This window comes from Cervus elaphus, chromosome 14 (assembly GCF_910594005.1).
Source record: "Cervus elaphus chromosome 14, mCerEla1.1, whole genome shotgun sequence".
Lineage (NCBI taxonomy): Eukaryota > Metazoa > Chordata > Mammalia > Artiodactyla > Cervidae > Cervus > Cervus elaphus.
In genome coordinates this window covers 50,822,241-50,894,329 of record NC_057828.1, presented here as the reverse complement: position 1 = coordinate 50,894,329, position 72,089 = coordinate 50,822,241, and positions in this window count along the sequence as shown.

The window sequence follows — 72,089 nt, the reverse complement described above, 5'->3', positions numbered from 1 at the left end:
GACTCAGGTTTGATCCCTGAGTTGGGGAGATATCCTGCAGAAGGGAATGGCAACCCACTCCAGTGTTCTTGCTGGAGAATCCCATGGACAGAGGAGCCTGGCAGACTACAGTCCATGGGGCTGCAGTCAGACACGACTGAAGTGACTCAACACAGTGGCATTTGCAGTTTGCTTCATGTCACATCCTCTGAGCCCATGAAGATGCTTATCTTCTCCATACAAGGTCTGCCAGTCACCAGGAGACATGTCCTATCTTTGGGGAGTGCCAGAAGAGTGTGATTCCTTTTCTGCCCACAGCACCCCCCCCACTGCCCCCGCACCAGAAGAGCCCACTCTTATGGCACAACTTTCCTTACATCCTCCAGCACTTGTGATCCTGAGCTGCTCAGGGGCCTTGTCCCAGTGAGGGAGAGGTGAGTAGGGAGTGCCTTGGCTGTGGCTGGCCTTTGCTCCTCTGTGATCATAGTTGTAACCACAGCTTAGGGGCTTCCACGTACACTCTCCACTCTCCCTGCAAGGTCAACATCATTACTCCCACTTTACAGATTCGGAAATGGAGACTCAAAGAGTTCAGGATGACCTTGGATTCACTACTGTTCTTCCTGGTGAGCCAATCTCTCTGCCTATGAGGAACCTAAATTAAGTCCTTCCTTCCGATACTCATGTACAGATGTGAGAGGTGGACCATAAAGAAAGCTGAATGCCGAACAATTTATGCTTTTAAATTGATGCGGGAGGGGGGATTGGGATGGGGAATACATGTAAATCCATGGCTGATTCATGTCAATGTATGACAAAACCCACTACAATATTGTAAAGTAATTAGCCTCCAACTAATAAAAATAAATGAAAAAAAAAAAAAAAAAAACATGTAGCAAAGAAAAAAAATTGTGGTGTTGGAGAAGACTTGAGAGTCCCTTGGACAGCAATGAGATCAAACTAGTCCATCCTAAATGAAATCAATCCTAAATATTCATTGGAAGGACTGATTCTTAAGCTGAAGCTCCAATACCTTGGCCATGTGATGCAAAGAGTCTGCTCATTGGAAAAGACCCAGATGCTGAGATAGATTGAGGGCAGGAGGAGAAGGGGGCGATAGAGGACGACATGGCTGGATGGCATCATCAACTCAATGGTCATGAGTCTGATCAAACTCCGGGAGATAGTTAAGGACAGGGAAGCCTGGTGTCTTGCAATCCATGGGGTCACAAAGAGTCAGACATGACTGAACGACTGAACAACAACTGAACAAAATGCAGAGAATATCCGAGTTTTCTCCTACTGACACCTAACCTGGGGCTTGTTATCAACTGCTCTGGACTCCTGGTCCCCTGTTTGGAAGAGGAAGGGTCAGTGAGGAATGATAGTAAGGTAGAAAGACACAGGGCTCCCATCTGAGTGGCCATGGGAGGTTTGGACATCTGGGTTGAGTCACGAATCTCTCCTTTTCCTCATCTGCATGATAGGGGCAGCAGAGGGGCTCCAGTGAATTTCCAAGTGGTGGGAGGGCCAGTGAAGACATATGAGAAAGCACTTGAAAAACACAGGGGCCAAGGATCATTCCTGTCATCCCATGAAGGTCAAAGGCGTCTGTCCCCATCCCTGGGATCCCCTGCCTGCCTCTGGACAGAGCTCGCCCTGAACGTAGGTGAGAGACCACCAGCGCCTGCTTCGGGCTGCTATGACACGTAAGTGCATGGGCCGATCTCCCCACCTGTGTAGCCAGGTGGAGCTCTGATCTCTCAGACTTCAAGTCCATGTCTCAAAGTCTCCAGGCCATGTCCACCCCAGTTCAGCCCATTCCTTCCAGCTCCACATGCGCAGAGTCCACTGGCCACACACACAGAGTCCCCGGAGCTGTCAGTGAGCCTCTATCTTGGACAGGCATCTGTTTCCTGGGAGCAAAAATCATTTAACGGCTCTAATCTCTGGTCTGCTGCTTTCAATATTTAAGCCAAAATGAAATGTGACCCAGAGTGAGAAGAAAGACCAAGTGTGCAGCTGAGAGCCGTAATAAGGCATTTGCCGCTCAGCCAGGAGACGCCACGTCCCTTCCCACAGAAGGATCAGGAGTGCCTCCCCAGGTGGGAAGGAGACATAAATGACTACTGCCAAAGCCAGCCAGTGGGAAATCTAACAATAATGGTACATTTTGAAGAGAACAAATCAACCCCCACATTATTCCGATTACAACAGTCCAGAGCTGGAGGCCTGGCCACTGCAGCCTGCCAGCTAATTATCACACCATTTTCAGTCCCAGCCCTGGAGGACTTTTTAATCAGCCTCTAAGAAGAAACCCAGGATGCCTCTCCATTAAGCCAGGAGGGCTAGGCAGAAAGTTGTTGGGGGAGGGGGTGGGGAGATGCTTCTGTAAAGGTGGGGTACACTTGGGTGACCCGAGGAGACTGACCCTGGGGCAGCATGCTTGGACTTCTGCTGTTGTGTCCATGCACATCTCTAGAAGGTGAAGTGGGGCGCTAGAGATGGAGTAGGGGGTCACTGCCCAAGCACAGGTACAACATTTGGATCCAAGGAAAAGAAGGGCAAAACCAGGAGTCAGGGAGGAGCAGGAGGGTAGGGAGGCTCCAGGCTCTCACGAGGCTGCTGACAGCTGACCCCAACCTACCTTTGCCACCATGCTCTGCTGCTGGCCTGTCATTGGAACTGGCTCTAGGGATCCTCTGCTTTCCCAATCTCCTCCTTCCCTCTCTCATTCTACCTGCTTGGCCTGCTTTTTCCTCCTCTCCTATCTCATAGAAACCACCTTTTAGAGCCCAGCTCAATTTCTGCCTTCTAGGGCTAATAATTATGATAATGTTGATGATGATGGTGGTGGTGATATTAATGGTGATGATGCTGAGGATGGTGAAGGTGGTGATGATGGTGATGGTGGTGATGATGGAGGTGGTAGTGATGAAGATGGTAACGATAGTGCTATATACCTAATACTATTCTCTCCAGGCATTTGTGTGTTAACTCATTTAATCCTCAAATCAACCCTGTGATGTAGCGGCCAGTATCACTTTTATTTTCCACATCAGGAAACCACAGTGGTTAGTGTCCATATCGCCTGACTCCCTACTCTAGTGATCTACCACCTATTGGACATCTTCTCAGGTGAGCAGCTAGAAGTGTTACTCATACCTTCTGAGGTCATTAGCTTCCCATTTATTTCTGCCTGTTCCCCCACCTGGATCTCTGTGTCCATCCACTCCTGCGTCTGCCTCTATGCTGAGCAGGTGCTTTCCTGCACAAAGTGGTCACCAGGAATCAGGGAGAGGATGGCAGCTTTGGGAAGCAGAAGTTGACAACTAACTGGGCATGCAGCTTGGGCTACCCTGCCCGGATTCAGAAGATGGCAGGAGTGGGGCTCGAGGAGGGAGGGGGTCTAGGTCCAGGGACTGCTCCCAGGAGAGCGTGGTGACAGCAGCTCCAAACCTTCACCCCTAGGAGAAAGGTCTCCCTTCCTTCCTGGGAGCTAGAGCCCCCCTACTGCCAGCTCTTCCAGACAAATGAACACTGTTTGTATTTATCTTCCTGCATCAAGTCCCAGGAAAGCTATTGTGAAATGCGTCAGTGTCTCATCTCCTGGGGACATGGGGACTTCAGACAGAGAGAGAGATAGAAAGGAACCATTTATTTTCTCTTCCTAAATGCCATGGGCAGCTCTTTATACCCAGACTGACAGGATGTGTCTAGTTAAGCATCATAATGCTGGGGGAATCAGGGATGCTGGCTGGGGAGAGGCTGGGAGGGGCTGTGTGTCCCCTGGGATGCGGTTACAGCTTCACTGTGAGAGCAGGTGGAGATCACCTGAAACCAGAGGGACAGACAAAACACTTATTTATTCACACACACTAAGAGGGCCTTTATTATACATCAGACATGGTTCCTAACAGTTTATAACATTAACTTGTTTAATCTTCATACGACCCTGTGAGGAGGATGCTAATAGCACCAGCTTGTTACATAAGAAAGTGGCTCAGAGATGTGGCTCCCCCCACCCCTGCGAAGCTACCAAGGGCCAGAGCTGGTTCTGCCTCCACGTGTGGGCAGTTGGGCCTCAGAATCCAGCTCCTGCCCACTTCTCCAGCTACCTAGAGTAAATTTCAATTATTTTAGATATTGTTTAAACTCATTCTTTTAAATCCAGGCCTCCAGGAGGGACAATGCTTTGAAACACAAAGAAAGGCCTAGAGAAAATCTGAGGTCTGGTGAGAGTCGATGCCAGGGAAGCCCTTCACCCTGGCTCCTCTGAGCCCAAGGACATCAGGGCCCACTGGCTTGTTCTGCAGAAGCTGAGGCTGGACCATGGGATGGGAAGAGCGGAGGAGCCTGAGACTTCTTGGAAATGAAGTCCTGGGACTCAGGGGTTTACTCAGGGAAGACAGGCCAGGAGGGGCCAGGTCTGTTCCTGACCCACCTCAAGGCCTGCTGGCTCTTCTGGGACCATGGACCACAGACCATGCCCTGGTGTGGCAGGGGTGTGAGCAGTGTGACCCTGGGGAGTCTGTATCAGGGGCCACAAGCTTCCTTCTGGCTTTACCTTCAATTAATCTAAATTTCCCATTCGGGTCCGTGTGCAGGAGAGAACTATGGTTCTCTGAGCAGTGCGGCACACTCTCCCTCTCTCCCTTCATCCTCTACCCCGACCCTGGGAGAACTTCCTGGACCCCTACCCCCACAGGAAGAGGGGCTCCGGGGCCTCTGCCATCCGTGGGCAATGTCATGCGTCTAGTTGACAGGTTAGGGCATCCAGATATTTGCCTGAATGTTATTCCGGGTGTGTCTGAGAGGGTGTTTGCAGGTGAGGTTAGTGTTTAAATGAGTGGGCTAATGGAGCAGTCGGCCCTCCCAGGGTGAGGGGGCTCCCGCCCAACTTGCTGTGGATCTGAACAGAACCAAAAGGTAGGGGGAGGAGGAACTCGCCCCTCCTGCCTGACTGGGGCTGGGACACCGGTCTCCTGCCCTGAGCCCCCCTGTTCTCAGGCCTTTGGACGCATTCGCACCACCCCCAGTTTCCCTTGGCCTCCAGCCTGTGGACCTCAGGTCCTGGGCCTTGTCAGCTTTCATGACCACCTGGTCAACTACTCGACATAAATCTCATTCCATCTATCTCTTTGCATATATACATCTGGTCTCTGTATTGCGTTTCTCTGGGGAACCCTGACTAATACAGTGGGTGCAGCAGGTGACAGGTGTATCCCCAAGATTCACGTCCAGCTGGAACCTCAGTCCTGGGACCTCGTTCGCAGAGGAGACTAAGGTAAGGACGAGATGAGGTCATGCTGGATTAGGGTGGTTCAGGTCCCGTGGGAGCTTCCCTGTAAGAGACAGAGGGGGACACACAGACATGGAGATCAGCAACATGTGTAGATGGAGACAGAGGTCGGGGAGACGTGCCCCAATCCAAAGGGCACCAAAGATCCCTGAGAGACGCCTGGACAGACCTTCCCTCTGAGCCCCCAGTGGCAGCTTCATTTGGGGCTTCTCGTTTCCTGGATTGTGGAGAAGACAGTTCTACTATTTTAAGCCTGCAGTTTGTGGGAATTTGTTTTTGCAACCCAGGGAAGCTAAGCAGCAGGTTGAGGGCACCCAACCTTGACTTGGAGCTCAGGTGGGAAGTGTCTCTTGGGACAGTGTCCGGGGCCTTGGTGTCCCTTGGGTGCAAAGGTTGTTGATGCAGTGTCCTTCCCCTGAACCGCCCCTGAATCCTAACCCGATGGCTTCCAGAAGCTCTCCCTCCATCTGTGGGGTCTGTGATGCCATCCTCTTGTGGTTTATCCGGATGGTGAAGGACAAATGCTGTGGATGCCCCCGCGGGTGCTCTGGCCCGCAGACCGAGCGGGACGAGGAAGCCGGTCAGAGCGTGGCTTTATTCCCCAAACACTTTATAAAACTGGGAACTTGAAGAGGGCAGGGGAGGGCCAGGAGGGACATGACCCCATCCAAGACCCTTGTTTGCAAGAAAGGCCTGGCTGTAATCCAAGACGCTCTTTGACAAAAACACACATTTTTTCTTTCGGTGAGCTCTCCGTCGCAGAGGCCTGTCTTTAATAACATAACCCTCCAACAGAAGAAAGGTGAGGCTTGGACAGCTCGTCTGCCGGGAGCAGTCTAATCCTGATAAATGGACCAGCATCCTTCCCGCTGTGAGAAGTCTCAGCGTTAGATTAAACAAATCAATCCTGTTTGTTACCTCCTCGGATCCGCCAGCTGGCACCTGGCCGGCCTCTGGGGATCTGTCTCCGATGGCCCTATGTGGGAAGTGACAGGGTTTAGCACCAGCGCCGTGGTGGTTGCCGTGCGGTGCACCAGCCCAGGGAAGCAGCGGAGGGAGCTGGATGTTGTCCTCAGCAGAGGTCTGCCTGGCCCTCAGTCTGGGAGGTGATCATAGCTACCCGGGATCCTGTGAGAAGCTAGCAGAGAAAGACATGTTTCTGTAGTCGACGCTGTTCATGTCCCATCCACCCCGTCCCCAAGATGCCCCCTGCTTTGGAGAATTGATCCTTGTGGATGGCGCCATCTTACCTGTGGCAGGCCACACCCACACCCGCTGCCCTCAGTCTGGAGGTGGTACAAGCCCCCCTTGTCTCAAGGTGGGACCAATACAACCCAGATCCAGGGCTCCTGTGGGGTCAGAATGATGTCCCTCCAGCCCCTCTTTCCCAGCTCTCCCCTCGATCACAGCCCCAAACCCACCCTAGACTCCACTTCTGGCGAACTGACTGGAGGCCCTGATTGGGATCATGGTGGTGCAGGGCTCAGACCCCTGCAGCAGAGAGGGGACAGTGGGGCCCAGCAGTGGATGGTGGGATCCTATGGAGCAGAGGCCACATGCTCATCTGCCAGCAGCGAGTTACCCAGTGGGCAGCAAGTTCAGAATGCTGGTGGGGCCCAACTCAACCAGAACCCAGGGCAGGGACCTATGAATTGCGGTGCTCCAGGGCACGATGGCGGGCAGCCAATGAGGAGAACGTTCATGTGCGTAATCACACAGGGTCAAAGACGAGGAGAGGAGAAGTGAGGAGAAGGCTGAGGTCAGCTACCTAACTGCACAGGAGACCCTGGCCTGGTTCCAGACCCAAACCAGTTCTTGGACCAGAACCATGGATGCAGGTGAGGCCAGGTTCTGAGGAAGGAGGATCCAAGTGGCCATGTACTCAGGAGGGGCTCACTTGGTCCTCCCCCAGAGGAACCTGAGACCATTTACTGGGGTGACTGTCTCCAAGGAAAGGCAGCTGAGGGTGGACACTGACACTGGAAATCTCCACGCTTCTTCTCCAAGCAGAAGAATCTCCTCTTTCTCCCTGGAAGGAGCAGACTCAGGACGGGGCTGTGGTTCATAGTCACAGACTCGCCCATCTGCTCCTTCCTGTCTGTCGATCGGCATTCACAGGGAAGGGGTGGTCCTATAGAAGTGCACACCCCACCCATTGTTAGCAGCGCACGGCCCGTGAGCAAGAGCTGGCAGGTACACCGGAGGCTTTGGAGGCTTTGATGACAGCGCACGCTCCCAAGGTGGAGATGCCAGAGCTGGCCACATCAGGGGGGTCTTGTGGGGGTGGGGGTGGGGTGGTGAAGGCTGGAGTGTTCCAGAATGTCTCCTCCAAACTCTGAGCACGTGAGAGTCCCTGAGCTCTCCTCACTCAGGAAGATGCACAAGCCTTGGCCGGCGCCTGGGAGTTTGGAGGCTGCATTTTCCTTCCGTGAAAAGCCTGCTCTCATCTGTTCATGGGCATGCGGAAACTGCTGGGTTTGAGTTGAGCTCAGGGCCAGGAAGAACTTTCCAGTCTGCATCGCAGGCTGATGTCAATGTTGAATTTTTCCCAAAACCAGGATTTGGTAAACAGTGACTGTCGAAGACCCACACTGACTCTTTTGTGCTCTTGGCAATGGCTTACTGCTAAGACCCTTCCCCACATGACTAGAGGGACTTCTCTCTGTTTACTGAGAGTGAAACCAGGCACAGACCTCTCCCCCTAAATTCCCATCCTTGGCCCCACCAATGATCAGCTTTGACCCCACTGATCGATAGGAACACAGAGCTTGTGAATGGAGCTTAATTAAGCTTCTCTCCTTCCCGTGACCTCTGGACCCAGGTCCACATCTGGCCTGATGGAGTGGACGGCCCCTTCCGACCTGAGGGTAGGGTGACAGCCTCTGGTCTGTGGTCCCATCACGTGACTTCCAACCTTTAGCCCTTTATCCCAAGTCTCCAGTTTCCCATCCCTTCCAGGGACTGTAATAGCCCCCTCCTCCAATTACAGTAGGGCCTTCCCCCCTCTGCAATAGGCCACTCCTCCTCTTGCAATGATCCTTCAGAATCAAGTCTTTGCTGAAGTTTGGACTGTCCCTGACACCAGTTAGGTACTCCGGAGAGCACTGAGGGGTCCTTACGGCCCCTGCATCTGGGGTGCAGGACCCTTCTGCACTCAGCAGGCCCTGACCCACCTGTGGGGGCCTATAGAGACAGAGATGGGGGTGCCAAGGAGCTCTGGCCACTGTGGGAATCAGGTACCTGAATATTGCAGAAACTCTGAGTCCTGACCAAGGACACTGGGAGAACCGTTTTCCGTCTTGCTCAAGGCTGTCGTGAGGGGTCCCATCATTAGGGGTCTTGTCGAAGTCTCTTTTAGGGGAATCTAGATCTCTGGAGCATGGCACACCCTCCCTCTTCATCAGCTCATGGTGAGTCCCCTGATCTTAGTCCGCTAACTTCAGGCAGAAAAGCCAGTCTGCAGGAGTTCAAGTGTGGTCTTGAGCAGACTTCCTGCCCTGTCCTCGGGGCTCCACTGCAGCATCCCTGCTGGATGACAGAGGTGACCTCCGCAGAGGGAGAGCAGCCCTGGGAGATGCTTGCCTGACCCTGGGAAGATGGGGGATGCGCGGAGGCTGCCCAAAGTCTGTGATGTCTAAGAGCATCTAACCTCGTCCCAGGGGGTGTCAGGAACCCTGGGGATGGGCAGGAACTCTGCTATCCAAGGGCAGCTGGGAGACCTCGGTCACAGGACGCTCACCTTGATGCTCCTGTCTGGACGAGGAAAGTGAAGACTGCCTTGCCAGGTTCTCGAAGGTAGCAGAGGACAAGGATGCATCTCCCTCTTCCTTCCTTCTCATCCTCCGAGGCTCCAGTTAACACCTCTTCCAGAAAGCCTCCCTGGCCAGCTCAGCCAACCCTGGACAGTCCTCCACAGCCGACAATGGCCGCAAACACTGGGGTGAGAGTAAGAAGGTATGACTGGGCCCCTGGGCGCTGGTTCAGCCATCTGGCCACCGAGGGCAGACACAGAGAGTCCTTCATTTGACATCACCCCGGGGGGTCCGGCCCAGCGCCGTCTGGATTTGCAATGAGTATTGATCAACTTGGCCTCCTCTGGTGTCTCTGGTGAAATTCGTTAATGAGCGTTGGTCAGTGTTTTCAAGAATTTTTGGGGTGCTTAGTTGAAGGCACTCAGACAGTGGGGCTCAGACCACTGCCTGTCTTTGATGATAGAATCCCCCATCCACTTCCCATCGATGCCCACCATATGGTCTTTTGCAGAATCTCCACTCCAACCCAGCCCGTGACCATCAGAGAGGACTCTGGATTTTTATTATCATCATTTTCTGTAGATGGCCTGCACACTTCATAAATGTTAACCGTGACTTATCACCAGCCCCAGCGACCCCACAGTCACATAATGATAGTCATTACCCGGTGACGGTTTGATGGGCTGAGCGGCGGGAGCCGGTGATGCAGCATGGCCAGGGTCAGATGCCTAGCCCAGCCGCTGCCCTGAGAGGGTGCAGGGCCTGGGGGCCTCTGTGCTGCCCGTGCCAGGGCTGGGGCCCCATTGAGAAAAGGCTGGTGAGTGTGCCCTCTGCTCTGAGGTGTGGAGCCAGGGTGTAGGTGTTGGGCTGGCAATACAAGGTCACTACGCTAACTTCTTGCAGCTGCTTAGTCAAATTACCCCCGGCTGGCAGCGCTCAGCATCAGTCGCTTATCATCTCACAGTTCTGGAGACTAGAGTCCAAAATAGAGATGTGGGCAGGCTTGGCGTTCTCCAGGGCTCCAAGGGTGCATCTGGTCCAACACCCAGCTTCCGGTGTTGCTGGCCATCCTTGGGGTTCCTTGGGCAATAGGTCTAGTACCCTGACCTTTGCCTCTGTGGTTACCTGGCTACCTTTTCTGAGTCTCTCTGTGTCCCTCCTCCTCTTACATGGATATCAGTCATGAGATTTAGCATCCACCCTGATCTGGTGTCAGGGCTTCCCTGATAGCTCAGTTGGTAAAGAATCTGCCTGCAATGCAGGAGACCCTGGTTTGATTCCTGGGTGGGGAAGATCCACTGGAGAAGGGATAGGCTATCTACTCCAGTACTCTTGGGCTTCTCTTGTGGCTCAGCTGGTAAAGAATCCACCTATAATGTGGGAGACCTGGGTTTGATCCCTGGATTGGGAAGATCCCCTGGAGAAGGGAAATCTACCTACTTCAGTATTCTGGCCTGTAGAATTCCATGGACTATACAGTCCATGGGGTCATAAAGAGTCAGACATGACTGAGCGACTTTCACCTTCTTTCTGATCTGGTATGACTTCATCTTAACTTCATTACGTATGCAAAGACCCCATTTCCAAATAAGGTCACAAACACAGGTTCTGTGTGGACATGAACTTTGGGGTCACTATCAACTCCAGTGGAGTCACTGAGTCCAAATTTAGCCCCAGCACTGGCTCCTGAGGCAGCATCCCTGCATCCCTGCCTCCCTCCTTCCTGTAAATGCAGGCCCCCCAGTCATTCTCTCTGTCCACTGGCACCTGCAGAAGCCAGGTGAATGGAATGCTGTCTCCATGCCCCCATGGTGGGCTGACCCTGGTTAAGGCAGGGGCCCACTGAGAGTCCCCTCTGTGTTGGCTCGGCTTCATGGTCCTTCTGCGGGACCCCCTGGCTTTGGAGGAAGAAAGACAGTCTATTTCTGACCAAGGGAGGCTGGAGACCCTCCTCAGTGGAGAATTGCTGGCAAGACACAGAGTTGAGTCCAAGAAGCCAGGTCTGACCATGGGGAGGAGAATTATATAGGTGAATAAGTGAAAAAGAAATCCCTATCAAGCTACCAACGGTATTTTTCACAGAACTAGACCAAAGAATTTCACAATTTGTATGGAAATACAAAAAACCTCGAATAGCCAAAATAATCTTGAGAAAGAAGAATGGAACGGGAGGAATCAACCTGCCTGACTTCAGACTCTACTACAAAGCCACAGTCATCAAGACAGTATGGTACTGGCACAAAGACAGAAATATAGATCAATGGAACAGAATAGAAAGCCCAGAGATAAATCCACGAACCTATGGACACCTTATCTTTGACAAAGGAGGCAAGGATATACAATGGAAAAAAGACAACCTCTTTAACAAGTGGTGCTGGGAAAACTGGTCAACCACTTGTAAAAGAATGAAACTAGAACACTTTCTAACACCATACACAAAAATAAACTCAAAATGGATTAAAGATCTAAATGTAAGACCAGAAACTATAAAACTCCTAGAGGAGAACATAGGCAAAACACTCTCCGACATAAATCACAGCAGGATCCTCTATGACCCACCTTCCAGAATATTGGAAATAAAAGCAAAACTAAACAAATGGGACCTAATGAAACTTAAAAGCTTTTGCACAACAAAGGAAACTATAAGCAAGGTGAAAAGACAGCCCTCAGATTGGGAGAAAATAATAGCAAATGAAGAAACAGACAAAGGATTAATCTCAAAAATATACAAGCAACTCCTGCAGCTCAATTCCAGAAAAATAAATGACCCAATCAAAAAATGGGCCAAAGAACTAAACAGACATTTCTCCAAAGAAGACATACAGATGGCTAACAAACACATGAAAAGATGCTCAACATCACTCATTATCAGAGAAATGCAAATCAAAACCACAATGAGGTACCATTACACGCCAGTCAGGATGGCTGCTATCCAAAAGTCTACAAGCAATAAATGCTGGAGAGGGTGTGGAGAAAAGGGAACCCTCTTACACTGTTGGTGGGAATGCAAACTAGTACAGCCGCTATGGAAAACAGTGTGGAGATTCCTTAAAAAACTGGAAATAGAACTGCCATATGACCCAGCAATTCCACTTCTGGGCATACACACTGAGGAAACCAGATCTGAAAGAGACACATGCACCCCAATGTTCATCGCAGCACTGTTTATAATAGCCAGGACATGGAAGCAACCTAGAAGCCCATCAGCAGATGAATGGATAAGGAAGTTGTGGTACATATACACCATGGAATATTACTCAGCCATTAAAAAGAATTCATTTGAACCAGTCCTAATGAGATGGGTGAAGCTGGAGCCCATTATACAGAGTGAAGTAAGCCAGAAAGATAAAGAACATTACAGCATACTAACACATATATATGGAATTTAGAAAGATGGTAACGATAACCCTATATGCAAAACAGAAAAAGAGACACAGAAATACAGAACAGACTTTTGAACTTTGTGGGAGAATGTGAGGGTGGGATATTTCAAAAGAACAGCATGTATACTATCTATGGTGAAACAGATCACCAGCCCAGGTGGGATGCATGAGACAAGTGCTCCGGCCTGGTGCACTGGGAAGACCCAGAGGAATCGGGTGGAGAGGGAGGTGGGAGGGGGGATCGGGATTGGGAATAAAGACCTGCCCTCTGTAGTTGAAATAAAAAAAAAAAAAAAGTGAAAAAGAGATGGCAAGACACTGCTGGAAGTAACAGAGTCCCTTAAACAGGAAGCTAAATCGGAAAGTCTCTAGCTGGACTTGCCTGTTGGTCCAGTGGTTAAGAATGCCAATGCAGGAGACAAGGGTTCAATCCCTGGTCCAGGAGGATTCCACATGCTGAAGGGAAACTAAGCCCATGCACCACAAATAGCCTGTGCTCTAGAGGCTGGGAGCCACACCACTGAATCTTGCCTGTCCTAGAGCCTGTGCTCTGCAACCAGAGAGTAGCCCCTGCTTGCCTCAGTTAGAGAGAGCCCACTTGCAGCAACGAAGACCCAGCACAGCCAAAAATAAATAGTTAATTAAATAAACAAAGGAAGTATCTAGCTGGTAGGAAGAGAAGCCAAAGCTGGCCTGATCCTGTTGGGGGAGGCAGGGGGACTGTGGTGGTTCCTCCTGGATTATCACAGAGTTCATGGCACATCAGTGTCAGGCAAGGCCACCCCGAGGCCAGGTCCGAGCATACTCAAAGATATCCAAACCATAGACTGACCATCACCCTGACCCCGAGAGATGAGTGACCACTGCTTCTTTACCTGTCACACGTGAGCCTCACTCCGGCTCCAATCTTCTATAAAGCTGGTGAAGATCCACAATCACTGAATGATCTCCATGTCCTGTTAAAATCTGACCCAGAGCAAGGCCCAGATTCCCACCCCAGATCACCAAGTACAAGCCCAAACCTATGCTATGCTCCTCCTCACACCTTCTTGCTGAGACACTCCATGGCTCCTGTGTGCGTGATGCCCTAGTTGCAGTGGGACCACAAACTCGACCTTATCTGAGTCTCAGCGTGTTCCCGGCAGCCCTAGGTGGCAGGGCCTTGACTCAGGCTATTAAGCAGAGTTACCACTATGAGTGGTCTTTCTCATCAGGCAAGGAGCTCAGAGCTTTTATAGACATTGTCTCACATTATTTTTCCACATCAAACCTGGAGGTAGTTATTTAATACTGTGAGGTGCTGGACCAAGGCCCAGAGGAAACTGTGTTTTGGTTGTGTGTATCTACACCTGCTTGTATATTTGTACCCATTTCTGCCTGTGTGTATCTCTATTTATATCTGGTGAGTGTCGATGTCTATGTGTATCATCTATGTGGACTTCATCTGTGTGTATGTCTGTGACCATATCATGTCTATACCCACATCCTTATCTGCATCTCTATTGCTACCTTGACCTCTGGCTCTATATCTGCCCCCATCCCTATCTAATTGTGGATATCCATGTTTGTATATGCATTTTCATTTTCATCCAGCAATTACAAATAAGGAAACTGAGGCCCAGAGTTGTTACAGAGCCCACCCAAGGGCATAATTAGTGAGCTGCAGATCAGACAGTCTGGCCCTCAAGCCTGTGTGTTTGGCCACAGGCTGTGTCCCCATGCCTAGAACTGTGACCCCCACATAGTAGGTGCTCAATAAATCCCTGCGGGCTGAACAAATGGATGGGAGAATTCATGGCTGCTGGGAATGGAGACTGCTACAGCTCTTAGGAGAGCACTTTAATAATATCCAGTAAAATTGCAATATTTATATTCTACAGCCTGTAACATCACTCTCGGGAATACAAGCAAGGGAAACAATGACAGGTGTGTGCAGGGACATGAAAGGGATATTCATCACAATGCTGTCCCCATGTGTGACAGTGTGAAATGTCCAGGGACATGGAGGGTTTGCATCAATAAATGATGATGGTCAGTAAGGAGATCAAACCAGTCAATCTCAAAGGAAATCAACCCTGAGTATTCATTGGAAGGACTGACGCTGAAGCTGAAGCTCCAATACTTTGGCCACCTGATGTGAAGAACTGACTCATTGGAAAAGACCCTGATGGTGGGAAAGATTGAGGGCAGGAGGAGAAGAGGACAACAGAGGATGAGATGGTTGGATGGCATCACTGACTCGATGGACATGAGTTTTAAGCAAACTCTGGGAGACAGTGAAGGACAGAGGAGCTTGGTGTGTGGCAGTCCATCTAGTCGCAAGGAGCTGGGCACAACTTAGTGACTAAACAACAACAATGATAAAGAGATTCATTATGATAGTGTGTTATTTATGTAAAGTTATAAAGCACTACTACTAATATCAGGTTGGGCAGATTCCCTGGAGAAGAGAAAGGAAAAAAAAATGTGTATATATGTGTGTATATATGACATTTATGTATTTCTATTTAGATATGTATATTTACATATTTAGAGACAGCAAGGACAAGATGGAGAAAGAGAAGAGAGACTGAGAGAGAGACAGACAGAGGGAATAAAAGTGTGGGCAGGAGAAAGTGGTCACCTTGGGCAGCTGGAGGTCTGGGCTGTTTGAACCTCCGACTCTACTGGCAACGTATTCATCTGAAAAAGGACTGAAGTACAAATAGCAAAACATGGATGCAATTTTCCCATGGGGTGCAGGTACCAAAGTGTCTGTTACATTGGTCTTTCTTTGTGCTTTTAAGCTTTTTGTACAAAGAACCTGTAGGAGAGGGCACCCCTCAGAGTGGTGGGGGAAGCGGGAAGGAGCTTGGTGGGATGCAGCTATGCAGAAATCTGGAGACAGAAAATCTTAAGGATTTTTAGTTTTTTATAAATGAGACAGGAAGGTACTGAAGTTAACGAGCAGAAGGGGTGGAGGGGAGGAGCTGCATCTTTTAAAGTTCACTCTTTTCTCCACTGATGATCAAGTAACAGGCTCTGTCTGTTTCCTGGGGGCCAATCCCCAAAATTACTGCAAACGAGGACTTACAGCAGCAGCTTTATTCCTTTACAGTCTGGAGGCCAGAAGCCCCAGGCGTCTGCAGGGCTGTGCTCTGTCTAAAGTCTCTAGGGGACCACCCTTCCTGCCTCTTCCAGTTCCTGGTATCCCAAGGTGTTTTTTGGCTTCTGGCTGCATCCTTCCAGTCTCTGCCTCATGGTCATAGAGCCATCCTCCCCACCGTGTGTGTCTGTGTCTAAATATCCTTCTTGTAGGGACACCAGCCATTAGAAACCAGTAATGGCCTCAGCTTAACTAGTGACATCGGCAACCACTCTGTTTCCACTCAATAAGGTCACATTGTGAGAGCCTGGGTGGACATGATTTGAGGGGACAGAGTTCACCCCAAGACTCAGGCTCGGGGAAGCAGGTGGTTCATGAGGCAGCGGTGGCCCAGGAGGGCCGGCTCCAGCAGGGTGGCAGCTGGCTTTGGGATGTGGGGGTTCCAGACATATTGGGGGGTTGCGTGGTCAGGACTTGGATGTGTGGGGAGGGGTGAGAGGGTGACCTGGGATTGCCAAGACCCGATGGGGTGGGGCCCCAGGCAGCACCTCTCTTCTTAAAGCGGGGGCTCACCTCCTTCAGGGACTCAGGCAACGAACGTGGGAGATGGGGCAGAACAAGACACTCCCTGGACACTGGACACTCCCTTCTACCTGTGTCTCCAGGTCTTGTTTTGGCTGGGTTCAAGTCCCAGTCTGAGGTTTCACTTCCAGAGAGTGAGTCAGAGCTCAGAGATGGACCCCAGTTTTCAGGGTGTCCATGGGCTCCTGTGAGATGATGGCAGGAAGGCCCATGTTCCTGCGGCCACAACAAAGGACCATGGAGTTGGAGTGAGAGAGGATGGTGGTGTCCAGAAGAGCAGGAATTTCCTATCTCAGTCCTGGAAGGGCCGGCTCACTCCCGGCCTCTTCCTGAGCCTCTGCCGGTCTGTGGGGACACATGTATATTGTGTGCCCATGGCCATGTGCCTGTATGAGTGCTCGTACATGAGCACTGTGTGTGCACACATGCACATGTGCATGCATGTGCATGTGGCAAATGTGCATGTGTGTGCATGTGTGCATGTCTCTGTAAAGGCCCCACCCCACCCCACCGCCCAGGTGGTACATGAGCATTGTGTGTGCACACGTGTACATGTGTGCATGCGTGTGAAGGTGTGTGCATGTCTCTGTAATGGCCTCCCCCACCCCACCACCCAGGTGCAGGGCCTTCCTGTCTCACCCCTGGTGCACGTGCTTGGCCCCGGGCGAGGCTGGTTCTGAAGCCGCACAGAGGGAGGCAAGGACTCTATGTTCCTGTGGCTCATCCCTCCAGTGTGCTGGACCTTAGGCTCCCAGGAGGCCCTTGAGGACGGCCAGTGGTAGCACTGGGTGAGCACCACAAGGGCCTGTTCTCCCCAAAAAGCCTTAGAGTTTGGGGCTGATGCTAAGGCAGGCTGCATCGTAGACTCCTTCACTGAGTTTGGCAGGTGGACCGCATGGGCTGGGGTCACCAGAACTGATGGGAAAGGTGCTTTGCACACACCCACCCTTCCTGCAGGTAACACAGCGATTTGACTCTTGCTTCTCGATGTAGCGTGACAGCGATGGTCATTCAACTGGGCTCGGTCACTGAAACCCTGCCCTCCTACGGTGTGTTGGTGGAGAGCCTGCAGGCAGGGTGAAGTGCGTCTCCGGACAGTTCCTTCCAAGGAGCCCACTCCCCAGGCAGTGGGTGCATGTCCTGTTCATGCAGGGAGGTATGAAGGCGCGGTCCCCTCCCTCAGGAATTCAAAGTCCATTGATGAAGGTGGAAATATAATAAAAACTCTGGTGTGAAAGGCTGTCAGCCAACCCTATGACTGAAGGGGCAAGACTCACTCCAGACGATCCAGCTGTGTGACCCTGGCCAATGACTTAACATCTCTGTGCTTTGCGTCTTCCTTTTGAAATGAAAATGAAAATGAAAATGCCTACCTTCAGGGCAAGGCGCACCATTCAGTAAGTTAATAGCTGTAATGGGCTCAGAACAGTGTCTGACCCACAAAGCTCTCTATACATGTTGCCTATTATTCCTAATAGTTGATATTTATCAGCCTTCATTGTGTGCTAGACACTCAGCAAAGAATTTTATATTCATTCTATCTTTAATCCTCAGAGCAAAACTCTGAGTGCTGAATGTCTATCCCATGGGCTCATATCCAGCAAGTGACCCCTGGGGCCTTGGCCACTTCCTCAAGGACTCGGAGGCCCCAGGCATACTTGCACCCTCCCCCCCCCCCAAGTCACATTGGTGACAAATGAAGGAGGCAGAGGGTGCTCTGTCGTGTTTACCAGCATTACCGCAGGTCGGAGGAGATAGGCCAGCGTTACCACATCCAAGCCCTGTCTGCTCATCACATGACAGTCCCATAATCAGGAGATGAACTGTTGCAAGGAATAGTGACTTTATTCAGATAGCCAGCCATCTGAGAAGATGGCAGGCTAGTGCCCTAGAGGACCAACAGAGTGGGGGAGGAAGTGAAAAAGTTAAGTAAAAAGTCCATGGTGGTGGTTTAGTTGCTAAGTTGTATCCAACTCTTTGTGACCCCATGGACAGCAGCACATCAAGCTTCCCTGTCCTTCACTATCTCCCTGAGTTTGCTCAAACTCATCCATTAAGTCAGTGATGCCATCCAACCATCTCATTCTCTGTCATCCCCTTCTCCTCTTGCCTTCAATCTTTCCCAGCATCAGGGTCTTTTCTAATGAGTCAATTCTTTGCATCAAGTGGCTAAAGTATTGGAGCTTCAGCATCAGTCCTTCCAGTGAATATTCAGGTTGATTTCCTTTAGGATGGACTGGTTTGATCTCCTTGCTGTCCAAGGGACTCTCAAGAGTCTTCTCCAGCATCACAGTTTGAAAGCATCAATTCTTCGGCGCTCAGCTTTCTTTATAGTCCAACTCCCACATCAATACATGACTACTGGAAACTATAACTTTGACTAGATCTCCTGCTTGATAGGTAGATTCTTTACCACTAGGCACCTGGGAAGCCCAAAAAGCCATTGGTCTTGCAAAATATCTCTCGGATTGGCCAGCATTGGTGGGGGAGGGCATGTGTTAATTTCTTCTTTTCTGCAGCCATTGGCAGGTGGACAGGGTCAGAAGGTCTCTCTGTGAGCTGAACAGAGGCGCTTTAATGTTCAGACAGAGGGGCAGGTTCCCTGAGACAGGCCATTATGTTTGTTTACAGCTACAGAATCCTTTAAGTGATTATAATAACAAAAGCAACTGAAAGCAAAGGTTAAAGCAAAAGAAACAGATCAACTGGAATCAGGTTTTACTCTTCCCTGTTATACTAGGAACCTCCCAGTCATGATCCCTTGTAATTTTCTCAACCACTGACACCTTCCTGATGGAAAATCTGAGGCCCAGCAGACTGAAATAACCTGTCCTTGGTTCCAGAGGAGGAGGAGCTGGAGCAGAATTTGGTGCCCTTGGCCAAGGGCACTTTGGCCAAGGAAATGGCAACACACTCCAGTATCCTTGCCTGGAAAATCCCATGGATGGAGGAACCTGGTAGGCTACAGTCCATGGGGTCGCAAAGAGTCGGACACGACTGAGCAACTTCACTTTCACTTTGGCCTTAGCCACACAGTTTTCCCTGCCTCCACTGCCAGGCATCCTGGGGATCATGCTATGAGTCCCGGGGGCACAGCCATGAGTAGGGACGTGGGGCCGGGAGAGAGGAAGGAGAGGGGAAGTCTGAGATGTAATCTGGTGTGCACGTGTGTGCTGGCTCTTGTCCACATAGAAGTGAGGGGGACGCTCGTGTTGTCAATGCCATCACCACCTGACAGTCTTGGCAAGGGGCATAAACACTGTGTGGAGTTAGATTTAGAAATAAAATCTGACCAAAGTTGCAAAATCCTTCTAAATCATCTTGAGCAGAATTGATCTGTGAGGCAGCTTGAGTTGTTTCCAGAGTTTTGTTAGGACAGGAATGTGGACTTGGACAGAGTATGCTCACCGGTGACTCAGATAGCCAGGGCCACCTGGTGATGTGGACATATCCCTTCCCACTTCAGGCCAGGAGGGGATGGGGCAGGGACAGGGCTTTGAGGAGGTGATGGAGGAAATGACCAGAGGCTGACCTGTGTGAGCTAGGAGCCTGATGTGGGCAGTTGTTCTCAGGTATGAACTAGGGCAGGTGCTCACAGGTGTGACCTAGGAGCCTGGTGTGGGCAGGTGCTCACAGGTGTGACTTAGGAGCCTGGTGTGGGTGGGTGCTCACAGGTGTGACCTAGGAGCCTGGTGTTGGTGGGTGCTCACAGGTGTGACCTAGGAGCCTGGTGTTGGTGGGTGCTCACAGGTGTGACCTAGGAGCCTGGTGTGGGTGGGTGCTCACAGTTGTGACCTTGGAACCTGGTGTGGGCATGCACTCACAGGTGTCACCTAGGAGCCTGGTGCAAATGGGTGCTCACGGGTGTGCACTGAAAGTATAGACAAGGTCTGGGACATTCTCTCACCAGCGGACGCTCTCACCCGCTGGGACCCAGGTGGGCCCATTCAGCCCCAACCACGGGCCACAGAGGGGTTCTCACCACATGTCTGTCTAGGGCAGGTGGGGCTGGCAGCTGTCTGTGGTGCTGACTGGTCTCGGCAGCATCTTCCATCTGTGATGGGCACGCTTCACACTATTCTAAGTGGTGTCTTGTCCTCTTGGGCCAAAGCGTAGGCTTTTCCATGTGACTCAATATTTGTTTTGGGCTGAAATTGAATACAATTCACCCTCTTGCTGAGGAAAAAGGAACAGTGTGGGATACACTTAAAATGCAGCAAAAATGAATATTCGGCTCTGGGGGTCATGTGGGGATTAAGGCTGCCTGCCAATGGGAGGGCTTTGGGGGACTCTTAATCCTCTGGGGTCAACTGAATCTGCTGTTTCCTCCCAATGTGGCACCTTTTTTGGGCAGGGGGCCCAGGACCTCTCCTCTCAGTTTATGCCTGTAGCTCAGCATTCTTCTGTCTGGGTCCCCTGACCTCACAGCCCTGACATGCTGCCACTTCTGTCTCCTGAGCCCCCAAGAGGGTCTGGGGTTTGGCCCAGTTCACCTCATCTGCTCCCTTGCAGCCCAGAGGGCCCTGCACATACTCGCAACCACATGCTCCAGAGTGGTTCAAGAGTCCAGCAAAGGCTGTCCATTACCATGTCCACCCCAATGCCTCCTATCCTCCCATGGAAATAACCCATCCAGCCATCGTCTGTCCAGTGTATTGGATGTACCAGCTTCCAGCTTGTCTCCAAGGAATTTGGCCAGGATGGATAAGGAGGGAAAGTGCCCTGGGTGGATTGCAGAACTACATTCCATGGGAAGATTCCACTTTGGAATGCAGAGGGAGTGGAGGCGTCCCAGGTGAGCCCAGGTGTGGATGCCTGGGGAGTGTTGGGGCCAAAGGGAGGTGCTGGGCTGTGTCTGTCTAGGGAGGGAGTAAGGAGTACAGCCAGGTGGATGGGACGGAGAACCAGGATGCCAATCACCCTTGGAACCCCTGGCTTCCCTGTGTCTCCCTATGCCAGAAGTCCCCACTGCCCCATCTGCCCAGGGAAGGCCACCCCACCTGCTCCCCCCACCCCCATGGATGTTTCTCAACATAGTTGTTCTGCTCCCAGGATGTGACACAAAGGTGCTGGGAAGACTGCTGCATGAAGGGGAGGAGTGACTCATCCCAAGTGCTCATCAGGACCCTTTCCCTGGCTCCTGATAACTCAGCACTTCAGAAGGAAGGGAGAGAGAAAGAGACAGAAGGAGACAGGAAGGGGAGGGCTGGGAAAGGGAGAGGAGAAAAAAAAGAAAAAGTGAAAAGATCCCATGTGAGGGTATGAGAATGGCGCTTCGATCAACCGAGAAGGCAGACAGGAGCATCTTGTCTGCTCTGTGGACCATCCAGCTGTGATTCTGATCTGCCCACCCCCTCTCCTCCTGCCCCAGGCATTTCAGTTCCACTCTCACCCCCTCACTCCCCTCATGTCTGTAAATACTTCTTTGTCATGAGTTTTATTTCCCCAGGGCTCACTCGAGGGGTGGGAATGGGTCCATAAATGGACCAATCATTCATTCAAAACACATTTGTCAAACTCCCACTAGGTTTCAGGATCTCATCTAAGCAGACGGGGGGACAAAGACAAATGAAACCAAGTCCAGGGGGTCCAGGATGGGAGATGCCTGAGTGTGGATGTGGCAAGGACAGATGGTACATGCAGCAGAAGGAAAGTGGCCCTGAGCACAAATGCCTGGGCCAAGGGAGCCTTGGGTTGAAGCTCAAAGTTAGGGGAGAGTCTCCATTCTTGAAAGCACCAGCAGGTCAGGGATTTTTGTCTGTTTATCTGCTCCCCTGAAGGAGGAAATGGCAACCCATTCCAGTAGTCTTGCCTGGAGGATCCCATGGACAGAGGAGCCTGGCAGGCTACAGTCCATGGGGTTGCAAAGATCTAGACAGGACTGAACAACTGAACACACACACATCTGCTGCTCTACACTCAGCACCTAGGACAGCACCTGGGGGGGGTGGGGGTGGGGCAGGGTTGGTGCTCAAGAACTATTAGTTGAAAGAGTGAATGAATTATTAGAGAGAAGGGGACACAGACTTGCCAGGAGGAGGGAAGAGCTGATGAAAGGTGCTGAAGCTGGTGGTTTTGTAACAATGTCCAAGGGAACAGGCAGGACTAATGCCAGGGGCCAGTCTAAGGGTGTAGGGAGCTATGGGAGGTTATTAAGCTGGAGAGGAAGAAAGATCAGAGCACTGTTTAAGGGTGATGCAAGAGGTCAGGATACCTGGCCTGGCTGATGTAAGGGTCAGGATAGAGCCAGAGGGAGGTGGCAGGGATGGAAAATCAGATGCAATCCTCTGCTCTCATGCAGCACAGCAGCTTATATATTTACACACTCGTCATCTATGGTCCAGTCCTGGAGGAAGGGGGCTCCAGAGGGAATTAATATTTGCTGAACATCTACAGTACATGGGTCGCTGGCACCCAAGGGCATCCACATGTGTGTTCTTTCAGCCCCTGGTAGTGCAGGCAGGTACCCTCTGTCCTGCTTTGGCTCACCTCTCATCCAGGAACAAAGAGCCTAGTGTGTGTAGGTTAGCTGCTCTGTTGTGTTTGACTCTTTGCAACCTCAAGTACTGTAGCCCACCAGGTGCCTCTGCCAATGGGATTCTCCAGGCAAGAATACTGGAGTGGGTTGCCATTTCCTTCTCCAGGGGGATCTTTCTGATCCAAGGATCAAACCCGGGTCTCCTGCTTTGGCAGGTGGGTTCTTTACCATCTGAGCCACCAGGGAATAACCCAGTCTTACATTTTTTAAAGTGAACCAGCTCTGAAACCAGGTGGGGCTGTAGTTTCTCCAACGTTCATTGTGTTTTAAAATGTGACTTATCCTTTTAAATGTTTATTGTGCACCAATTTACACCCAGCGCTCCATTTAGATTTTGCTGATGAGAGGTGGGAGGAAAAAAATCTCTCCTCCGTTTCGCAAAGACCCAGAGGGCAACCATTTACGTGGCTTTCAACTTTAATCAGGGGCTTGCTGGAACCTGGAATCAGCAGTAAAATTGTCCTCAAGAATGCCTCCAAGATGAATCATTGATATTTATATTTGCACTTACAGTATTATTGCTGCCGAGGAGGAGTCATCCTAGGCTGTTGGGGAAAACGTAGGATTTGCCCAAATGCCCCGGAAGCTGCCTCCCCTCCTGTTTCCAGTTAAGAGAGGTGCCTTGGGCCACACACCAGAGTTTTACTCATTTGGAAACATTTGGGAGCTCTCAGGATGAGAGGGTAAAATCCACTTATCATGCTGCCCACTGTGAGCACCTATCACGTGTCCAGATCACACGCCTGGATTATTTCGGGCTCCCAAGCCACAGAACCAGCCCTGGCGGCATTTTCTTCAACGTCCACAAAGTGTAATTAGTTGTAATTAGGTGGGGCTCTGGTTTCTGGTTTTTATGGGTAAATCATATCGAATCACCCCATGAAAAGCAATGATGAGCCTGGGGGGCATGTGTCCGCTATTATCTGATATGAAAACAGCGGTAATAACAACAAATCTAATATATGTGGAATCCTCAGGCGCACACAGGGTTGCTATTAAGTCATCAATCTGTGTGAGCCCAGGGAGGCTCATTTCTGATGGGGAGGTCCAGGGGGAAACTGAGACTGGGGTCAGGGATAGCCCCTTTCTCCTTGGCTTCTCTCCACTAAAGAATTTTCGTCATAACTTGAGCTCTCCCAGAATGATTCTCTGACCCCCACGCAGAGGTTATGAGAGCAGAACAGTGCTGTTGGTTGACACCTCTCTGGACAATGGAGCTGAATCCTGTCTGCAGCACACAGATAGGTGTCCGTGGACCGCAACAGGACTCCAGCAAGGAAATAAACAGCAATTTTGTAGGAATAAGGAAAATCACAAAATCAAGTTGCATTTTCAAAGTTGTTGTTGTTGCTCAGTTGCGGCCCCATGGACTGCAGCACTTCAGGCTTCCCTGTCCTTCACTGTCTCCCAGAGTTTGCCCAAGCTCATGTACATTGAATAGATGATTCTATCCAACCATCTTATCCTCTGCCACCCTGTTTTCCTTTTGCCGTCACTCTTTCCCAGCATCAGGGTCTTTTCCAATGGGTCAGTTGTTTGTTAACTTTGTGAGATTACTTTAGAAATAGTAATGGCAAACACTTGTGAAGCTCTAAGTGCCACATGCATTTCTAAGTGCTTTACAGGAATGCCAGAGAACCTCCTGCAGTCTCTGGGTGTGACCCTGACCTTTGCAGATGTCAAGGGTTAAGATGAGTCGATACTAGAGTAGGGTGGCCCTGCTCTGATGACTGATGTCCCTGTAAGAAGAGGGAGTAGAGGACACGGAGGGGAGTGGTGAAGACGGGTGACAAGCCTCTGCAAGCCGAGGACTCCTAGCAACCTCCAGACGTTGCAAGAGGCAGGAAGGGCTCCTCCCAGACTCTCAGAGGGAACATGGCTCTGCGACTCCTGGATCTCAGCTGTCTGGCCTCCAGAACCAAGAGAGTTCAAGTCCTTGGTTTGTGGTATTTTATCATCACAGCCCCAGAACTCTTAGGGTGACTGTGAACTTCTGGTACTAGTGTTTTCCTCAAATCATGATTTCACATTCGTTATCTGGTTGGATGTTCGCTGGATCCTGTGTGTCCGGTCTGGCAAGTACTTACTGTTTTATCTGAAAAGGGGCCTGATGGGGCCCAGAGAGGTTGAGTCGTCAGCTCCATGTCACACAGCTTGACTCGGTCAAGAGGCTGCTTTGGAAGGAGCTACTTGGACCTTCCCTGCCCCAGCTGTCCAGACTCCTTACGGGTCGGTGCCCACGTCAGATAACACAGGCAGGGAAGACCTGCAGTGTGTGCTGTGCTTTCCTTTAAATAGAATCATGCACATCGATCAGATGGCAGGATCATAAATTACACTTCACATTGTGGCAGGCAGGTGGAATCTGGTGGGCAGCTACACCCTCCACCCCCTTTCCCCCCACCCAGGAGCATTTGACCTACCTCTACTGGAGTGTGAGCTTCACTGGGACACAGAAAGCCTATGATTATCATCAAAATGGTATTGTGTGTTTGGTAATTAGTCATGGCCCTTGTTCTAATGGAAACACTATAAAGAAAAAAAAAATGCAGTGTTTGTGTCATCTAAGACAGTGGAGCTTTGGAGAAGGAAATGGCAACCCACTCCAGTTTTCTTGCCTGGAGAATCCCATGCACAGAGGAGCCTGGGGGGCTACAGTCCCTGGGGTCGCAAAAGAGTTCAGTACGACTCAGCAGCTGAGCACAAGCACAAGAAAGTGGAGGGAGGGGACCTAGTACTTGAACAGCCTAAGAGGCTCCTTCTCCATTTCTGGCTGCTTGTATTTGTCCAAAGAGGTACTGAAATGCGAAGGTTTAAAGGGAAATAAAGCAGACAGCTAGTGGGGAGCTGCTATATAGTGCAGGGAGCTCAGGTGGGTGCTCTGTGATGGCCTGGAGGGATGTGATGGGAAAGTGGGGTAGGGAAGCTCAAGATGGAGGGGATATGTAAATATATGCACACACACCTACATATAACTGATTTATGTTGTGCAGCAGACACTAACACAACATCATAAAGCAATTATCTTCCAATTTTTAAAAAAGGGGAAAACTAAGAAAAGAAAGGAGAGTCTGGATGTTTGATTCTCAGGGTCAGATCTTGTGCTCACAGGCAGCCTGATGGGACAGAGTCGCAGGGTGAGGACTCTTGGGACTAGATCTACAAGCAGATCTACGGGGTTAGTGGGGGTCTGGGGGCCTTTGGACGAGGATGCAAGAGTTGGGGAAGACACTCTCCACCTGCAGACAAGATCCCAAAGGAGGGTGTCCCCATGCACCCCCTGTGCCTGCTGGGAAGGCCAACAGACAGTGAATAAAAGGATCCAAAGACTCTTAAGTCCCGCTTCCTCCCCACCTTACGGGTCATCCCCCTGTGCTACCCACGTTTCCCATAGCATCAATGCCCCCCTGGTGACCTCCCACCTGCCTGGAACCTCTCCTGACAAGTCTCTATGGGGTCACCAACCTGCAAGCTCTCTGAGTCCCATTCTCTTTAGGTTTTATGGAGGTTCCCTTATGCAGGTGGTGTGGTGGTGGTGTTTAATGACTGATTAAATCACTGGCCACTGGTGATGGATTCTGTCTCTAGCCTCACTTTCCTCGGGGGTCTGGGGTGAGATTGAAAGTTCTAATCCTCTAATCACAGGGTTGGTTCCCCTGGCAACCAGCTGCATCCTTAGTTGACCTGGGGGCTCCTCCAAAGTCATCTCATTAACATAGCAAAAGGCTCCTTCCCAGCTCTTTTCACTTAGGAAATGCCTAGGGTTTGGGGGGAAACTCTGTGCTGGGAACCAAAGAAAGACAAAAGATATACTTTTAATCACAAATCACAATGTCATACATAGTGACCCCCCAAGAGAAGAGAATTTTGCTTGAGTGCTCAATCAAGTCCGCCTCTTTGAGACCCCTCGGCTGGAACCCGCCAGGCTCCTCTGTCCAGGGAATTTTTCAGGCAAGAATAATGGAGTGAGTTGCCATTTCCTCCTCCAGGGGATCTTCCCCACCCAGGGATTGAACTTGGGTCTCCTGAGCCTCCTGCATTGACAGGCGGGTTCTTTTACCACTGTGCCACCTGGGAAGTCCCCCAGACCTGCCTGTTTATGTAGACTGGTGAGAAACCCAGGCCCGGATCAGGACTGGGTCCTTGTGGGGAGCTGGTGCTTGCTCCTGTGTTTCAGTTCAGAAGCATCATCCTGGTGGCCTGTCTCTCTTTGCTTCAGGCCAGATTATGTCCCCATCGCCCAGATTCCTTTGTTGAAGCTCTAACATCTAATGTATTAGAAGATGTATTTGGAGATGCGACTTCTGAGATGGTAGTTGGGGTTCACTGACGTCCCAAGGGTGAGGGCTGATCCCGCGGGAGGCGTCCCTCTAAGAAGAGGGGGCTTCCCTGGTGGCTCAGACAGTAAAGAATCTGCCTGTGATGCGGGAGACCTGGGTTCCATCCCTGGGTCGAGAAGATCCCCTGGAGGAGGAAATGGCAACCCGCTCCAGCATTATTGCCTGGAGAATCCCATGGACAGAGGAGCCTAGAGGGTTGCAGTCCATAGTGTCGCAAGGAGTCAGACACAACTCAGCAACTAATACTTTCTATTGAGAAGAGAGACCAGAGAGGTGGCTCACTCTGCCATGAGAACACACAGCAAGAAGCTGGCCGTCTTCATGACGGGACATGAGCCCTCTCCTAGAATGGCACCCCTAGCCTCCAAACTGTGAGACCCCAGATTTCTGTTGGTTAAGCCACCAGCGCCAGGAGTCTAGTCCAGGCCCCTCTGCAGACTCTGCCCTGAGAGCTCCCAGAACCATCAGAGATGCCGTGTAACAACCACTCACCTGTTGCTGCCGTCGCCGGCCTGTGAGGCACTCCTGCTCTGAGGGGAGTCCAGCCTTGGATGATCTGCACCATCGCTGCATTAGAAGCTCCTTTGTTGCAAGGGTGGGTTGTTGGGTGGGGTGGGGGTCTGTAGAATCTCTTGCTGCCCACCAGCGCAGGCAGACATCTGGGACAATCTTGTGATGCTGCTTCTCTTTCCCACACATACGAGATCTCATCTCCAGCCTGCCAGCACATCTTCCTCTTTTCCTCTAGCATATGGTATTGAGAAGACGACAGGTCTGCCAAGACATCGCAGATCCTTCCACGGGTGAGATGGCTTCCCCACAGCTGGAGAAGCCATTCTCCATGTGGCCTGTTGACAGAATGCCTGGGGGTGGGAGCGGGTACTCGAACCGGGCTTCCGCGTCGAAGCCTAGCAGATGCCTCATGCCCCTTTTCATGTTGGTGTGATTTGCACTCAGCCTGGGGAGCTGCTCAGGCTGTGGTTGCTGCAAATCTCGTTTCAGAACAATCCCCTGTCCATCCAGACGGGGCAGCAGGGACAGCCTCGTGTGTACCGGGGAAGAGGTATGGACAGGTCTTTCTCGATGGGCCAGGGTCCAGTGTGTTCCTCCGGTGAGGCTGGGTTTGCACACACGTCTAGAGCAGGGTTTCCATTGCCCTCCCCTCTGAGCACGTCACCAGCCCTGGCAGCTGGCGTGGGAAGCACAGGTGTCAAGAGGAGACCATGGCAGGATTATGTTACATCTCAGGTAGAAGGTGATGGACAATTCTTGGCACCTGCACCTCGGGAGCCTGGGGGCTGACTGGGAAAGCCCAAGGAATTTCACAACCTGCCAAGGATCGCTGAGGCCCTGGCTCTTGGCGACCCTGAGGCCAGGCTCCTCCCAGGGTGTGCCGGTGGTGGGGGGTCTGATAGGGTATGTGCTTTGGCTTTGCCACCTTGCCATTCTTGAGAAAGAATCTGGGAAGAAAGAAGCCTCATGTTGATGTATAGCAGAGATAACAGAGCATTTTAAAGCAATTATCCTTGAGTTAAAAATAAATAAATTTTTTAAAATAGAAGGAAGCCTGAACCCTGCTGGGCTAGAATTGTTGAAGCAGTCTGAGCTCTGGTTGGAAAAGAATTTCCAGCCACACAGCATTTCAGAAGGGAGTGAGTTTACTAAGAACAAAGAGCAGAGATAAAGTGGGCACTATGAATGCAGTGGGCCAACAATTCCTGACAGACCAGGGAGAGTCGACTGGTTTTGTGAGTTAATAGCCAAATTTTATAGACTCAAGACATATAATTCCTGCCATTCCTGCTGGAAGGTTGGCACTAGGTGATTGGTTGGGGTGCTATAGAGTGTTTACTGGAGTAGGCATCTTTGCCTAATTGAGAGTCAGGAAGCCTGCTAGTGGTGATCAGGGGACTTTTGGCAATGGTTACAAAGGGGCTCAGTCAGCGTCAGCTACACCTGTGGCCTTGGGGGCAGGACTCAACAAGGAGGGAGCAGATGCCACTCTGAGCCAGGTAAGGAGGGAGTCAAGGGAGGGATTCTTTACAAGGCTAAGCAGCAGGTCCTGGGGATGGACAGGGGGTGGGGTGAGAATCAAGCCTGGCTCTGGTTTCTGGCTGAGGTCCCTGACAGGTGAGGAGAAGCAGAGAGAAACAGGACCCCAGAGGCTGGCATTATCAGCCCTGTCTACCTCTGCTGCCTAGACCAGGTGAGAACCTGGTGCCAGCATCCTCTTTCAATCTGGGCTTTGCCAAGAAGCCCTGTTTCCCTCAGGTGGCTTCCTAGGAGGGTACCTGGAGGGCTGTGTGTTATGAGCAGAGGATCAAGGTGCCAGAGAATTTACCTGTCCTTCTGGGGGCTATTTAGGGATGTTACCAGGAGCAAAGAGGTATTATCAGAGGATATTATGGAACACTGGGCAAGCCCCATGAGGGAACGAGAGTGGACAGAGAGATTTACATGAAAGTCATTCAGGGAAGACTTCCTGGAGGAAGTGACTCCCCAGCTCAGTGTTGCTGGGTGTGTAAGAGTTGGAAAAGGGGGGAAGCGCATTTCATGTAGGTAGAATATCATTAGCACAGCGTGCTCAAAGGGGTGGGAAGGCAGTAAGAGGCAGAGGCTATTCCACCCTACATGCAATCCTTAGGGGCCTGCATAAGGAAAAGGGCTTTTGGGCATACCTCCAAGGCCATCTTCTAGAGGGACAAAGTCAATTAGGGTCCTGTCCACCCACCAGGGTCAAGAACAGATTGCTGGGGCCCTTCCTTTTCAGGTGAGATACTGCCTGTGGCTCAGGGATGAAGACCTTTTCTGTCTCTCTTTTTCTCAGCTGCCAAAGGAAGGTCCCTAATCATACTTGCTTCCATCACTGTAATCAAAAATGAACTTTAGGCAACTTTCTCTCTGTGTAATTTCTCTAGCTTTACAGACAAGCTAATTTACAGTGGAGCAAATGTCAATGATACATCACGGCCTCCTTGTCTCTGTTCTTGGAAGGCTGGGCTCGGAGGCCAGGGGCTTAAGAGCAGGTGCATAGAAGTCAGCAGGCTGGTGGAAGGAGATGATTGGGATAGTGTCCAGGAGAACAGGGAGGAGGGAGGAGGGATTTCATCTCACTCTCCCTTTAAAATGGTACAGACAGGCTCAGAGAGGAAAGCAGAGAGATTTTTGAAAGGTCAGAGCTGTAAAAACAGTAAGAGCCTAATTCAAGGCTTTTGCTATTTTTAATCTACTTCATAGAAATCAGGAAGGAAAGTCTTCTGTGTCCCTGGAGTCCCTTGGAACAAAGGAGCTGGGTGGTCAGTCTTGGCGTTCAGTTATCGTTCATTTGCTCTTTAGTCTTTTTCCAGTAGACACTTCTTGGTCCTGGCAGCAGGCAGCCTTGTGTGGTGGAGTGAGCTGTGGGTTAACCATGTACCAAATGGCTTTACCGAATGAGCAAGGTACTTAACTCCTGTGAGTCTCACTTTCCTTATTTTCTTTCAACAACCTGATGACTGGTCAACACTTTTTGAGTTGTTGTAAGCTGGTTCACCATGGTGATTGCTTCCCCCAGACCATCTCTTGTAATCTTTACAATAACTCTGTGAAGTGAACTCTATTTTGCCCATTTTTCAGGGAAGTAAACTGAGGAGCAGTGAGATTAAAATAACTTATCCCTAACATCACTTAGAGGTAACTTGACAGAACCAGGTAGCCTGGTTCCAGATTTGAGAAACTAATCACTCAGCTAGTAGGATATTTTTATTAAGTTAGGGAAGTGATGCTTGCCTCAGACAGAGGTGGGGGATTAGAGCAGATGATGTGTATAAAGCACCCAGCACAGGTCCTAGAATAGAGTCGATAGTGGATGGGTAGCGACAATGATGATGAAGTTGATGATGACGATGGTGATGATGGTGATGACAATGGTGATAATGACAATGATGGTGGTGGTGGCAATCAAGGTGAAAATGATGGTAATGATGGTTGTGATGGTGACAGTAATAATGGTGATGATGTAGCAATGACGGTAGTGATAAAGATGGTGATGATGGTGGTGATGAGGCTGATGATACCCATGAAAAAGTGCCAAGTCTTCTGACAGTTGCCTGGGATACTGAGAAAGAAAATGCAACCTATGATGACAGGAAAGTCTGGCGAAAAAAAAAAAAGAAAGAAAACTCAATGTCCAATCAATCATTTCAATAACCATATGACAGAGAATGGAACTTTATACCAGGTCGGTGGCCATGGATGTGTGGAGAAGTTGTAAGGTTGGGATAAATGTTGGAGGCAAAGCCAATGGTGCATGTTAAAGGGCTGGATGAGGACATGAAGACAGGTCTTCTTGAACTTGGCACTATAACGTTTGGGGCTGGATCATTCTTAGTTGTCTGGGGTGGAGGGGGCTATCCTGTGTACTGTTGGATTTGAGCAGCACCTCCGACCTCTATGTACGAGATGCCAATAGCACATTTTCTCTGTTGTGACAACACAATTGTCTTCAGACCTTGCCTGATATCTTCTGGCGGGGGAGGCACCCAGTTGAGAACCAGTAAGGAAATGGCAACCCACTCCAGTGTTCTTGCCTTGAGAATCCCAGGGACAGGGAGCTTGGTGGGCTGCCGTCTATGGGGTTGCACAGAGTCGGACACGACTAAAGCGACTTAGCAGCAGCAGCAGCAATGTAGGGAAAGAATAGAATTGGTGATAGTTCCTGGACCTTTGATTTAAGGAGTTGGGTGCATGGTGTTGTCATTTGCTATAAGGGAATTTTTTCCTCTTTTGTTTACTGCAGCGGCCCACCACCTAGAAACATGCTTGCCCATAGTAGGTACTCAATGGGTATTTGTTGAATGAATGAATGATTGACTCAATAGAGGAAGGTTGGGGGAATAATAGTTTCTGTTTTGTTTTCTATTTTGTGTGTGCGTTGGGGGAAAAATGATTTTGCTTTAGGCAAAGTAAGTTTGAGATCTCACAAATTTCCCAATGCAAATATTGAGTTGTCAGTTAAACATAGAAGTCTTGAGCTTCTGGGAGACATCAAGAGATAAATCCTGGGAGTCATCAGCATGTCCACAGTGTCTAAATCTCTGGGACTGTCTGAGGTCTCCTAGGGCAGGAGAGAAACACAGAGAAGCAAAGAGAGAACAGGGAAGATTCCTGGAGAGTCAAACACATAGGCTTTAGGGAGACAATGAGCAACATGTTTCAGAGATGGAGGTGACGGTGGTCAGGGAGATGCAAGGTTAGGGAGATGTCCTGTGAGTTGAGAGAATGATATATTGAAAGGAGGGAGTGGACAGCATGTTGAGTTCTGCCTAGAGGAAGAGTTGTTGAAATAGGGATGTGGCCATTGGAGTTGGATCCATGGAGTCCAGGGTGGCTTGGGCAGAAGCCAGTCCAGCAAGATGGAGAAGACAAAAACCCTTTCACAACGAGTTCCGGAGACATCTGGCCTCGGGGCAGGAGAGGGTCTGGAAAGGTTTGCTACAAAGTTTGCCAAGAAAAGGAAGAATGAAAGAAAAGAAATGTGGGGTGTAAGGACATATAAAACATATTCTGACATTTGTTAGAGCAAGAAAGAAGAATTTGTTCAAGACTATTGCAACAGGGGAGGGAATACAACTCCAGGGACAAGTGGGAATTTAGAGCCAATGGGAAGAATGAGGGATCAGTGCATGGAAAATTACTGAGAGGAGCTATTAAGGTTAACATATGCTTGCTAAAACTGACTTAAGTGGATTCATACTAAGGAAGAACAAGGTCAAGACCTAGTCAAGAAGGGGGCTCAACAAAGCCAACTAAACTTGGTTGAGAAAGGAGTCTTTGTCAAGTGTCACAGGTAGAGTTTTGAAGGAGGGAGACCCTGGAGCATGTTCTTACCCCAGTGGGCATGGCCATGGAGAGCTCTGCCTTTTCTGGTGCTGACCCTTGGGGGGCACAGCATTCAGCAGGCCAGAGAAAAAGAGAGAGGGTCAGAGGGTGGCCCCTGGCTCTGGGCTATTGCTCTGGCTCTCAGCTTTTCCACAAGGGAAGCTACAGATGGGCTCTGCTCCCTGTTAAGCCCCTAATCATAATTTTGGCTTTTAGCCCAAGCTTCACTAATCACAACATCCCTGTGCCTTGGCTCCCTGCTAGTCCAAGGCAGGCGGTGGGGGACCCACTAATCCAGCCCAGTGAGTGGACAGCGCACACGGCGGAGCCAGCCCGAACAAGAAGATAGGAGCTCCTGCATCCTAAGGGCATCCCTGCACCCTCCCTTCTCCCAGTATGGTAGCTGTGGACCTGCTTTCTTCTCTAGGGTGGTGATTGTCCCCCGGCCAAGAGACGTCTCTCAATTCACCTTGGGGTAAGGAGGGAAGGGCCTTAGGCGAACCTCCTCACCATCAGCCCCTGACACTTGCAGAATCAATAGTCACAAAATCGAATTGATCCAAAGGCTGAGTTGTCCTATTGACAAAGGTGCCAATAAAAATGTGAGTTTGGGGGTTGCTGCTGGTCTGGTGTCTGGGATAGGAATGAAGCCCTGAGTGAGGTATCTGCACATGATCAGTGCTCAGTACACACTTACTGCTCTTGCTATTTTTGTTTTCTTGCTTCTGAAATCCCATCACCTGACTCCAAAGGCATGAGTCATTTATCGGCACAGTTTTCTAATACTCTGCATTCAATAGTCTCAGTATAAATACATCTTCTTCTAGGATTCTAGAGGGCATGGTTAAGGACCATGGTAAGTGAGGTGAGCATGGGGGTTGTTGAAAAAGGATGAAATGAGAAGAGGTATTTAGGGAAGGGTTGTCTGATGGTAGAGGTTAGAATGGCTCACACAGAAAGAGAATGAAGTAGGAGGTTCATTGTCCTTCTGTTCCTTTCAGACCATTTGAGAAAAGAATTTGGCTGAGACTTCTCTGTATTTGAGGAGTTCACCAGGGAGGCACCATATCAAGGGAGGGTGTGAGATAGGATGTCATCATCTCTTTTGTGGCACATGCTGCAGATTCATTTCAGTCTCACCACTTACAATTGTTCATCCTTCTACCTTACATCCACCTATTCATCCATCCATCCATCCATCCATCCATCCATCCATCCATCCATCCATCCATTTATCCATCCATCCATCCATTCATTTACCCACCTGCCTATCCATTCATTCATCCATACATCCATCCACCTAGCTATCCATCCATCCACACACCCATCCATCCATCCATCCATCTAACTATTCATCCATTTATTTGAGATCCAGGTGTGGGAGGGGCTGGTTTCTCCCGAGGTCTCTCTCCTTGGCATTTAAACAGCTGTCTCCTCCCTGTGTCCTCACATAGTCATCCTGTGCTGTCTGTGTCCTGATATTTTCTTATAAAGACACTAGTTCTGTTGGATTAGGACCCATCCTCATGACCTCATTTTACTGTAATCACCTATTTACCGGCCCTTTTCTCCCAGTCCGCATTCTGAGGTCCTAGGGTAACTAGGACATCAGCAGATGAATGTTGGAGGGAACACAATTCAGCCTAAAACTCCTGCTGTGTGTTTTGAGCAAACAGTGACTGGCTCTTTAGCTAATGTCCTTCCCAGACATAGGGCTTCTCAGGTGGCGCAGTGGTAAAGAACCCACCTGCGATGCAGGAGATGCAGGTTCAGTCCTTGGGTGGGGAATATCCCCTGGAGGAGGCAATGGCAAGCCATTCCAGTATTCTTGCCTGGGAAATCCCATGGGCAGAGGAGCCTGGTGGGCTACAGTCCACAGGGTCGCAAAGAGTCAGACGTGACTGAGCACGCACAAATGCATGCATTCCCAGAAATAAAGATTGTTATTTGGATATTTTAAAAATAAGGTAATTACTCTTTGGAGTTCTTTCAGGAGACTGGGGACAAGGGGCCCCTTTATGGAAAGATCTTGTGATAAACATGAACACCGAAGCAAAGTGGAGATTCCCAGAGCTGATGTCCATCTTACAAACAACAGGCACCGAGTAATCAATTGTTGGATAAAAAAGAATCACACTCCTGACTGCTTTTTATTGACGAAGACTGCTTTTTATTTATTTATAGGCAGAAGCTCCTCCAGAAGAAAAGTGATGTCATTCACATCCCCATCTTTATGAATGGTCAATAGTTTTGCCATCACTTGTTTGTCTTGCTAATGACCTCAGAAGGACAGAAAATACACTTTAATTTCAGGTATTTTGTGTTGCATAAGTTTGTATGGGGGCTTCTCTAAAGTGGCCCACACCCAGCTCTTCATAAATTTAAATGTTCTTTCAAAGGGGCTTCCCGGAGAAGGCAATGGCACCCCACTCCAGTACTCTTGCCTGGAAAATCCCATGGATGGAGGAGCCTGGTAGGCTGCGGTCCATGGGGTCGCTAAGAGTCGGACACGACTGAGCGACTTCACTTTCACTTTTCACTTTCACACATTAGAGAAGGAAATGGCAACCCACTCCAGTGTTCTTGCCTGGAGAATCCCAGGGACGGGGGAGCTGGGTGGGCTGCCGTCTATGGGGTCGCACAGAGTTGGACACGACTGAAGTGACTTAGCAGCAGCAGCAGCAGCAAAGGGGCTTCCACTTTTGGATCCAGAAATTGACATTGTCAACATCTGTTTCTTCATGGCACAGTGTGTGGTGAGGAATATGACCCAACTAGAGAGCTCTGACTTTTATCCTGCTCGTGGGATGAAACTCCTAACCTTGTGGAATTCCTTGAGGGATGAGAGTGTATTTGCTTTTCACACAGGACTCATCCTCATCACATCTGATAGTTTCCCAATTTCACGATGCAGGATGGCCCCCTCTATGCTAACAGATGACTCAGAATGGGCCTGGCCACACCAAGAAGAACCATCACATGATTAGAAGGTGGAGCTTGGGACACAAGGGATCAGTCTGACCTCCCAGAAGAGGAAGGGAGCTGGGGATGGAGTCCAACCACATGGCTGATGACTCAACCACTCTACATAATGAAACCCCAGTTAAACTCTGGACACAGAAACTGGGCTGAGCCTCCCAAGTGGTGATACTTGGTGTGCATCATCACAGGTGGCACTGGGAGGCTGAAACATCCAGAGGACACGGCGGCTTCACATGGGGACCCTCCCTGGCCCTGTCCATCCCTGCCTTTGGCCATTTCTATGAGCATCCTTTCATTATCTAACATCTGTACTTTCCAGATTTCTGTGACTTGTTCTAGCAAATTATTTAGCCTGTGAGGGGCAGTGGGATCCCTCAAACTTGTAGAGGGTGCCTTGCTGTGAGAGTGTGTCTGGAGAGCTTGAACTTGCAGTGGTGTCTTCAGCGAGGGTGGTCTCATGCAGAAAGTTCTTTCAGACAGTGCAGTGTGGCCATACTCCTTTGAAATTATTCTCTCTGATTTATTTATTATTTATTCACACACATCACGTGTTACTAATGACTGATGCATAGGTTCACAAAATTGAAAAGTTGTGATGATGAAACACTGAAAGGAGGCATTTAATTACTGTGCCATATTGACCAACATTCCATATGCATACATCCACGCATCTCAACTGAGTGACTGAACTGAACTGAACGCATCTATTTAACATTTTTTGAGGACCAGCCTATGACAGAGACACAGCTATATGGGTGTCCATGCTCAAGGGAATGAGGCATGGCCCAACCCCTGAAATTTGAGCGTTTATAGAAGAGTTACGTATTTCTATCACCCTATCTAGACTCACTGCAAAATGTAATAATATATATTATGATGTATTTATTTTTAATCATATAGTTATATTCATCTATAGCTCTAGTTTGTGGTACTTTATAATAGCAGCCCAGGAAAATAACAGAGGAGGAAAACAATGTATGTATTATTTTGACTCCTTAAAACCTCAAAAGCAGGCTCCTTAGATAAATCTGGATCTCATTTAGATAAACAGTTCAGGTTTCCAAGATTCCACTGTTTCTCATGTGCCTGTCCAAGATTGCATCCATGGTGGGGCTGCTGTGGATCCTTCCATCAACTCTTGTCTCCCCTCCAAGTCCCCTAGAGCAGAAAGGTCATCCATGCACTGTACAGCCTACATATAGCAGGCAGTAGGGATATCCCTGCAGCTCCAAAGAAGTTTGGTTTTAGCCTTATAGGCTTAGTCCTGATGTGTTCAAGACAGAGACAACAATAACAACATTCTCTTGGCAACTTCTCAGTTCCCCTTCTCTTATTTTGCTGAAGAGTTCTCATAAACTCAGTTCCCAGCCACAGTGCTGACTGAAGGACTTTGTGTTCCCTAGTCCTGGTTCCCTGGGGCAAGACACCCTCTGGCTTGATCTTAGAGCTGGGAAGCTGCAGAACGGGATCTCAGGGGAGATGTGAATGACATTTACAATGTTGTATCTACTTACACCCTTCCTTATATACACACATTCTGAGTGTCCGTCTGTTCAGTCACTAAGTCATATCTGATTCTCTGTGACGCCATGGACTGCAGCGTGCCAGGCTTCCTTGTCCTTCGCTGTCTACCAGAGTTTGCTCAAACTTATATCCAAGATGCTGCCTAACCATCTCATCCTCTGCCACTCCCTTCTCCTTTTGCCTTAAATCTTTCCTAGCGTCAGGGTCTTTCCCAATGAGTCAGCTCTTCACACAAGGTGTCCAAAGTATTGGAGCTTCAGCTTCAGCATCAGTCCTTCCAATGAATATTCAGAGTTGATTTCCTTTAGGATTGATTGGTTTGATTTCCTTGAAGTCCAAGGAACTCTCAAGAGTCTTCTCCAGCACCACAATTTGAAAACATCAATTCTTCAACACTCAGCCTTCTTTATGGTTCAACTTTCACATCCCAACATGACTACTGGAAAAACACACATTCTGTGTGTATGCTCTCTGAACACAAGTGGGATCAGGACCACAGATAGCAAGCAGCACTATCCCAGGATGAGCAGTTATCCTTCTGTGGAAGTTCGGATGCTTTTGACTAAAAGGAATAGAAGAGCTTAACAATAAGATGAGTTTAAATAATCAGATATTTGTTATCTTATAAAATATGCAATCGAGGGACAAGTGGCTCCAGATTCTGAGATTTCAGGGTCATGATTATCAAAGGTCCAGAAGTGTATCTTCTGCTTGCCATCAATTGCAAGTTGGGCACATCACCCTCCAGGGATGGAGACCAGCTACAGTGATTCTGGCATTACAGGCTAACCTGAGCGTCTTTGGCCATACTTCTTCCCCCCACTTAAACTAGGGAGGAAAATGCTCCCCCTAAGCCTGTTGTAAACATTTCCTAAACCCCACTAGCCACACTGAGCCACACTTCTGTGCCTAAACCGGTCCTTGACAACGAGGGTAACTGGCTCAGACCAAACACATCTCCATCCTGGGGGGCAGAAAACCTCCCTATGCCTGAGTGTGTGGTTGCAGAGGGCTCTACTATAGAAAGGATGGAATGTGACCCTTGGGAAGGAAGACAGGTGTCACCCAGCGAGAAACCATGATGTCATGCTTTGACCTGGAAACAAGGCAGAGACAGGCAAACAGATGCAGCAAAGCCTTCAGAGTCGGGGTTCTCTTTTAGGATTTGGACCTGGGATTGTAATCTGGACTTTAAAGGCTCTGACAGCCCAATGTCCACCCTTTCCAGAAAGCACATGTAGCAACTTGGTTTCTGTCACCTACAAACCAAAGGAATCTACTCATGGCAATAAGATCAAAGACGGCATCTGTTGGAGTATATTAGAGTCCTAGGAAGAGTTCTGGGTTGGTGGCAGGGGCTTGGGGACTAGAAATTGGTTTTGTTTCCATCAAGATGCTTTTTTGTTTCCATTTAGCCCAGTGTCCTGGCTTCATTATCTCCCACAAGAGGTGGTCTTCCTTATGGCTCAAGGAACAGAATACCTGGGGTCCTCTGAGTTTCATTGGCTCATCACCTTGGCCCAAGATGCATATGCTTCCACTTACACTCTGCATAAGTGTTCCGTGGCCACAGTGACTAAATGCAACATGCTGGGCAGCTCAGAACATCAGAAATCTACTGTTTCACAGCTCTGGAGGCTGGAAGTCTGAGCACAATAGGGAAGAACCTCTGTGTTCTATTACAAATTCATCACTAAAGGGATGTTGCCTCTAAGCCTCAATTATACATAATGGCCCCATCTCTGGGAACCATGCCTCTCAGGTCGTAAGCATTAAGCTAAAATACCTTTGTTAATTCACAGGAAACATCCCGACCAGGCCCACTTGTGAATGGCTGCAGGAAGGAAGAAATTATGTTCAGGAAAATAAACTGATGTTGGTGGGCATCTGAAGACTATGCTCCCATGAAGGGAGGCTCTTCCAACCAGTTTTGTGTAAAAAGTTAGAATTCTGTACATACTACCACCATCCATCTTTTCATGACAACACCTGGTTTCTACCACTTGCTGATTTTTTCGGGTGTTCAAGCACTGTACCTCTTCCCATCAATGTTGCTCAGATGATAAAGAATCTGCCCACAATGCAGGAGACCCAGGTTCAATCCCTGGAATGGGAAGATCCCAGGAGAAGAGAATGGCAACCCACTCCTGCATTTGCCTGCAGAATTCCATGGACAGAGGAGCCAGATGGGCTATAGTCCATGGGGCCTCACAGAGTCAGACATGAGCAAATGACTAACACTTTCAACAAAGCTGCAAAGAAGGTATTGGTGACAGACTGAAAGAGTGAACTGGATTAGCATGCTGGTGCAGCATGTGACCTCATGAAAGTTCTGTTAACCTCCGTGCTTCTGTGTTCTTGTCTGTAAAGTGGGGATCTTATAGCATTGTTGAAACATGGGGCCATTTTGAAGATTAAAAACATATATATTCCATTTAGGGTGGAACCTAGGTTAATTTCTACTACTTTATGTGTCTTTGCTCAATGTTTTGTGAGTACTTTCCCCATGCCAAGCACAGGACCTGGTGAAAAAGACACAGTTATGAATAGCAGACAGAGTTCTGCTTTTATGGAGTTGTCATTCATTTAACGGGAGACAGAACATAAGCAAAATATAAATGGAAGATATACAATGTCAATGTCATGTGTGCTGTGGGAAATCATGGTGGAGGGAGAGACGTGCTCCCATGCAGGTTGGGGCTGGGCTCAGAGCTGCAACCACATGCAGAGGTGAGGAAGTGCTTCATCTATCGGTCAGGGCCGGGCGCATTACATTAATCCCTTCTCCATGTTTCTTATTGGTGCCTATAGTGTGTCTTACCCATGTCAGTTCTGTTCCATGTCATCTGTCCTCCAGAATCAGAGTCATGAATCACCTCAATCTGGGGCATTTCTGGAATCGTGGCCATAAGAAAAGAAGAGAGCCCATCGCTGTTGCTCCTTCTCAGATGGGAGCCAAGCCATGCTGCTCAGGTTTCACTAGACAGACAGACATCACAGTGGCCAGAGATGCGCCTCCTTCCTGGGCAGGGGTAGATGTACCTGTGAGCAAGGACACAGCCCATCAGGCATGCTTGAAGAAGGAGTTAAAGAAGGTGATGGCAAGAGCCCATTCCCAGCTGTGAAAACCAAGGAACCATGAGGTTGAGTGACTTGGGCTCACTTACCATGCCAATCTGTAAAGCATGTTGGCCACATGGCCCTGATGACTGTGGAGGCTGGGGTGAGGACATGGTGCACACATGGATCCCTCTCACTTCTTGGAAGCATCCCCTGCCAAGTGGGGCTGGTCTCTGAGAAGGCCAGGGCTGGGTCTGGCCTCCTCTTTTGCTGAGTTGTCCAGCCACCACGCAGGCCACAAGGAAGCTATGTCTTCCCCCTCCACACCAGCTGATCATTCCCCTATGCCCAGGCTGAGCTGGGTTCCCTGCTCCCAGGCAAGCTGGCTCACAGGTTCTGGGGAAGGGCCACAGGGTGCTGATGGCTGGCATTGCCTGAAGCCTCGTGGGCTCCGGCTCCAGGCTCAGGTCAGGCAAAGCACAGGAGAGCAGGGAGGGGGCTGCCTTCCCTTTACGCCCCCTACTATGAAACAGCGGCTGTGCCAGAGCCCTGCTCCTTACCTGTCACCTCCTCACCTCTACACCTCCCCAACCTCTACAAGCAAAACTGGCCTGGTATAGTCAGTGATGAGGGAGGGATTTTTTTTTAACCCTCTGGTGTCCAATGCTTCATTAGTTTTGTCTCCCTGTCCAACTTCTCATGTGAATCCAGTGGAAAGCACAAGATGGAAGGGGGGTTTGGTGGGGGGTAAAGTGGTTGTTAGGAACATAGAGAAATAAGGTGGAAAGCTTTGCATTCCTAAAACAAGCAAACAGAACAAGACACAACAACAACAACAAAAAAACTTGACTGGGAACTGTTTGTCCTAAATCTGCTTTCCCAGCTCTGTGGTCAGCTGGAGACAAGGCCTCTAACTGAGCTGCCTCTCTCCTTCCCTCCCTCCCATCCCTAAGAGCATCTTTCAGGAGCATGCACCTGATCTAGAAAAATGGTAGAAGGTGGTGCAGATCCTATACCTGAGAGTGAAAATATTAAGAGTGACCTCATGTTGGTTGGGTTCTAATCTCTGTTCTTTACACAGAGAGTTTCATTTAATGCCCCCATTGCAGAAAGGAGGGACTGCTCCTCTAAGGGTGTCACTTGCCTTGGGAGTGGGAGTGAAGTATTCTGTATTTGACCCATGTGCCTGACTCCAAACCATGCTCCTAGCCACTCCTGCTGTGATTCCCAAAGAAGGACTTTCCAGGGTGCCTCAGGCTGTGTTAGCAATTTGTTGGGACCCCATAGTTCTTTTCCCCTTTCAATAGAAATCTCGTTTTGCTGCTCCTAATGGTTGGCTCTGCTGTCACCTCATCCCCTGTCTCCCACCTTTGCTTGGTCCCTGAGAATTCCTGCATCTGTGGCACAAGTCAGTGGTTCCCAGAGATGGCAGTAAGTGGACCAGTCGGCCTGCTTGAGACCTTAGTTTGTGTGTCAATCTTCTAAGCACTTCTCAGATAGTAGGCTCTGCTCTCTGTCTGCTCTTCTGGCTGAGATCAAGTGTACTGGTGACTAGGAACAGACTGTCCTCCCTCTTGCTCTTTGCCTGGGTGGATGCATTGAGCCCTGGCTTCCCCTTCGTCTCCCTGAGCATGCTTTCCTAGGGCTACCTCAAAGGTATCAAAAGACCTTCTGGGACTCAGCCCCCTAGGGTCCCATTGCTGCATCCAGCCCCCTGATAATTTGTTAGTTTTGCTTTCTGCCCACCCAACTTAACACTTCTATGAGCAAGAACCAAGAATCTCTTTCCCCTAAAGCCACAAGGTCCAACTTTCACACTTGCTAATTATTCAGACAAAGCAGATGGCTAGTCTGTTGTGTTCTCAGCACACCCTCTTTGCAGGCCTCATGCGTGGTGAGTCACGCTGTGCAGCCAACATGCCTGTCAGGCCACAAACTCCAGTTCTTCATCCTTATGTCATCAGTGCCCTGAGTGCCGGCACTCTACGGAAAGTTCTGATTCTAGAATTGTCCCAACACTGGGAATAAGGTGGATATGCCCCTTCCCACGACTGCTTTTTAACATTGTACTGAAAGTCTTAGCCAATGCAATAAGATAAGAAAAGGAGATCAAGGGTATATGTATTGAAAAGGAAGAAGTGAAGCTGTCTTTGTTCACAGATGACATGGTTGTCTATATAGAAAATCCAAAAGAAGGAACAAAAAAATCTTTTGGAACTAATGAGTAACCATACAAGGTTTATACCCAAAAGTCAATCATTTACCTATATGCCAGCAGTGAAATTAAAAACACATTACTATTTCTATCAGCACTCCCCCAAATGATATACTTAGGTATAAATCTAACAAAATTTGTACAAGACTCATAGAAAGGAAGCTACAAAACTATGATGAAAGAAAAACAAAATAAATGGATACTCCATGTTTATGGATAGAAAGACTCAATATTGTCAAAATATCTGTTTTTCTGAACTTGATCTATGGATTCAACACAATACTAAACAAAAGTGCAGTAAATTATCTTGTAACTATCGACAAAATGATTCTAAAATTTATATGGAGAGGCAAAAGACACAGAATAGCAAACTTAATATTGAAGGAGGAAAACAAAGTCAGAGGACTGAAACAATCAGACTTTAAAACTTACTATGAGAATACAGTAACTAATACAGTGTGGGATTGTGGAAAGAATAGATAAATCAACAGGATAGAGTGGAGAGCAATAGATCCTAGAAGTAGACCTGCACATATAGTCAACTAATCTTTGACAAAGGAGTGAAGACAACCCAATGAATCAAAGATAGTCTTTTTAGCAAATAATGTTGGAAAAACTTGACATCCTCATATATATTAAAAAATGAATCCAGACACATTTACATTCTTCACAAAAATTGTAAAATGTAACATGCAAAATTATAAAGGAAATTAGACTAAATTTATAAATGACTAAAAATATAGAATTCAAAATTATAAAACTTCTAGAAGGTAACATAAGAGAAAATGGAGATGACCTTGGGTTTGGTGATGACTGTTTAGATAAAATACCAAAGCCATAATTCGTAAAAAGGTAACTGATAGGATGGATTTCATTAAAATTAAAAGCTCTGCTCTGTGAAAGAATGTTAAGAGAATTAGAAGACAAGTTCACACTGGGAGAAAATATTTACAAAAGGCATATCTGATAAAAGACTATTATCCAAAATATACGAAGAGTGCAAACTTAACAATAAGAAAATGAGGGATCTGATAAAAAAAAATACACCAAAGACTTAAAGAGACACCTCAAAGAAGATGTAGATATGGCAAATAAGCATAAGAATAGATGCTCCATGTCATAAGCCATCAGAGAAATACAAATTAACACAACAAGGTAGCATTACACACCTATGAGAATGGTCAAAATCCAGAATGACAAAACCAAATTTCGGCTAGGATGTGGAGCAACAGGAACTCTCATTCACTGCTGGTGGGAATGCAACATGGTGCAGCCACTTAAAAAATAATAATTTTATTTATGATAAGACCTAGCTGTGCTAGGTCTTCGTTGCTGCTTAGGCTTCTCTACTTGTGGTGAGCAGGGTCTACTCTTCATTGATGTGTGTGGGCTTCTCGTCGAGGTGGTTTCTCTTGTTGCGGAGAGTGGGCTCTAGGGCACGTAGGGCCTGCAGGCTTCAGTAGTTGCAGCACACAGCCTCAGTAGTTGTGGCTCCCGGTCTCTGGGGCACAGGCTCAGTAGTTGTGACATACAGGCTTAGTTGCTCCATGGCATGTGGGATCTTCCAGGACCAGGGGTTGAACCCGTGTCTCCTGCACTGGCAGGCAGATTGTTTACCACTGAGCCACCAGGGAACCCTTGGAAAAGCCACTTTGTGTGACAGTTTGGTGGCATCTTGTGAAACATACTCTTTCCATATGATCCAGCAGTCCTGTTTCTTGATATTTAGTCAAGAGAACTGAAAACTTATGTCCATAGAAAAACCAGCACATGAATGTTTATAGCAATTTTATTCATAATTGCCAAAACTTGGAACAACTGAGATGTGTTTCAGTAGGTGAACAGAAAAACTGTGGTCCATCCAGACAATGAAATATTATTTAGCACTATAAAGAAAAGAGCTATCAAGTCATGAAAAGACATGGAGGAAACTTCAATGCATTTTACCAAGTGAAAGAAACCAATCTCAAAAGGCTACATACTACGAGTTTCCAACTATATGACATTCTTGAAAAGGCAAAACTCTGGAAACAGTAAAAAGATCAGTGGTTATCAGGATTTAGGGAGGAGGGCTGGATAAATCTGCAGGGCACAGAGGACTTTTAGGACAGTGAAGCTATCTGTATGATGCTGCAATGGAGGATGCATGTCATTATACATTTGTCAGCGCTGATACAATCTACAACACCAAGCATGAGTCCTAATGTAAACCATGGACACTGGGTGATGACGATGTGTCAGGGCAGGTTAGTCAATCAGAATAAATGCGCTGGTGGGGGATGTCAATAGTGGGGGAGCCTGTGCTTGTGGGGGGAGGAGCATACAGGTGATCTCTGTGCTCTCTGCTCAATTATGCCATAGACCTAAAACTGTTCAGAAGACCTAACCAGACATCACTCCAAAGAAGCCATACAGACAACTAATAAACACATGAAAAGTTGCTTAATGTAGCTCATTATTAGAGAAATGCAAATCAAAACCACAGTGAGGTATCATCTTACACCAGTCAGGATGGCCCATCATCAGAAAGTCTACAAACAATGAATGCTGGAGAGGGTGTGGAGAAAAGGGAACTGTCTCACACTACTGATGGGACTGTGAACTAATACAATCACTATGGAGATTCCTTAGAAAACAAGGGATAAAACTGCCATACGACCCAGCAATCCCACTACTGGGTGGGATTGCTGAGAAAACTATGGCTGAAAAAGATACATGTACCCCAATGTTCACTGAAGCACTATCTATAATACCTAGGACATGGAAGCAACCTAAATGTCCATTGGCAGATGAATGGATAAGAAAGTTGTGGTGCAGATATACAATGAAATATTACTCCGCTATAGAAGGAATGCACTTGAGTCAGCTCTAATGAGGTGGATAAACCTGGAGCCTATTATACAGAGGGAGGTAAGTCAGAAAGAGAAAGACAAATACTGTTTATTAACACATATATATGGAATCTGGAAAGATGGTACTGAAGGTCCTATGTGCAGGGCAGCAAGGGAGACATAGATGTAAAGAATAGACTTTTGGACTCAGTAGGAGAAGAGGGTGGGGTGATTTGAGAGAATAGCATTGAAACATATATATATTACCATATGTGAAATAGATAACCACTGTGTTTGATGTATGAAGCAGGGCACCCAAAGCCAGTGCTCTGTGACAACCTGATGGGATAGTGTGGGGAGGGATGTGGGAGGAGAGGTTCGGGATGGAGGGGACATATGTATACCTGTGGCCAATTCATGTTGATGCATGGCAAAAGCCATCCCTCTGTTGTAAAGTAATTATCCTGCAGTTAAAATAACTAAATAAATTTAAAATAAAGTTTTTATTTAGAAAAAAGTAGTTAGGACTTTTTGGAATGGGGAAATATTCTGTCTTGATTGTGATGATGTATGAATTCATCACAGTTCACTGAAATGAAGGACTTTATATAATACATTCAGTACAATTCAGTTCAGTCGCTCAGTGGTGTCCAACTCTTTGCGACCCCATGAATCGCAGCATGCCAGGCATCCCTGTCCATCACAAACTCCCGGAGTTTACTCTAACACATCTCAATAAAGTTGATTAAAAAATAGAATTGTCCCTCGAGTCTGCTTCCCTGGCAAGAACCAATATTTTACAAGCAAGGCATTGTATCCTATGACTGTGACCAAGCTTGTTGGGAAGAGATGAGGTTTCCATCATCTATGTCTCAGCTTTGAATGTGGAGTCTGTTTATGTTTTATCACATCAAGCAATCAGAATCAGAAGGCTCCCAAGCTGACTGGAGTTCATCACACAGGTGTGGGCATTCTGTGTAGCATTCTATGTAGCATTGTGTAGCATTCTCCTACAGATTCTGCCTGTGGATGGAGAAAATGGAAGTGGGTACACCAATCTTTTTTTTTTGGCTGTGCTGTGTGGGTTTTCTCCATTATAGTTGTGGTGAGTGGGGCGGGGGCTACTCTTTGTTGCATTGTACAGGCTTCTCACTGCGGTGACTTCTCTTGCTGTGCCTAGAACACAGGCTCTAGGCACTTGGGCTTTATTTGCTGCAGAGTATGGACTTTAAAGCTCAGACTCAGGCTTTGTGGCTCCTTGGTATGTGCGCTCTTTCCAAACCAGGGACTGAACCCGTGTTCCCTGCATTGGCAGGCAGATTCTTAACCACTGGACCAGACCACCAGGGAAGTCCCAGGGTACCAGTCTCAAGGCAGAGGACCAGGGACTAGGCGGAGGTCACTCCAATTTAGTTCAACTCGTCCAGGCTCGCTGAGCCTGGGTGGAGTCCTTGTGCCCAGAGCCTGCGAGGGAAGTGAGGAGGATAAGAGCAGCTTCCTGCAGGGCCAGATACCAGGAGCAATGATTTATCCTCAGGGTGGGTAGCAGGGGGTCTAGAAATCTCTAGGGGTATTTGGGATGCTTTAATGGTAATGTAGGTGCTCACCTGGGTCTTGATGGGGGGCAGGGTTCTCCAAGTGATGATGCAGGAGGTAGGAAGTGGAAGGTCTGAGGGTGAGCATGTGCAGCTGCCCCTGGCTGGCTGTAAGGACAAGATTTGCTGAGACCCCCCCTGCCAGGCAACCAATTTATTCCAGTGAACCCACCCATGGTGTCTGGCTATGACAGTCCAAGAATTGAGCTTCACTTTAAGAAGACTCTTAGGGTAGGTGTTGCAGCCAGGACCCTTGGGGAGGGAGGGGGCTTTGGACCTCGGCGGCTGGAGGTTGGCGAATGCAGCTAGACAGTGACCTTAAAAATGGATGAAGGGGACAGATGAGTAGGACGTGTGGGAGGCAGGCTACAGTTCTCAAGCACCAGTTAGACCGGAGCTTGGAAAGGCAGGCGAATGGTATTGCTAGAACTCTCAGCCTGGGTAGCTTGGTAGAATCATTACTGTAAGAATAATAACACATGCCTGTATGTGTCACAGACATTGGAAACTAAATAGTGTTTAGACAAAAAAAATTCTAATTTTATCTTCACATACCTTCCAGGAAGGGGTCAATGAAGAAACAAATTCCCACAGAAGATAAGTGGCCTGTCTGACGTGTCCAGGCAGGACTGGAACCTTGAGCTGTCCCCAGGTGTCCCCTACTCCTGATTCCTCAGGGCCAACACTGCAGGGTGTGAGAGGGACAAGGCCAGCATATCTGGGCAGGGGAGAGGCTGGGTTTGGTAGCTGCCCCCACAGTTCTGAGAAGGTCGCAGCTGGGAGCTTGGAGCAGAAGATGAAGCTCAGGGGTAGGAGGTGCTGGAGTGGGAGAAATGGGGTCCTTGTGCCAGCGATGTGGACCCCAGTTGATGTGGGGAGCTTGCAGAGAGGTATGGGAGAGAGTCGTACAGGGAACTTTAAGAACCTGTGCAAATACACAGGAGGACTCCTGGATGCTGGGACCCCATTACTTCCCTGTCCTTCATCTTTTTTTTTAAACCATATCATCTCCTTTCTCTCCAACTCAAACCACTGGCATTCTTACTTTCCATAAATAAGCTGAGATAGAAACTTTACGGACAAAGTGAAAGTGAAAGCTGCTCAGTCATGTCTTACTCTTTGCAATCGCATGGACTATACAGTCCAAGGAATTCTCCAGGCAGGAATACTGGAGTGAGTAGCATTTCCTCTCCAGGGGATCTTCCCAACCTTATGGACAAGGCTGAACACAAAAACCCCACCTAGATTTTTTTTTTCTTTTAAGAGTAGACCAAACCTAAGCAAAATCTGAGCTGTGATTTATAAGATCACTTTCCCCAGCACATTGGAAAGATGCAAGTGAAAGCTACTGTTTGGGGTGACGTACCAAGTGAATGTGGACTATGATCCTGAAAGATGTGGCTGCTACGGCTCACTGCCCATGTTCACCAGCCATGAAAGGCAAGACACGCGGGACACAGGGGCCTGCATTCTGAAGAGGTCTGATGTCTTCATTTCCTCCCTCAACAAGAAGCTGAGGCCTTTGAGTGTTGAGCCTTGGGCGGCAGGTGCAGGTTGAGGGGCCAAGTGGGAGTTGGAATTTGGTGTCTAGTTAATACCAGTTTTGTTATTCATCTGTTACTCTCTGCAAGGCAAGATCATCTCAATATGCTTCAAGGTCTTCAACTTTCCTGGCTTGTTAATATAGGAAATATATATGTGTTGCAATTTTAATGGGACAGAGTGTTTTAGACATAAACAAAAATCAGGTGAGAGTCACCAAGTGAGAAGCAGCTTAGATGCAATCTGCCCATCATCACAGCTCTCCATGTGATCTGGGTTTCTCCAGTCTCTCAGGAACTGGAATATTCCTGCCCAAAGAGACACAGAAACAATTATGGGAAAAGCCCCCCAGGAGCTGGGAGCAGTCCTCAGAAGGGGTCCGGAGTGGCGCTCTGCTCATCCCCTCTATCCTTCTTGTTCCAATTCCAGGGACACCTCAGGTTTTTTCTATGAGAACCTGGGGCTGGACATGCAGGTGGAAGCTGGCAGAATATCAGGCCATCCCAGCCTGAACCTGGATTCGATTTCTGAGCAGCAACTGATCACATTTGACTGGTTGCCAAATGTCCTATTTTGGTTGCTGAGCGCAGATGACTGAGCTGTGATAACAAGATGCCTTCTTTTCGCACCAACTGAGTCATGGGTACGGATCTGATACAGATATTTTTGGTGTGGGTCGGAATTTTGTTCTGTTTCTAAATGTGCTCTGTCTCCTCCATTTTAAACCAGAGCAAGGTCTGAATTACAGGCATAAAGCCTTCCAGAAGGAGGGTTACCGACAGCTTTGATTTCAGGGTCTTCGAGCCCCTGCCTGCCTCCCCTACCCACATCCTCCACTTAGGGGTGGGAAAACCTCCCCTCATCCAATACAAACTTCCACAGAACTAATTTTGTGTGCCAAATGTCCCCCAGTGCTGCAAATTCTGGTTCTGTAAGGGACATTGATTGAAAAACCTGAAATCAATCACAACATTTATTCAGTATGTAAAATGGTGTTCAACATTTTAGCTCACATATGGAGGAGGGATCACAATTAAATGAATAACTTCTGAGACCTTGGGACCCCAAATAGCCAGCAGATAGGCCTGAGGGAAGAACAGATGAGTCAATATGATCAGTTACTCGTCATTTACAATTTAAATAAACCCCCGCAATAGCATGAACATCTCGGTGGAGATGGGATAAACCTCTTAATTAGAGGTAGAGTTATTAGTCTGGGACCTGGTCAACCTTTCATTCAGGCCTGACCTCTAAATGCTTCATCAGTTATAGGTGACACTTCTGGAAAAAGGAAGGTGGGTAAGTGAGTATACTGGGCCAGGTGGTTGCTCCAAACGAAAGGGATGGGAGGAGAGGTGGTTTTCTGGGGGCCTGTCTACCCCATAACAACGAACAGACCAGCAGAATAGGCCCTTGCATGGCGGATTTGACAGAAGTGGGTCCCTGACCCCCAGGTGGTGCTAGTGGTAAAGAACCTGCCTGCCAAGCAGGAGGCATAAGAGATGCAGGTTCCATCCCTGGAAGATCTTCTGGAGGAGGGCATGGCAACCCACTCCAGTATTCTTGCCTGGAGAGTCCCATGGACAGAGAAGCCTGGGGGGCTACAGTCCATGGGGTCGCTCAGAGCTGGATGCAACTGAAGCAACTTAGCACACATGCACGCATGCATGGGTCCCTGAACTCATCCTCTGGGTGACGGAGTTGCTCAGACTGTTCCGGGCAAGTGCTCTGCAGAGTCTTTTTTTTTTTTTTTTTTTTAGTCTTATTTTTACAGACCCAGGTTGTTATTGGCAACCATTGAAAAGATGACTAAATAAATCAATGGTGCAGGCCTTGAGCTGCCAGGGTTAGAACCAGGGGCCACTGTGTTTCCATTTCTATCCTTAGCACCCCGCCCTTGAACACTGGGAGCCACCCCCGTGCCTCCAGCCTGCAGGACCAAGGGGGAAGGACAGATTCCCCTGGAGGATTCCTGAGAGGACTCCAGCATGGAAATGTTGACCCAAATGTGCCTTCTCTCCCCTCCCCCATCTCTAGTTAAGGACACAAAACTTCGATTCCTTTTGCCGTCTCCCTGACCTTAAACTTGTTTTGGCAGCAGTGTGTGCTCTGGGTAGAGTCTCACACAGAGGACCATTCCTGGGTTCTCCCACTGGAGGGGAGTATAGGCAGGTTCCACCCACAGGAGGCCAGAGCACCAATTCCCGGGCATCTCCCAGGAGGTGCTGTGGGATTGAAGACCCTGTGCCTCTGCCTCAGAGTTGGCAGGAAGGTCCTCATTCATGAGGGACCCCGGGAGCTATCCCTCCAGGTCTCCTGGCTTTCATCAAGTTTCTGATATCCTTGCTAGGAGACAGGAGGTTTCCAAAGCCTTGGGCTTGTTCTTAGGATAAGTAAACATAGCACGAAGAGCCTGAACTTGGATAAACAACTAGGAACTGGCAGTAAGGTGTCTCTAAGTGAGAAGGATGCTCCTTCCTACCTGCCTCCTATAGCAGGTCTGATCGTCTGATCGAGTAGTACCTTGGTCTTCTTTGGGTCATGAATGGCTTTGAGGAGCTGGTGAAGGCCCTGGGCTTCCCCCTGGAGCCCTGCTCCCTGACAGACCCCAGAGATTCTGCTGTCATATCCACAGCACCTTCTGAGGGCTCCCTTGGACTACTAAGGGCAGTGGTGAGCAATGGAATTTTCCAGGTCGACACTGTCCAACACCGTAGCCACCAGCCACAGGAGGCTGTGAGCACTTGGAATGTGACCGGTGCAGCCAAGAGTCTGAATTTCAAATCCTATACAATTTTGATTAATTTATTTAATCAGCCACAGGTTGTTGTTCAGTTGCTAAGTCATGTCTGACTCTGCGATACCATGGACAGCAGCACATCAAGCTTTCCTGTCCTTCACTATCTCCCTGAGTTTGCTCAAACTCAACCATTAAGTCAGTGATGCCATCCAACCATCTCATTCTCTGTCATCCCCTTCTCCTCCTGCCTTCAATCTTTCCCAGCATCAGGGTCTTTTCTAATGAGTCAATTCTTGGCATCAAGTGGCCAAAGTCTTGGAGCTCCAGCATCAGTCCTTCCAATGAATATTCAGGTTGATTTCCTTTAAGATGGACTAGTTTGATATTCTTGCTGTCCAAGGGGCTCTCAAGAGTCTTCTCCAGCATCACAGTTTGAAAGCATCAGTTCTTCGGCACTCAGCCTTCTTTATGGTCCAACGCTCATGGCTATCATATTGGAGAGCACAGCTCCTGGGGTAAGGGCTGCTGGTTTCCCTTCAGGGATCTTTGGCAAATAATAAATACCAGTGGCCCCTTTGGCTTTTGTGTATATACTCATCGACTTTCAGTACTTCCTGCTGGGTGTCTGGGAGCAGGCAGGTCCAATAAAGGCATCTAGATAGTGAACGTGGGGGATGGTGCAGCAGAGTTTGTGCCCAAGTTTTTATGAATCTGCTGGGCACCAACTCATCTACACTTGTGCCACTTGAAGGTGGGCACTGAAAAAAGCCAGGCATCCTGAGAAGCCTTGTACTATCCCTGATAACAGGATGTTTAAATCAATGAAGCTTCTTTTTGGAAGGTGTCAGTGATAACCGTTATGGACAAAAAGCTAAGATCTTCTGGAGGATGCTGGCCTTTTTATTCCCCCAGAAAGGCCTTCTCTTGGGGCTTTATGGGGCAAGAGAGGGGATTCTCTTGTGACTTTACTTAGAAGATATGAGTATTGTTGATGGAAAAAAGCATATTTTTTATGGAAAACACCTCCTGGTCACACCCTGCCTTAGCAGCTTGCTCACTACTTACCAAGCATGAAAGTACAGTCCATCATGGCAGGCCCTCCTGGTGAAGGGGGGTGCCATGCCTGACACCTGCTTACACATGATGTATGCATGTCCGATCAACAGAGCTATCAGCCGTGAATCCCAGCAGGTGTTTCAGAGCCATTTTCCCCGCTATAGACCTTCTCCGGTCCAGGCAGCTCAGAGTTTCTGCTCTTGAAGGTAGAGAGCTCAGGATGTGTGCATGCTTAGTCACGTTCAACTCTTTGTGACCCCATGGGGCTATAGCCCACCAGGCTTCTCTGTCCATGGAATTCTCTAGGTAAGAATACTGGAGTGGGTTACCATTTCCTCCTCCAGGTGATCTTCCTGACCCAAGGATGGAACCAGCATCTCCTGCTTCTCCTACATTGGCAGGCAGATTGTTTATCACTGAGCCACCAAAGGATGCAAAGGATCCCAAGATGTGACCTCACCCCCAACCCCACCACAGGGCCATATAGCCAGGCCAGGGAGCCAAGGTTTAAGAGCAAGAGGTAAATATGTAGCAATGAAAAATGACCAATGGTGTGATAGGGTGGAAGCCTCTTTTCCAGACCAAGGTGGACCTCCATCCCTGGGGCATCCATTCATGCATGGCTGGGTCACAGCAGTCAGGGATGGTCCAGAGGATGTGACACTCTGACCAAGGAAACTGCTCCCAGTGACAGCTCAGCTCTGATCCCAGCACCAAAGACCCAGCCAGTGGTTCCAGTTCTGGGGGAGGTTGTGCACTTGATGAGATTCTGGGCCCTGAACTGACATTCGTCTCACTTTGAGATTTAGTCTAGAGTTCGGGGTAGCATGGTGTGAATGGGAAATGAATGTCCCCCACAACTCAACAGTCTAAGAAAGACAGGGAGGAAAGAAAATTAAATCACTCCTCAAGAGGGGAGAGCATAGCTCCCCACCCCTAAGTGTGGGTTGTGTAGAGCGACTTCTTTCCAGGAAGGACAGAAAAGAGGACCTTCACAGAGGAGCAGCCTGGAAAACACTCCTCAGTGGTGGTCAAGGTCAACTTCAACGTGATAAATCATGTTGATAGCAGGTACCCTTGATATGTGATGAAAATAACATCTTAACTCCTATGATCTTCTGCCTCAAAACTTATCACCCAAGTCTAACAATGAGAAAAACACCAGATAAATCCCAATAGAGGGAAATCTTACAAACTACCTAACTAAACCCCTCCAAACTGTCAAGGTCATCAAAAAAGGGCAAGTCTGAGAAACTGTCACAGCCAATAGGAGCCTGAGGAGACTTGATGACTTAAAGTCATGCAGTGTCCTGGATGGGACCCTGCAGCCTAAAAGGACATTAGAGAAAAGCTAAGGACATTTCAAGTCAACTGTAGACTCTTGTTAATAATAATGTATCAATAGGAGTTCATTTTTTACAAACGCATTACTGATGTAAGATGCTAATAATAGGTGAAACTGGATATGGGAACTGTCTGAACTATTTCTGCAATTTTTCTAAAAATCTAAAATTGTTCTAAAATTAAATGTTTATTTTAAAATTTCTCTCTTTTCATCCAGAGTAGTCAAAATTGCAGAGACAGAAAGTAGAATGGTGGGTGCCAAGACCCGGGGGAGGGGAACAAGGAGCTGGGATTTAGTGGGGACAGATGGGAAGTTTGGGAAGATGAGAGAGGTCTGGAGACGGATGGTGGGACAGCTGCACAACAATGTGAAGGTACTTAATGCCACTGAGCTGCATGCATAAAAGTGTTTAAGATGGTCAATTCTGTGATATGTATTTTATCACAATTTTATTGTTTTTTTTTTTTTAATTTGTTTTGCTTTATTGGCTTAAACTCTGGTTCTGGTTGATTATCTGTGTTCCATAATAATGGAAACAGTTTGTTTCCTTTTTAATTGCTGAAAGTTTGAAACTTTTTTACCAATATCTTCCCATTTCTCCTGCCCTCCACCCTGGTCTCTGGCAATAACTGTTTCTATGAGCTTGCCTTTTAAAAATCTTATATATTCATTAATTTATTTTTAGACATCATATATATAAGTGACTCCATGCATTTGCCTTTGCTGTTCTCTGTCTGGCTTATTTCACTTAGTGTGATGCTCTCCGGGTTCATCCACATTGTTGAAAATGCCAGGATTTCCTTCTTTTCTTCAAGGCTGATCAATATTTTTTTTTTCATTTATTTTTATTAGTTGGAGGCTAATTACTTTACAATATTGTAGTGGTTTTTGTCATACATTGACATGAATCAGCCATGGATTCACATGTATTCCCCATCCCGATCCCCCCTCCCACCTCCCTCCCCACTCGATCCCTCCGGGTCTTCCCAGTGCACCAGGCCTGAGCACCTGTCTCATGCATCCAAGGCTGATCAATATTAAATGTTTAACATTTCCTCCTTCCCTTCCTGGAATCCTGCTTACATCTGTGCTCCAAACTTTGGGCTCCTGGCAGATGGTCCAGCTCAGGACTACACCCAGCATCACGTGAGTCAGGGGTACCCTGTTAAGGAGGCCTCGCCTGCCTTCCATGGGCTCTGCACACCCTGCCCTTTGAAGCTGCATTTTCACGGTTAGACCCCCAGTCTCCTAAGTGCAGCCCATAGTCCAGTAAGTGAATATAGGGCTGTCGGTGATCTGAAGCTCCTCTTTTTACACGATGGGGAGGATGGCTCTATCGTCTTTGAAAACACTCATGATTCCTCCCTGAGTGTCTGGTGATGGGATGAGCATGTGACCGCTGATTCACCCCGGGACCTGAGGATGCATGAACACTCTCATGCGCTGCCCTTCATTGCCTTCTCCGCGCAACTTGTTTCCACCCAACAGCGTCCCCCTGGCTGCCTCTCCCTCTGGCTGACAGCTATCTGCTGACCTCTGTGGCAGATTTCCTCTGTGCATGATAAATAGTCCTCATTTTCTCTCCAGCAGTCCCACAGCCAATAAAAAGCAATAAAAAGCAAAATGACACACAAATTGTGTCCCCAAAGAGCCGTAAAGGCCTAAGATATTGCTGCCTGTGACAATCCGATGAGATTCTTTGCCTTTAAACAAATAACCCTCTTTAACAAAGAAAAGTATGTAAATGAGGAAGGGTGGGGTGGGGGGGAGGCAAGGGCCAGGGACTAGGGGCCTTTCTAGTTCCCCCAGGCACTGGGGTCTCTGCTGCATTTGGAGAAAAGCAGAAAGCCTCCCTTAGAGAATGGCAAGTGACATGGTGACACACCCAGCAGTTTCATAATTGCTCTGGATTTTAGGTTCGTTGGGATGATTTTTCTGCACCTTTTCAGAAGCCTTGGGAAGCACTCATCTCTGGTGTGCAAATCCCCATGCTTATTGGAGGTGATCTCCTACAGTGGGTTCACATGAGCTGATGCTCAGACCCCAGGCCTAGAGGTCCTGGTTCCATTAGTTTAGGGGATCTCAGTGTGTGTGCTTTTTTTTTTTTTTCCCTTCTTCTTCTTTTTGGCCAAGCCACATGGCATGAGGGATCTATTTCCCAGGTCGGGGATCTAACCCACACTCCCTGCATTGGAAGTGCAGAGTCATGATCACTGGACCGCCAGGGAAGTCTGTGTGTGTACTTTTGAAAGCGGCCAGGGCAGTGAGCCCCAGGAGCTTTGGAGTCTGCAAACCACACAAAAGTGGACTGTTTTCGAAGATGCAGCCTGCTGGCTCTTCTGCTCCCTGGGACCCTCTCCTCCATCGTGGTTCCCCCAGCAGGGAAAATGCAGCCTGATCTAATTAATCAGAGAGGAGGACAGGGGAGGGGCAAGCAGTGAGCTCTGCCCAATGGGAACTCCTGCCCTGGTCTAATTTCTTTCTACTACTATGCCTCAGGTTCCTCCTAAGGCCATCCTCACACCACCCTGTGAGCTGCTATTGCCTTGGGATAGCGGAGGAATCAGGTGGCAGCAGAAACCCAGGCCTCCCACAACCGTACAGACCATGCCTGATTTGGAGTTGGGGTCCATGGTCTAGCCCAAGGGGATACTGGAAGGAGAGACAGGAACGCTCTATGGAGCTGGTGTTCACAGGGGGAGCAGCTGAGAAGGCTCCAAGTGAGGGGCTTGTAGGAGGTCTGGGAGGCTGGATGTGCACCCAAGAGGTGGGCTGAGTGGTGGAAAGGGCAAGGAAAAAATTGTGCTGCTCAAGGGAACAGGGAGAGTGTGAAAGAAAGTGAAAGTGTTAGTCGCTCAGTCGTGTCCAACTGCGCGACTGTAGCCAGTCAGGCTCCACTGTCAAAGGGATTTTTCAGGCAAGAATACTGGAGAGGGTTTCCATTCCCTTCTCCAGAGGATCTTCCCAACCCAGGGATCAAACCCAGGTCTCCTGCATTGCAGGCAGTTTCTTTATTGTCTGAGCCACCAGGGAAGCCCGAGAGCGGGGATTGGGAAATACTTAGTGGGGTCTCCACGGTTCACTTTAAACAGGAACGATATTTTGCACGTGACTGTTCCCAAAATGTTTTTCTACAATAACATGGTGCGTTCATACTGGAGGAGTCACTTCCGATCTTTTGGCGGGAAAACACGGGGGAGGCTTTTGAGCTGGACTAGATCAACCCCGAAGGATCACTGAAGTGCAGCTGCTACTGCTGGTTCCCTGGCTCCACCTCGCCCCACCCCATCGCCGAAATCTCATTTCCCATGGGCTGCAGGCATCCTTGATCCCTGAGGGTGGTGCTGTGCACCCTCAGGGTGACCCTCTTCCAAACCCATCACACACTGGCCTTCACGGCTGCATCCTATCCGTCAGGGCTGCAGTCCAGACAAGTCCAGCCTTCAAAGAAGCCTCTGAATGACCACTTACTTCCACCCCAGCTGGGCCCTAGAGGGACAAGGGAGGCAGGAAGGAATCCAACAGGTATCACGGGAGGAAAGGCAAGTTATAACCCAAACCCCAGAGAAAATCCCCAGCCGCTACCACTCAGGGATCCACAGCTGCAGGTTCTGCGCCTCCTGTGTCTCACTTCTGTCCAGGCGTGTGGTCAGCGGGGCTGTGAGCTCAGCATCATGGGGTCCCCTTCCACCCAGGCCCGTCCACATAACCTCCATTTAAAATTCCAGCCCCGGTTGCTTCACTCTGTTTGACACTCTTTAGGTCCATCCACATCTCTGCAAATGGCACAGTTTCAGTCCGCTGAGTAACATTCCACTGTATATATGTCCCACAACTTCTTTATTCATTCATCTGTTGATGGACATCAAGTTTGCTTCCAAGTCCTGGCTGTTGTAAATAGTGCTGCAATAAACCTTGGGTGCATGTATCTTTTTGAATTACGGTCATCTCTAGGTACATGCCCAGGAATGGGATCATTGGATCATACGGTAGCTCTATTTTTAGTTTTTTGAGGAACTTCTACCTTATTCTCCATAGTGGTTGCACTAATACTGCGCAAATACAGTACTGATATTATATGTAAAATAGATACCTAATGAGAATCTACCGTATAGCACAGGGAACTCTACTCAGTACTCTGTGGTTACCTAAATGGGAAGGAAACCCAAAAAAGAGGGGAGGATATGGATATTTATGGCTGATTCACTTTGCTGTACAGTAGAAAAATAACACAGCATTGTAAAACAACAGTATTCTGATAAAAAATTTGAAATAAAATTTCAAGTCAGGTTGAAACAAAGATGTTTCTGAGTATTTCAGCCACTTTCATTTCATTTCAAAAGGGTGCCCTAAATCTAGTATTCCGGTCCATTGTGGATTTACTCTATGCCACCCCAGAGAGAAGCCAGGAAGAACTTCGCAAACATCACCAGTGTGTTGAAAACTTGGCTGTCTCTACTATTTCCACCTGTATCGCAGAAGCTGGACTTCTGGACAGGTGTCAGGCCTCCCTCAGCATTCTAGCCCCAAAGTGATTCTGGCCCAAAATGTGATGACTGTGAGCACAAAATGAAGATAAAGCAGTGAAAACAACCATAGTGGTAGGTGCTGTGGTCAAGCCCCACGCTGTCATCCGGGTAATATTTACCTTCTTGGCTCCAGTGTGACTATGGGGTCCGGGATCCCACCATGCAGAACACACATGTGCCAGAATTGGGGTGCAACTGGGCACTAGCAATTGTTGTTTTTCAGTCACTAGGGCACGTCCAACTCTTTGTGACCCCATGGACTGCAGCACGCCGGGCTCCCCTGTCCTTCACTATCTCCCGGACTTTGCTCAGATCCATGTCCATTGAGTTGGTGATGCTATCTAGCCATCTCATCCTCTTCCAGCCCTTTCTGCTTGTGTCTTCAATTTTTCCCAGCATCAGGGTCTTTTCTAATGAGTCAACTCTTTGCATCAGGTGACCAGAGTATTGGAGTTTCAGCTTTAGCATCAGTCCTTCCAGTGAGTATTCAGGATTGATTTCCTTTAGGATTGATGGGTTTGATGTCCTTGCAGTCCAAGGGACTCTCAAGAGTTTTTTCCAGCACCACAGTTTGAAAGCATCAATTCTTTGGCACTCAGCCTTCTTTATGGTCCAACTCTCACATCCATGCATGACTACTGGGAAAACCACAGCTTTGACTCTATCAACTTTTGTCAGTTAAAGTGATGTCTCTGCTTTTTAATACACTGTTTAGATTCGTCATAGCTTTTCTTCCAAGGAACAAGCGTCTTTTAATTTCATGGCTGCAGTCACTGTCCACAGTGATTTTGGAGCCCAAGAAAATAAAATTTGTCATGGCTTCCCCTTTCCCCCCTTCTTTTTAGCTGTTCTTTATCAAGTTGGGAGGTTTGTTCCTTCTGTTTTGGATTTGCTGGGAGGTTTCTGTTTTGTCATTGTCATGTCCAGTTCTGTTTTGTTTTGTTTGATTACATACATGCCCTGGATGTAGAGAGCTGCAGGGTGGGGAGGCCCTGTGAGGCTCGGACTGTCCATCTCCTTGGGGAGGCAGATCCACACTTGACAGTCCTAGACTCTTAGCTGAACTGCCTCTTACTTCCCAGGATAAATAAACCCACTTGACTACAACGTACTGCTGTTAACACATGGTGAGATTCAATTTTCAAATATTTAATCTAGGACTTTTGCTTCTATGGTCTTTGTGAGGCTGGCCTGTTATTTTCTTTTCTCATAATGTCCTTGTCCAGTTTCGATATCAAATTATACTGGCATTAAAAAAGAGTCAGGTTTTTTATTTGCTTTATCTATTCTCTGGAACAATCTGTATAAGAAAAAAATTTCTGGTGCTTGAATCTTTTGTGAAACTCTTTGTTAAAAACCACCAGAACCTCTGTCTGAATGATTTTTATAATTTTTACCTAGAAAATTGTCCATCTTTTCTAAGTTTTCATATTTATTGACAAAAATTGTTCATAATGTTTTATGATTTTCAACTCACTGAGTTTCTAGTCTTATTTATTCATGCCTTCTTTTTTCGCCATGACCATCACACTCAGACAACTGTTTTATAGTTCCTTTCCAAAGAACCAGATTTTAGCTTTATGGATCCTCCATTTTTTGTCTTTTGTGCTTGTTATTTTTTGCTCTTATTGGTTACTTCTTTTCTCCTCTCCTTTTATTATTGTAGGTTCTTGAATTAAATGATTAGCTCACTTATTTAATAACTTTTTAAGAAATGCATTGAAAGTTGCAATTTACTTTTAAAGACTGCTCTAAGTCTCATGAATTCTGATACAAATGGCATTTTTCCAATCAATTTTAAATAGTTTGCTGCTATGATTGTGATGTTTTTTAACCCACAAGTTATGTTGTGTGTATATATACGTATGTATATATGTACATATGTATATGTGTATGTATATGTATATATGCATGTATATATATATATATACACATTTTTCCACTTGTTCATTTGAAATATTTCCCTGTCATTTGGCTTTTGATTTGTCTTTTAAATGACATGTAACTAGATTTTTTGTTATCTATTTAGATAGCTCTCTGACTTTTGTAGGTAATTTTTATTGTCACATTTATTAAGTATCAATATATATTTTTCTATCAACGTATATTTGTTTTATATTTATGCTTGCTTCCATTCTCTCTCTTTCTGATTTTAATTACAAAACATTTTTCTTGTGTTCTTTCCCCTTCTAGTTTGAAAGGTGATATATTATGTCTTTCTCTGTATTTCAGCTACACAAACTGTTGACATAGCTGTCACTTTTCTAACAACGTCAATCAAGTTATTTGACATTTCTGTCCATGTCAAGCTGTCCCATCCTACATTGTTGCCTAAAATTTCATTTAAATATCCTTAAGTTAACATTTTAATTAGTTAAATAGATTTACCAAAATATTTTGATCAGTTTCTTTGCTCAGAATTGTCTCTGGCAGGTTGCTGTTTCCCCTTTGGTTCACTTCTCTTCTTTCTGAAATATATCCTGTAGTAGTTTTCTCTGCAATGATTGGAGGATGGTAAAGCATGTATTTCATTTCCCTCACTGTAAATACCTTGTTCTCTTCTGCCCTTGCTTTTGAACAATGGCCTCACAGGGTACTTTGAAGAGTTAAGCTTCCTTCACATTTGGATGCTAGTCATTGTCTCCTGGCATCTACTGTTATGGATGAGACGTCTGTTGTCAGTTTAATTTGTCATTCCTTTGTAATAATATGATTCATTCTGGTGGCTCTAGATATCTTCTTTCTTTTTTTTTTCTGTTCTGCAATAGTTTCCTTATGATTTACTTGTATTTATCCTACTCAGCACTCAAGGTGGCTTGTTACCAGAGAAGCTCATGCTTTTTCATCAAATCTGAAAAGTTTGTAGCCATGCTTTCTTCAAATATTGTTTCTTTCTCATCCCCCTTATGCTTTCTTCCTGGATGTTGGAATCTCAGTTTCTCTTTTATGGTTCTTACTTGTCTTTCACCCGTCTTAATGTTTAATACACATGTCATGCATCAGAGTCCTGTCTTCCAGTTCATACCTCTTTCTATAACCAGATTTACAGCCATCTGTGACTTTAAAAATCCAATGTCTGTATTTTTCACTTCTAAGATCTTTAACTGAGGTTTAAAAAATGATCTGCTTTTAATTTGTATCTGATTCATAGCCTTTTGCTACTTTTGTCTGTTACTTCTTTCTTTACCTCTTTGAGGCCCTGAGAGGTATTCTAGAGTCACTGATGTGTGTATGTGTGTGTGCTCAGTTGTGTGGGGCTCTTTGTGACCCCACGGACTGCAGCCTGCCAGGCTCCTCTGTCCACAGGATTTTCATTGTTGAGGTTTTCCTGATCTTTGCCTCTCATTAGTGGTGAGTACCTTAAGCTAACAACTTAATGTATTCACTGCCACCATTAGTTGCATCTCCCTCATGGTCTCTAGAACTTTGGGCTGAGTTGGAGGGTGGGGGAGGGCTCTCCTCTCTTTCTCTCTCATTCTCCCCACCCTCCATCTGACCTTGTTTAGTGATTGACAGTTGTTTTTCCTCTGACCCTGAGAATCCTGGTCCTGACCAGTGTTGCATTAAAGGGTCCCACCCCTCAGCCCATGGGGATGTTAGGGAGGAAGTGATGGAGATAAGGGGCCAGTGGGCAGCTCAACTCACGTCCGACCATGTGGCTCCTCTGCTTCTAGCATTCTCTAGCCTCCTTCTACCTGCTCCTGGCTTCATCTACGAACTTAACTACGGTTTCCCATTCCCTGGGGGTTGGCCTCAGGGACCAAAAGCTTCTGCCACTTCTTCTTTTTTTTAAGAGTTTTGACCCCACATTTACTAACACAATTGTTGTTCTCAACATAGTAACCATTTAGAAATGGAGAGTTGTGCAGGGTGACAGACAGCTGTTAACATTAGTATTCTAATTCAATTCTCATAGAAGACTGCTGTCTCATTACTACTGCCCCTTTATTTCTAGATTTTAAAAAAGAAAAAACAAAAACAAAAAACTAGAGCCCAGCGTGCCCACAACTTCAGTCCCCTCCTCACCACATTTCTGTTTCAGGTCCACAGAGAGCTTTATTTTCTTTTTGAGCATCAATAAGTACCTAAACTATATATATTTAATAGACCTTTGCTGTGTTGGAGCAGAGAAAGCTGTTCAAGTTCTAATCGAGATGGAAGATGTCTGGAACTTCAGCCCCTGCTTGGCTCAGTGGGGGGCTCATCCAGGAAATCAGTGCAGCAGAGGGTCTGTTTCTCCAATCTCACGTATTTTAGGGGGCTCTGAGCCCCTCCCCTCCTTTGAGGGAACAGAAAGGGAACCCCTCAGTGCTGGAAGGAGCCAGAGTGCAGGCCATTTCTCAGCTGAAGGCCACCAGCGGCTCCTCATCTGGTGTTTTGGAGAGGAGGCTGCAGGAGAAGGGGGCGCAGAGCCAATGGAACAGCCTGATGCAAACCGGGCCCTGGTTCAGCCCGTGTGTGAGGCAATCTCTGTAGCAGGAGATAATGAGGCTGTTCTTGGATGGGCTGGTGGTGCCGCCTCTCCTAATGGGATGTTAAATGAAGTTATGGCAGATGCAGGTCCACTGATGTGGGAAGACGGGCACAGTCCCATCTCCAATTCCACTTAGTAGCTGCTGCGGACACAATAAACAGAAGTTGGAGCTGATGTTAGCCATGGTCATAACCCAGCTCCACCTGAGCGTGCACATGCCTGCACGTGTGTGAGTGTGTGCATTTCCTCTGCAGATCCACATTGAAATGCAGCCTATTTGACATTTCTGGCTCCTGCCCCAAGTCTGCCTGCATCTCCTTTCTGAGATCCTGGAGCTCAGCAAGGCCACTGACTTTGCATTTGGAATTGGAGAATTGGAGTGACCTCTCACAGCTAACAGCCAACACATTGGCAAGAAGGGATCGTTGATAGTAATACAACCTGCAGGGAAAAAGTGATGACATCCTGAAAACCCAGAGTATTAGGAGTAATTGTGGAAGTAAGAAGTTTACAGATCAATTGTGCCATCTACTCAAGTCCAAAATAGACTGGGTCCTCAACTGCATGAAAATCTCTGAAAATATTTGTGTTCCAAGCCCCTTGGTAAACACCCCCTGCAGTGCCGCTGGGGTACAAGCAATAAGAGATGTTATGTTTCAGTGCACTTTCCCCATGATTTAAAAGGAAATGGGAGAAAGATACAGCAAGAGTGTCATCAAGCATCCGCTGAATCTGCTCAGCCACGACGGAACATCTATTCTGCACACAGAGGGGACTGTGAAGACTATAACGTGCTGTACACGATTTGTGCTGGAGCAATGAGCAGTAAACTCTTCTCCAAAAAATTCAGTTGATTGATCTCATTTTTAACGTAGCACAAACCTGGTCCCTTAAAAATGGCACAAAAAATTGGACAACCGTAGACTGCACTGAAGAGATGGTGTTGAATAAAAAAGAAAGGGGATGCTGCCACACTAGCTGAAGTCTGACCAAACAACGACAGCCACCAACAGGCATCACTGTCCGCATGTCTCTAAATGTTCTTATTCTTGTGTATGTATGGCCTCTGTTGAGTGTAAAGACCTATCTCATCATTCACACTCTTGTCCATTTAGCAAATCATTTTAAGCACAGATAAAAACTTTTTACTGTGTTGGAAGTAGGGATACAGTAGAGAACAAGGAGGGGGAAACCATCTGCCCTCATTTCATTTACATTCTGAAGAGGAAGGTGGGGATGCTCAAGAAATAATCCAGTACAGGAAACGCAGAAGTCAGATGAACACATGAAGTTGCCATCCACAAAACCCAGACCAGAGAAATTCTGGGGGGACAAATGAACTGGTTTTTTCAATAAATATATTAAGAGGAAGGGAAAGAGAGAAAATATCAGAGGGGCATCTTGTGGGTTAACAGACTTAAGACATAATCACCTGCAATGTGTGGACCATAGTATGAAGACAATTGGGAATTTCAAGTTGACACGATATTTGATATTTTAAAGAAGTTATTGTTGATTTTTAAAGTTGGGATAACAGCATTATGGAAATACACTTTAAAAACAATTCTCTATCTTTTAGAAATACATATGGAAATATTTACAGAGACGAGAACTTGGATTTGCTTCAAACAAGGCAGTAGGCGGAAGACCAGTGGGTGTAGATGAAATAAGAGAGTCATGAATTGATCATGGAGGGAGCAGGGATGTGGGTACACGGGGATTCATTAGATTGTTCTGTCTGCTTAGGTATATGTTTGAAATTTTCCATGAGAAGATGAAAAAAAAATGTAGCATTGCTTAAAAAATAAGAAAGAATTCAACAAAGGAAATGATTTCAGATCATGATAATTGCTAGGAAAGAAATACAAAAGGGCAGGGAGGTGACTCTGAGTGGGGGGGGGTGGTCCCCATTGCAGGTTCACCCTGTCCTTTTCTTTCCTGGTCCTTCTTGTTCTTTCTATCCACAAGGTTCGTGACAATTTTTTGTTTCCCTGCATTCTATGCAGATAAGAATCCTATCCTTATTGTTTCCTGGGTTATCCCTGAGCCCACCATCAAGGCATGGTGTGCCAGTTAACATGTCTGAATGCATAAATTCATGCATCAGTGGAGGTCTTTGCTGATTGGCTTTGTTTAGAGATAACTTGAGAGTTATGCTAACCCCATTCGTTCCCCCTATTCCCATCATCCTGATGTATGCAGTTTAGGTCACAATCACACACTGGTGAATAAATCATTAATTGTCTCTACTCACTCCATGGGCTGCTAGGAACATTTTTTTCCCCAAACCAAATTATTTCTCAAGGGTGGACATCCATCTCCAGTTTCTTCCTTGCTCATCACAATCAAGGCATTTGAATATTTGATGCCTGGGTTGAGTCCTGCACTCCATCCATACCTACCCTCGCCTTAGAATCTGCATTATCTCCTCCTTGGTTAGTGACGGTGGGGCTCTGTTGCTGGAAGGGACAGGAAGCCTGGATAATTGGAAATTCCCCACCTTCAGTTCAGTTCAGTTGCTCAGTCGTGTACAACTCTTTGTGACCCCGTGAATCGCAGCACGCCAGGCCTCCCTGTCCATCACCAGCTCCTTACTAAAGTTAATTGTGGGCAGGTCAATTCATTTCTTGGGGTTTTGTACCCTGCTGTGCCTTATGAATATTCTTTCAGAAAAGTGTGAGGAAGGAGAAGCTGGAGAACAGAGAAAACAAGGAGTTGAAGAAAGATTCTGAAAGGCATTTCGTTGGGAGTCCACAATGTGGTCTAATCAGCCACAGGAAGGGCCAACCGCAGATGACAAGGACCTTGAGAAGAACATCACCCTTTCTTCCCCTGCCTCCTCTTTCCTTCTTCTCCCCTCTTACTCTCCTTCTCTTGGACATGATCAGACCCAAAAGGAATAAATCAGGAAAATGGTGTTTAGGATACTCTACAATTACTGATGTGGTTTTATCACATATCAATCATGATGTGGGTACTGGAAATTCAGAAAAAAAAACAGTCCAGTTCATACTGGACTTCCAAAGTAGAAGAGCCAGGTCTCAGGGGTTGGGCAATATTAGTATATGGAGAATGAGATGGAGCATGTCATGTCTGGAGGAAGTGGTAAAGAATAATTTAGAAATGGCAGTTTGGGATCAGAGTGCTGACCACATTAAGTTCTAAGAATGAAGATACCTGGGGTCCCTGTCTGTAGCCAATCAAAGTTGCTCCCTCCCTTAATGCTTCTGCCCCACCACGGTCTTTGTACTTTTGCCCCACTGTGGTCTTCATGCTCCAGCACCACTATGGTCTTTATGCTTCTGCCCCCCACTGTGGACTTTTCTCCATGCCTGGACATCATTAATCTTACTTTCAGCATTTTTGGCCTGAACCACAAAGACTGGCTATTTTATCTCCTTTTTGTTCCAGGAGGCAATGTGGTAAAATGGGATGGCCTTGCTCTGTGACCCTGATCAGTTCAGTTCAGTTCAGTCACTCAGTTGTGTCCCACTCTTTGTGACCCCATGGACTGCAGCATGCCAGGCTTCCCTGTCCATCACCGACTCCTGGAGCTTACACAAACTGACGTCCTTCGAGTCAGTGATGCCATCCGACGATCTCATCCTCTCTCGTCCCCTTTTCCTCCCGCCTTCAATCTTTCCCAGCATTGGGGTCTTTTCCAATGAGTCAGTTCTTTGCATCAGGGGGCCAAAGTATTGGAGTTTCAGCTTCAGCATCAGTCTGTCCAGTGAATATTCAGGGCTGATTTCCTTTAGGATTGACTGGCTGGCCCTCCTTGCAGTCCAAGGGACTGTCAAGAGTCTTCTCCAACACCACAGTTCAAAAGATCTTCACCAAGTTACTCAATTTCCCCTTCTGTAAAATGAAACTAATCATTGCCATCCACAGGGTGTGGATAAAGATGCAGTGGGATAAGGTTTGTGAAAGACCTTGTGGATTTAAAAGTGCTCTCTGAATGTTGGCTCGTTATGATTGCTGTGTGTTGGTTACTATCACCAAGGAGTCCAGATTTAATTATAGAAGTGCTGTTCTGATCTGTGCATTCTTGTGAGTCCAATGATTCTCTGCGCTATTAGGAGCACAGAACAGGTGGTCATTTCCTGACAGGAGGGTGTAGGATATGAATCTATTCCACAAACATTTCCTAATGAAACATCTACAATATATTCCCTCTGCTTGGCCCTGTGGGACAACACAAAATATGAGCAAAACACCACTGATATACTGTAAGTCCCTGGCATACAAACAAGTTCCATTCTAACAGTGTGTTGGTAGGTCCAATTCATTCTTAAGTCTTGCAAAGTTAGCCTAGGTAACCAAATAACACAACCAGCTATATAGGTTTATAATACTTTTCACACAAATAATATGTAAAAAGAAGCAAACACAAAAAAGCAAATAAAACATTTTTAATCTTATTGTACAGTACCTTGAAAAGTATAGGAGTACAGTACAACAACTGGCATCCAGGGGCTGGCATCGAGTGAAGAGGCAAGAGTTACTCACTGGAGGAGGAGAGGAGGTGGGAGATGGTAGGGCTGAAGGATTGTCAGCAAGAGGAATTGGAGGGCAGGCTGAAGTTTCACTCATGCCTGACGCTGACGGCTCAGGTTCTGGCTCCTTGAATGCGTGCATCTTTGAAAGTTCACAACTCGAAGGTTCATATGTAGGGGACTTCTGTAGTCTCCTCCTGCTTTCTTCCAGAGGCCTCTATGTTTGTCTGATGGTATGTGTGGTAGGTAGCATAATGGTCCCTTCCAAACACAACCATGTCCTAGTTCCTGGTCCCTGTGACCATGCCACCTTCCATGGGAAAGGAGAATGAAAGTTGCAGATGGAATTATGCCTGTTCATGAGCTGACCCTGTGGTGGGGAGAATGTCCTAGATGACCTAGGTGGCCCACATTATCACAAGGGTCCTTAAAAGTGGACAAGGGAGGTAGGAGAGAAAGTCAGAGAGGAAACAGTGTGAGATAGGCTTGACCTGATGTTTCTGGATTTGAAGATGGAAGATGGGGCCAAGGAATGAAGAAAGCTTCTAGAAGATGAAAAAGACAAAGAATGGACTCTCCCTGGAGCCTCCAGAAAGGAGTGTAATCCTGCCCACACCTTGGTTTCTGTCCACTGAGATACATTTCATATTTCTGACTTCTAGAACAGTGACAGAGTAAATCTGTTGTTTTACACCACTACCTTGCATAATTTTCACATTGGAAAAGCCCCTGATGCTGGGAAAGACTGAAGGTAGCACAAGAAGGGGACGACAGAAGATGAGACAGTTGGATGGCATCACCAACTCAACGGACATGAATTTGAGCAAACTCCAGGAGATGGTGAAGGACAGGGAAACCTGGGATGCTGCAGTCCATGGGGTCACAAAGAGTTGGACATGACTGAGAGGCTGAACATCAAAGCAGTAGAAAATTAACCAGATATTATTATTCTCTTGTTAAACATTTATTGTATTCAACTCATACATACATATTGAGTTCTTACTGTGTCCAGCCTCTGAATAGATGCTAAATATAAAATGATGGGGAAAACCCAGACATGTTCAGTTCCTACACTCATGGAGCCTACAGTCTGGCTGAGGAGACAATGCTAATAAAATATGGGTAAAATTACAACTGTGCTGAATGCCAAATGGAACAGGGGCATTACGTGTATCTTCTGTGGTCTCAGCAATTTAGTAATTGTCGGAAAATCACCCTGAGACCACCTGTTGGCCTCACCCTTGTGCGTACTTCCTCCCCCAAGGATGAGAGAAACGCAGGGTGTTGGGCAGGTGAGCTGAGAGGCTGCTCCATTAGGGTGGACCTCTGGACCAACATCTTTGGAGGCCAAAATGCCTTGTCATCTCTCTCTGAACTGTCAGTCAATGGAAAAGACACCAGAGACATTTACCGAGCACAGCTCATCAGTTAGGCATTCAATTAATTAGGCAATCATTTTTGCACTTGATTTTCATTACAGTGAGTTTATTTTTGTTTCTTGTGTAGGAAAAACAGGTGCTCACATTTAGCTTCATCAGCTTCCTGTGCTGTTTGATTCACATATTATTTTTAAAATAGGTTTATTTTGAGGAGAAATGTGACCTGAAAAAAACCCACTCATATTTACTCACTTCCATTGCTGTTTTTGTTGTTGTGTCTTTTTTTTTCCACCAGCATTCAGAAGGTTTAGAAACGTCTGTGAAGGCATATCGTACTTCCACTGTTGGTAAGGTCTCTCTTCTCCAAGTTCTGCGTTTTTCTTCTCCCACAGGAAAGGAGATTAGACTTAAATGTCCTGGGAGTCTGTGAAATAGGTCAGGGGCCGATGTAGACTGAGGTTCACAGTATCTCCTAAAAGGCAATTTCTCTTCCATGTTCCAATGGCCTTGAGGCTCTTCCCGGAGTATTCAGGGCTGTTGTGAACTCAGACCCAGGGGCATCAAATGAGCCAGGGGGTAGACCCAGGGTAATAACCACTTACCCACACTTCTCACTGCTTCCAGGATCAAATCCCTCAGCCCAGGGCCAGCAGATTCCAGACTGAAAACACATCTTGGTGGATCCAAGCCCCCAGTCACGTACAAATGTAAGCAGGCTGAATGAGTTTGATTTATGCTAACTCTTTTTCCCCACCACATCCCTGAATCTAGACGGTTGGCATACACAGTGTGCTTTCTGCTCTCAGGTAAGTGTTGACGTACTTCTTCTCCAGTGAAACCATACTTCTTGGTCTTGAAATGAGATGCAAGAATCTGTACACTACCCCCTCTCCACCCCACCCTCCCCTCTAGTTTTCCTTTGTTTGTGATATGAAGGGTTAATATAAAAATAGAAGTTCTCAAGGCATTATGGAGTACCTCTTTGGGTTCCCATGGAAACCAAGCAGTGCAAATATGTGAAGAATTTTTTAACTTGGCCAAAAATTTCATCCTCCAAAGATTTAGGGCCATCCTGCCTCATTGTTTGGGGACACATTTAAAAAAATATTTTTTCAGGAAATTATGATTTCACCTGTCCCCCATCCTCCCTCACATATTAAACTACAAGATTATGTTTTTTTTAAAGTACTCAATGAGAAGGGTCTCTTCATTTCCAATACAAACCTTTGAATGTTTTAAAAAAAATTCCCTTTGAAACAAAGTTTTCCTCCCTAATCTCAGAAGGGGGAAAAAGGTTATTTTTTTCCTTCAATTTAAAGCAATTTGGAACAAGCTTGGTCACCACCCCTGAGCTGACAGTGATGACATCCCAATGGAACATCGGAAACAGACAAATATTTTGAGGGAGCAGAAGCCTGAGTTAGGGCTGCCGCTTCCGGCTCCTTTGGCTGGTCTGATAAATTGCACTCGGTCAACAGAAACCTCTTCAGGGCATTGCTGCTGCAGCTGGAGAATAGAAAAGACACAAAATTAGGGCTTTTGTCACTGTCACTTGATTTCATTAAAGGGCATTAGTTCTCGGCAATTTGTACCAAGTGGCTCAGGCAGGTTGGATATGGCAGGAAGTCTGGCAGCTCCCAGCTGGTGGTGAGGCTGGTGGGGGTATGAGCCTCTAGGCATACCTCCTCGTACTGTCCTCCCTGGTCCCCCTGTGTTGTCCTGTGTGGTCCTCCTGTTCTGTCATGTCTGGTCCCCTGGCACCCTGCATGGTCCCTCTTGCCAACAGGGACCAACCCCCAGCTGTGTTATGGCTCCTGGGGTTTCCCAGCCACCCTGTCCCCAGGAGAATGAGCCTCAGCCACAGATAGTTTCATGACAGGGTGGGTTACATCCTTTCCAGGACTGCCTCATAGAGGGACAGGAAGGACCCCAAGTTCAGGGCAAGGCCATACTCAGCCTGAGACTCTGTTCCTGCTCAGCACTTCTCACTTCCTTCCCCATTTCAGTTTCCTCCTGACAGCATCACCCATCCACTTGAATCCTCCCAAGTCACCAACCCTTGTCTCAAGCTCTGCGTCTTGAGAAACTGGGCTATGACAACCCTCCTCAGTGGAATTTTTAAGGTCGGGAATGAAGAATGACTTTTGTTATGGGTTGAATGGTGCTTCCTCCTCCCCTCTGCTATTGAAGATGCTGAAGCCCTAACCCTGAGTACCTGTGAACATGTTCTCATTTGGGAGTAGGGCCTTGGCAGGTCATCAAGTTAAGATGGGGTCATTGAAGGGGGCCTGGTCCAATATGCCTGGTGTCCTCGGACCACACAGCTTACTCAGCATCCTCTGACCCCTTTTCGACTAGGCCTCCACCTCACTCCCCATCCTGTCCTTGGCTTGCCTGACTCGGCTGTGACAAGAGTTTGCTGAGTCAGTTTCACCAGAACCCCTACCCTTGATGTCCCCCCTTATTCATTTTCTACTCACTGACCCCCTCTCTCTCCCCACTGGCTATAAATCCCCTACTGTTTGTGCCGTATTGGGGGCTGAGCTCAATCTCTCTCTCCTGTTGCAATAGTCTTGAATAATGTCTTCCTCAGCATTTTAACAGGTATTTAAACAATTTTTTAACACCTTATAAAATGAGTGGTTTGAATAGAGACATGCACATAGGGAGACAGACATGTGAAGATGGACTCGGATGGGGTGATGCATTCACAAGCCAAGGAATGTTACAGAGTCCAGCAAACCACCAGCAGTGGGGAGAGAGGCGTGAACCAGTTTCCCCCTCTGAGTTTCTGCAAAGAACCAGCCCTGCCGACAGCTTGATCTCAGACTCAATCTCATCTCCATCTCAGACTCTCAGCTTCCAGAACTGAGACACAGTAAATTTCTATTGTTTAAGCCACCCAGTCCTTGGCACTTTGTTATGGTTGCCCCAGGAAAACAACACTCCATTCCTTTACATCCTTGGAATCCCCTGCCCCCCGATGCATTTTGCTCATCCTTCTGCAAACCCAATGTGCTCCCTTGAAGCTGAGTCGTAGGAGGTGGGCATGGAGGTTAGCACTGGTGCACTGTAAAGGTGGGGTCAGGTGGGAGGGGAGGAAGGTTGCTCTCTAATCTGGCACAAGGCCAGGGTATCCTGTCTCAGGTGGAGTTCTCATGATTGCTGCCCTAGCCTGTGAGCTGTCACAACCTGGGCTCTTGTGAGCTCCCAGAGTGAGCGAGCCTGCCTCCGTCTGAGAGGAGATCCCCTGCTCATCTTCACATTAACATTCTTCCCATCAGAAAAGGCAGTATTAACATTCTTCCCATCGGAAAAGGCAGTGCTCTGCGTGATAAATTATCTCCAGGCCTTTTTAATGCACTTTTCCACGTGAACAACAATGTTCACTGGGTGTCAGTCATCAGGCAAACATAATTGGATCTGGAAAATGTTATATTGTGAATTAAGTTGACTGATGGCGAAATGTCAGTTTTATTAACATTCTCCCTTCAGATGATA